The sequence below is a fragment of the Xenopus laevis genome, chromosome 6L (genome assembly GCF_017654675.1).
Source record: "Xenopus laevis strain J_2021 chromosome 6L, Xenopus_laevis_v10.1, whole genome shotgun sequence".
In the NCBI taxonomy this organism is placed as follows: Eukaryota; Metazoa; Chordata; class Amphibia; order Anura; family Pipidae; genus Xenopus; species Xenopus laevis.
Window position 1 is genome coordinate 139428429 of NC_054381.1, and position 72089 is coordinate 139500517.

The following is a 72089-nucleotide window of genomic DNA, read 5'->3' on the forward strand; positions in this document are numbered from 1 at the left end:
TCACTTGTTTGGAACTCAGGAGACCTGTGTTGTTTGCACTGCCGGCTCTCTGTTTGTCTTTTGCTCTGTATGGAAAGCTGAAAGCTTCAATCTTACATCAGTGGATACTGAGCACATCCCACTTCCACTTTTATCAGGATATGTTGCACATTTTCCTTTGCCCACCTTTAAAGCTCTGCCTGGCTCTCTTCATTATTTAGTATCGTACCCTCATGAAGTTAGATATGCAGAAAGAAAAGGTGATTATGCCTATGCAAGGATTATCCTTTCTTTAATTGCAAGTGCCACAGTCACCTTGTGGTAATAGCGTAACAAAAATAAGGAAAACCATATTGCCATGACACACAAGGCATTTTGTCTCCCCAAGGGGCACATTCACTTAGGGTCGAATATCGAGGGATAATTAACCCTCGATATTCGACTGTCGAAGTTAAATCCTTCGACTTCGAATATCAAAGTCGAAGGATTTACCGCAATTCGAACGATTTGAAGGATTTTAATCCATCGATGGAACGATTTTCCTTCGACCAAAAATTTGTTAGAAAGCCTATGGGGACCTTCCCCATAGGCTAACATTGAGGTTCTGTAGGTTTTACTTGGCGAAGTAGGGGGTACAAGTTTTTTTTAAAGAGACAGTACTTTGACTATCGAATGGTCGAATAGTCGAACGATTTTTATTTCGAATCGTTCCATTCGAAGTTGAAGTCGTAGTCGAAGCTCGAAGTTTTTTTTATTCTATTCCTTCACTCGAGCTAAGTAAATGTGCCCCCAAGTGTCATTGCCTTAAAGGTCTATGGTTTTCCTTCATACAGTTCATGCTATAGAGTATAGAGTATACAGTAGCGATAACTTTAAAGCAACTGGGTTTGGAGTTTTCTTGGAAACTTTTCACTACTCATCCGAGCAGCTTCTTCAGTTCCAAAGTGGTGTGGAATTCCCCCGGCATTTGAGAATGGATCAACCTTTCACACCTCAATGAGTTTCAACTCACACCTGCCTGAATAAATTCAATGGAAAGATTGGGATTATGGTGACTGTAGAACCCTTAAGGGAACTCGCTATCACTCCCTGAAGATCCCATAAATCTTAAAAATGACTGTAAACCCAAATATTGTAGAATACAGTAGAATTCACTGCACTGGTGGTGCAGGTTTTCCGAATGGCCGGCCAAGGTCAGGAATTTGTGAAGTGAAGTATTATGACGAAGCTTCACATACACAATATTATGCAGTTGGGGAGTTTACCCTATTTATTGAGTCACCAAGATATCAATGTTTCGGGGGGGTACAACCTTCCCTTCTTGCATAATATTGTGTGTGTGCGGCTCCATCATAGTACTTCACTGCAAATCCAAATATAACATTTTGCACAGTAACAGCAAATTCAGCCCCAATCAGCTTAGTCTTAGTCAGTGTTAGCTTCATCTCTGCACCACTGGTTCTGACTATGTGCCACTAAAACATTGTTGCAGTGGTCAGTTCTTTTAAAGACAAAACTCCAGTTCCCTCAATGAATTACCGGTACCCAATTCTGTGAGTCTCCATTTTTAAAGAACTCTTACATGGAACATGCAAACTGTGCCCAGTTATATTCAGCATTTAAATGTGCTGTAGTGGGTTTGGACCCCTTTGGAAAAGACTTGGGTCAGCCAACTAATTTGTAAGGTTGGCCTGCCCAATGGGATACTGGGAGAAATCCCTGAGCTGAGTTTGGCCAAGTTGTGTGTGATTAGGTTTGAGCAGTGACTGGGGGTATGCAGCAGCAGCAGGAGTGGCAATCTGAAACAGAAAAGTCCTTAGCAAAAGTATTGTTAATATTTTTACAAGCACTACAGATCAGATTACTTATAAAAAAGGATGGTGTCACTTGCAGTACCACTTCTTGCCTCTTATACAGGGAGGCAGTCTTTCCAAAGGCTGCATTAAAACACCACTATTGGTTTTGGGTTTTGCAAATGCAAACAAAAGACTTTAAAGGGGCGGTTCACCTTTAAATTAACTTTTAGTATGTTATAAAATGGCCAATTCTAAGCAACTTCATTATTTATTTTTTAATTATTTGCTTTCTTCTTCCGACTCTTTCCAGCTTTCAAATAGGGGTCACTGACCCCATCGAAAAACAAATGCTCTGTAAAGCTACACATTTCTTGCTATTGCTACTTTTTTTTTTACCCGTCTTTCTATTCTGATCCTCTTCTATTCTTATTCTAGTCTCTTATTTGTATGAATGCATTGTTGCTAGGGGAATTTGGACCCTAGCAACCAGATTGCTGAAACTGCAAACTGGAGAGCTGCAGAATAAAAAGCGAAATAACTAAAAAAAAAACACAAATAATAAAATTACAATTAAAACCAATTGCAAATTGTCTTAGAATATTAATCTCCACATCATACTCAAATGAATTTAAAAGGGCACATATGGGAAATATATGTTTAAATTCAGTTTTATTTTCAACATTCACCTAATAGCGGCAAGACAGTTGCAATTTTGACTGCAATCACATTTTGCCGTCATTGTGATGTACACAGGCTTGGCTGAACGTTTAGTCATTGCTGCGTACATTCCGGTGTATGTATAAAGCTTTCTAAATTTATTCAATAATTTTGTTACATTCTTCTGCAAATATTTGAACTGCCCCCTTTATTATAAGTGCGCCTCAATACAACAGGGCTCCAGCTGTTGTGGATCTACAACTCTCAGAATTGCCTCTGTATAAGTTATGTAAATGTGAAGACTTTTGCAAAGTCTTTATGTTTGTAAATGAATGCCTTTATTTCCATGCATTCTCTTTTCTAATGATAGGAAAACTAAGTTTGCTCCTACTGTTCCTAAGAGCCTGAGCTGCTTGTGAGCATCAGGAGAGGTCAGATGACAATTGTGCAAGTGCCGGGAGGGTGTGTTACACTGAGGATTAAGCATTACACACCCTCATGGAGTAGGAAGTGATTGCACAGTGGGAGTGTTCCGTGTGCCACAGAAGCACTAACAGCTGCTTCTCATCTCTCCCAGCCAAGCTCTGCGCTCAGCCCTATGGAAACTCCTGCCAACTTTTCTATGAGATTTGTTCAAGACCAACCGTCCTCCCCTTGGTGAAGGGGCAAGCCAGGTCCCCCCATGGCTTTTGTGTCTGACAATAGCACATTGGGACAATTTGGTGAAAATGGCAATGGCACAAGCATAGGCAACCTGTGGAATAATGCTCAGCCGGTAAGTGACCAAGCAATTCATGTAAGTGACTAGGGGGAGAGTTTCTTAACTTATAGCAGATCTTCTCCAACATTGTTATTATTATTATTAATAACATATTTATTAATCTCCATGTTTCGCAGCGCTGTCCTGGGAAGAGATGGGGTTTACCCTGTATTATGTCCACTTTGTCATAATATTTAAATCCAATCATTTTGGGGCAATGTGCACTGATCTGGCCAGTCAGCGATGTGAGTGACTTTACCACTTTTATTTATCACTAATATGGAGGTTTCAGGGGTGTTCATTTAGATTTCCCAAATGCCCCTTTTATAAGGAATGGCCCTTCGGAATGATATCATTCTAATGCAACCGCTGCTGCTAAATAGCAACTATGCAACCGGTGCATTTTCCTTCTTTCTATTCATTTTTATTTAAGGCTCATTGGGAATCTTGTAATCAGTAATGTAGTCGCCATTACTTGCCTGAAAAACTGACCTTTTTTTGTTTTATTACCTTCATACATTTGTGCTGGACCTATGTAGAGCCGTCGGATGAGACTGATGCACCTCTCATCCAACGGGATTGTTGAACCTGTTCGATTGATATCTGGCTGATTTCAGGCAGGCCCATCACAGGACGCCGTACATGGACAGATAAGCTGCCAACATAGGGGTATATTTATCAAAGAGTTAATTTAGAGATCACCATAGTGCACTAGTGTGAAATTCCAGTCACTTATATGGGATTTTTAAAGGCATATTTATCAAAGGGTGAACTTTCACTTTCACCCATTGATAAAAATCCCATAGAAATTAAAGGAGAGTGGTGGAATTTCACACTAGTGCACTGTGGTGATCTCTAACTTAATATGACCCCATTGTCCAGGCCAAATTGTTTTCTTAAATCTACCCATGCATGGCCACTTTAAGCCCTCAACACACTGTCCACAAGGGTGCAGAGGAACCAGACTTAGGGGGCACAGTGGGCCACTGATCAATAAATGGTTTCACTATATGTTAATGAAATACATTTTATTCACAAAGTTTTGGGAGCCCTAAAGTTATTTTGATGTGGGGTGCAATTCATTCTTTCTAGCTCACTGCTTGACCACTTTGTGTAGCCCATCATTCTTCTCCCACACCCAGGGGCAGATTAACCTGCCATAGCGCCAGAGATTCCCCAGGTGGGCCTAGGCCTTATAGTGGGACCCACAGTAGGAACATCCCTACCTGTTGTGGGGCCCACTTGGGTTGCCACCTCACCCCTTTAAAACTGAACACATATGGAATTCACAGCCTGCATAGCTAACAGGGCCAGAACTAGGGGTAGGCAGAAGAGGCAAGTGCATAGGGCGCAAAGTTGGAGGGGTGCCAGGCACAGTACCTCTTCTACCTTCTTCCCCTTGTTCGGTCCCTTGATTCTTGCGCCTTCAGCAACATTTCCTGCCTTCTGGGTTCGCACAAGTGTGCGCACGGACGCTTCTTCGGCACATGCTCGCTCGTTTCAGGAGGGGCCTGGCCCTGGGGCACCTTGCCGACTGGGCCTGGCCCTGATAGCCAATTAGCAATTCAATTTGCACATAAATCAGTTCCGTCTGCAGCATGCATCTAAATGAATTGCTTAAATGCTGTGCAACATATGTGTTCGGTTTAAATGGGGTGAGGTGGCAACAATAGTCCCAATAAGGACTAGGGCTCCCTACATTTTCTTGGCATTTTCCAGCACTTTTATATTTCACACTTATTAACATTTTCCTGATAGATTAAATGGGAACTCCACGAAAACATAACTAAAGGTTTTTGAAAAGTAAACATAATTTCAAGCAACTTTGCAATATACAGCAATTGAAAAATATGCAGACTTTTCATGATTTTTAATGGTTTCTGACAGTTCCCTAAGCCTAGCCCCCTGCTCTCCGGCTGACCTTTCTGACTACTTTGCTGAGCCGGCTGACTACTGTTACTTTGTATCGGCAGCCAGCTGTCCTTAGCCTGTATCCTCCAAACCCCACAATTCCCTGCACATGTGATTTCAATAAGAAAGGTAGTTCCTGCATACTGTCTGTAAGCTGTGGAGTAGTTGTTACAATTTGTAACATCTGTGTTTTAGTTCCTCCTACCGGGCAGGTGGCAACCCTAGGTATGGGGCAGCAATATTATTCAGGGGAGGGTTTTGGTCTTCCTGGTGCAATGGGGAGAGAAGTGGGGCCTGTACAGGGGCCCTGTGTAAAGTATGAGTTTCTTTCTCCTTTAAATTTCATGCACATATATGCTTTTGTTTCAGCCACAATGCAGTTGATTATAACCCTAGTTCCTGGGTGTACAAGGCATACCAACCTTTGGCAGTGAATGGGTTAAGACAGCACAAAATGCCTTTTGTCACCCATGACTTGTGCTTATGGCTAAACTAAATTCTGTTATCTCTGGAAGCACAAAGACCTATTGTTGTGAAGACGGGGTCAGGGCTTTGGTTGGATAAGAGAATAAATGAATTCCTAAATATCGCCAGAAGGGAAAAGACTGAAAGAGAAGGTTTGGTTTGTACTTGGAACGGGAATATAAAATTTTATTGGTTTAACAAACACACCTGGCATCTTAGAGTCCTTAAAGCGACACATGCCATGCGGGTGCCAGAGTTGTTTTCCCCTCTAATGCTTTGCTTGGGCTTCTCAGGGTCTTTTAAACTATACAAGAGGAAATATAATAAAAAATGCAAATTTCAATGCCGATATAGTAACACATAGGAACTAATCAGCAGGTAGCATTTATTAGTCAACTCTCAATAACAAAAGCTGTGCCTTTTATTGCTTTACCCCATAATGCTCTGATGTTGGGCATTTCACACCTACAGCTTTTAAACTATACTGCAAATGCCAAAGGGACTGCTGGTAGCTGACTCCCTGCAACTGTTTAGGTGCCCAGTAGCATAGAGGGGCCCAAGGAACCCTAACTGTGTTGCTATGTTTAAACATATTTGAAGGCCTTAACGGGCAAGGTAACCTGAAGCTATGGCAGGTACTGGCAGCTCTAGAGTTCACCTGGAGGCCCACTGTTTGTTTCTCCACCTACCTATTATTGCCAGCAACATATTTTTATGTATATTCGTGCAGTGGGTGTTATGTTGGAGGAATAGGCGGATATACAAGGTTATATCTTCTGCACAAACCATTAGGGAAGAGACACACGCTCAGATTCGGGGAGATTTAATTGCCCGGTGATAAATTGCCTCTTCTTAGGGGCGACTAATCTCCCCAACTGCTTCCCATCGGATAGATTGTAAACCACCAGCAGGATGGCAATCGGTGCGATTCGCCTCACGAGAAAAATTCAGGTGAAAAACGGAGCGCTCCGAGTGCCATCCCAACGGCGTTTTAGATTCAAGCCGGCAGGAGGCAGTTCGGGGAGATTAGTCCTGAAGAAGAGGCGACTAAATCTCCCCGAATCTGAGCATGCGTCTCTGCCCATAGAGATCAGCTCAGTTAATTGACTCCTAAAGCGCCTGTTTTAGCTTTAAACAGTGTTGTGCCTCCATCTGCCTTGGCACAGATTTAATTAGGCTCCTGTATTATGCTAATCTATTTATCTGGTAATTTCATTCCCTGGGGGTGTTTAAAGCATTAGCAAACTGGTTAATATAGCAATATAGAGACACAGGATGTAATCTTAAAGTTTAGAATAGAAAAAAATTTGTAAAGACTGACCAAGGTGATCATTACGTTCTAGGGTCTGGGATAACAGTCCATGCAAATAGAAAGTTCCCTGCATGGCTATTGAGAAGGTGCCTTTAGCAAACAGTGGGGGCTTCATACAAAACAAGGATCTCCTTGTGTGTATTGGTTAATAGTCTTCCAGTTCAGCCCTGAAAGCCAAGCAGGCCTATTGTTTTCAGTCAGGTGTTTGTTTTCTTTTACATGTGTTTATCGGAATCATTAACTTGACAAAAAGTCTGTGTCGGGGGTCAAGCAGTTTTTTGTTTATCTTTTCTCTTTGCAGGAAGCAGCAGCTCAGTATTCATGTGTTTTGTCCTAAAACGGTTTAAAAATTAAGAATACCAAATTGCAACAAATTATTATTTAAGGAAACGTGGTTCCTTGTTACATATATTTTCTCTGTGTATATTATATTCTGTGTTACATTCTACTATATTCCATGGCAAATTAAAGGTTACAAGTTGATATTAATTAAAGGGGTGTTTCACCCTTATGTTAACTTTTAGTATGTTATAGAATGTTCCATTTCTTGCAACTTTGCAATTGGTCTTTTTTTAAGAACAAATATTTGCCTTCCTCTTTTGTTTCTTTCCAGCTTTCAAATGGCACTCACTGACCCTGGCAGCTAAAAAACTATTGTTCTGTGAGGTTACAATTTTATTGTTACTGTTCCCTTATATTTGTTATCTTTTTATCCAGTCCCGCTCATATTCATATTACTGTCTCTTAAGATGGTCATAGCTTATACTAAGATCCATTCTTATAGAGAGGTCGTCTATCTTTTACTAATAGAGCCACCTTGAGGAGGAAAATATTGGGATGATCTGATCATTTGGCCCTGGGGCCAGTGATCAGATCATAATTGCTGTAATGCCAGAAGTTGGATCGAGGACTGCATTAAAGTGCAGATGTGGCCCTTAATCCAATGGGAAAATCAAATATCTTCGACAACTGACTTTTCAGTTCGATATCAGGCACGTGGGCCCGTTGAAGGACTCCACACATGGGAAGATAAGCTGCCAAATCAGTCTGAAGGGCCAGAATCATATGGCCACCTTAATTTAAACCACTATACAGTTGCAAGGGTAAATAAGACCTTATTGTGCCCTTGGCATAAGGGTGACATTCCAGGGTGCCAGTTGAAGAAGCAAGGTGGAGACTCTGAATGATGGATACAAAACAGACATTTATTTTGGATCCATGCTGCCCATCCCATGGCTTTTTCTTGTTGTGGACAGACTACAAGATCCTATAAGTTCTCCCAGTTATTTAAAAACAAAATGTGTTCAGATGTAAGAAGCAAATCAGCAATCTGTTGTTGTTCTACATAAATGCACAGGCATTGTATCTAATACATGTTGTGATGCAGATATGAGCACATCTAAGCACAGGAGCACATCATGATATGCTATTCTACCACGTTGCCTAGAATGCAGTTGTTGGCCTGATTGGTCAGCTCAGAGATGTGTTTGGTATGCAGCAACTACAGACTTTTTCATTGGGTCACATATGCATGATGGTTTCTCTTTAGAAACCAGTCACTAGAGCAGTGGTTCTCAACCAGGGGCTCATAAGCAACATGTTGCTCACCAACCCCTTAGATGTTGCTCTCAGTGGCATCAAAGCATGTGTTTATTTTTGATTTTCATACTTGGAGGCAAGTTTTGGTTGCATAAAAACCAGGTGTACTGCCAAACAGTCTATTGAAGGGTTCCAGTCCATATAGGGCTACCACACAATCAACCCTTACTGAGCATCCTCCAGGAACTTTATTCATGCTTGTGTTGCTCCCCAACTCTTTTTACATTTCAGTGTGGCTCGCGGGTAAAAAAAGGTTGGGGAACCCTGCACTAGAGCTTTAGGGAATCTTCTCTTTACATTAGGGATGTAAGTAAAGTGTGACCCATGACATTGTGTCACCTTTAGCTTGGAAGTTTGAATTTTTCAGGTCTTCTGAGTTTAGAAATTCCGGCAGGTTTGAGAGTTCCTAGACCGTGTATAACACCAAATGACATGGCCACTGAATACACCTGAGCTCATGCACATGGTTTTTGTGAGTTGTTCTCCGATGCCCAGGACCAGGAGGCAAGTGTAAATTAGGTACCATTATTCGCCTGTCCCACAGTAGCTGGAGGAGGTGCATGTAAGTGCAGTTTACAGTGTAAAATATATAAAAATCGGCTTCTGAGTGTTTTTAAGGTTTTTAGGGCAAGGGCCAATGGCAGTGCTTCCAGTTGCTGTCACTGTGAAGTGACCTGTGCCAACTAACATTTTTTGACCAGCACTACTCAGTAGCAGCCATCACACCACCTTGTGTACCATTGCTCTAATCCAAGGGCATGTTAAGGGCCATGGTATTTTAATCACTGAATCGATGACAATCGATTGGTTTCTACTCACCAATTTTCTCTTAAGTTGATTGGGAAGTGTTCAGGGGTGTAACTACAGAGGAAGCAGATCCTGCAGCTGCAGAGAGACCCAGGAGCTATAGGGGCCCCATAAGGACTTGTCATATACAGTTTCAATACATATTGGTAAAACAGGTCAACCTGTAGATAATTTGGGGGGCCTGAAAAATAATTTACAGTGGGGTCCAGTAATATCTAGTTACGCCACTGGAATTGTTGCAGGTCGCTTGGCACCCACTAATAAAGCTCAAAAATGCACAGTTCATAATAGGATATTGCAAATGTACAGGTATTGGCCTGTGCTGGATAAGAAGCCCTCTTATCAAGTTTGCTGTGACGTTATCTTCAATTTTATACACGTGTGTTTGTTAGTAATGTCATTACTAACTCCACCCTATTCTGTTTGACTTTGGCTTTCAGCTGCTGCCTAGCAATAGTTATAGATACAGGACAAGGAGCACCTGGAGCTCTGCCCTGTAGCAATTGAAATCATCTTTGTCTGGGCTCAGGGGTATATTGTGCTAATTACTCCATGAGTCCAAGTGATAAAGTTACTTGTATGTTGTGTTACTAAATACAAGCATGATTCACAACATATCCAGGCACACACATACAAAGGCAAAAAATTTAAAAAGGGCCTTGGTAGTTTGCTAGTTATTAAAGATGAATTGTCTCTATACTGTAGTGCAGTGATCCCCAACCAGTGGCTCGTGAGCAACATGTTTTTCTCCAACCCCTTGGATGTTGCTCCCAGTGGCCTCCAAGCAGGTGCTTATTTTTTAATTCTTGCCTTAAAGGCAAGGTTTTGTTGCATAAAAACCATGTCTACTGCCAAACAGAGCCTCCTTTTGGCTTGGAAGTCTACATAGGAGCTGCCAATACCCAATCACAGCAATTATTTGTCACCCAAGGGACTTTTTGCATGCTTATGTTGCTCTCCAACATTATTTTATACTTAAATGTGGCTCACGGGTAAAAAAGTTTGGGGACCCCTGCTGTAGTGCATATGGGCCCCTCAGGGGAACGGACTGTACCTTTCCAGGTGGAGAGTCTACTGCCCGTCTGCTTCACTTGTCTCGTGAACGGTAACGGATTTCAAAGTGGCAAAATGTTGCATTTCAGCACCGTCAAATCTGTCTGCACCTGAGCGGAGACCATGTATCCGGGTGCAGGCAGAGCAGGAGCGGAGAAATTGTGTGCCAAGATCTGCAGTTGTCTGGCCCTAGCCTTTGTGACAATTTGTGCCACTTCTGACCCTTGATATCTGATATTAAAGACAAAATTGGCCTCAGCATCCAGTTTGAGGAGTCCTGCAATGTACAAAAGAAGATTTCTTCATTAAGGGAGGTTGCCAGACGGATGGATCTTTGCCTGATTTGGCCACCCTAATACAGCACCAAGACTGTGGCTAGCAGTAAAAGTATTCAGACCTGGGATAATGTAGTTGGCCAGCTTGAATATATTTACAGTATGAGGACGTACATATGTGTTAGTAGTGCTAGATACTATTGGCAACCTTGTGAGCGCTTACCACCAACCTTGAGAACAAGGAAGAACTGCTCTGACAAACTGGTGTTTAGATGTCATCAACAGAAAATCACCAGACAAACTACAAAATGATGTCTTGCTATTTACAAAGGCTCCTCAGCAGTAAATAGCCCAAAGCCTCAATAGGTCACTTCCTGTAAGAAAGAAATTAGTCAAAATTAAGAGAAAACTGTTTTTTTTTTTTATCCCATGTAGACTATTATTTCCATTTCGGGTAGAACGCTGATGGAAGCATTTTTCTAAAGCAATTAACAAGAGCATCCAATGTCTCCGGCTGGCAATGATTATTGGCCTTGTCCCTTTTACACCAGCCATAGTGTGAGCCGTAACTGTACAGACAAAGGAGCCGAGTGTTTTAAGATGACAATGAATTCAGCCTGGGACAGCTCATAAGAAAGAGAGTATTAATGCTTCTGGAAGAGAGATGGAATATGCCTTTCAGGCATGGAGAATTATGGACATTGTCTTTCCTTGGGGGAAGCCTTGAAACGTCTGAATGCTCCTTGCCTGCTAAATCCATATATATTTATAAGTTAGAAACTTCTTTACTATAGAAATAGAGCTTCCCTTCAAGCACGTAAGTATCTGGGATTGGATATATTACGATCGTACTGCTACGAATCACATCCTCAAATTATGGTTATATCACAAAGGTCATCTGCAGCAATGACAATATCCAAATCTGTTTGCTTAAAGGAATACTCCCACATAAATCTTTGAGACACATACGGAATTGGGGCCTGTTATCCAGAATGCTCGGGACCTGGGGCTTTCCTTTGGTTTGGATAATGTACAATGTACTGTTAATTATTACAGAGAAAAATTTTATAATTTTTTAACATTTGGATTTTTTGGATAAAATGGAGGGTATGGGAGAGGGCTTTTCCAGATAACGGATCCTGTACCTGTAGTTGTATGTTGTATTTACACAACTATGGGGGTTTCCAGATAAGGGGTCTCCCTGTAATATAGAGAACTACGCCTTATGGCTGCGAAAGTCATTTAAACATTAAAAAAGCTCAATGATGTTGGTTTGCCACAAACTTGTATTTATGCAGCTCCGTCACCATCATGCACAGGGTCCTGTTAATAATCATAGAATAATCAAGTAAATCTGTTAAAGGAAGAGTAACACCAATAAAAAAGAAAGTGTTTCAAAGTAATGTACTGCTGCCCTACACTGGTAAAACTGGTGTGTTTGTAAATAAGCTTCTGTGTATCTATGGGGAGAGCCGTTAAGTCGGAAAAAGGAGAAAAGGCAGCAATAAGCACCGTAGAATACCAAGGATTCAGATTTATGTGTAAGAACTAAGCTCATTGTATTCTAAAGAGTTTATCTGCTGTATGCTGTTTAACGTGTGCCTAGTTCAGCTTGAATGGCTGCCCCCGCGGTTACACAGCAGCATGTTTAAATAAACTATAGTAGTGTTTCTGAAGCAAACAAACCAGTTTTACCAGAGCAGGGAAACCGTGCATTATATTTTCATTACTTAAAAACCCTTTCATTTTTTGATGTTAAATTGTTCCTTTAAAATTGAAGAATAATTTGATTAAATAGGGTTTTCATAAATCATAAATCCCACTTGCTTAGTGGAGTATTATAATGGGACGTCTATTTGTGAATTTAGAACATTGAAAACCATTAACCAACCATTTAAGTCAACAAACCTTCCTTTCCATTCTCTGGCACAGCCATGGTGTTATGGTCTGTAGAAACCTAGGTAGTTGTATCTGCTGAGGAGACTTAACACCCAGTTATCTAGTGATGTGTAGAGACATTACCCTCATCTGTGTTTGTGTCAGGGGGAAATAACACAATGGACAAGACAATGGCAGTTTAGGCAGTATAATCTAAAGTTTACTGTATATATTAATACTTTTAGAGAAACCAAGGGGAAATGCAAAATAAATATCTCATAAAATTATAGATATACAGTGGAACCCCCATTTTATGTTTTGGATCCCTGGTGTTTTGCACAACAAATGGCTGTTTTGGAGTTCAAATCAAGAGTGTAATATATTTGGTCATACATTTTTAAGCATCAGTGTTTCACTTTTTCACATCTGTAGGGACCCGTTTGGTTTTGCTGATCATCTTTCTGTCCAGGAAAATATTTCATAATAAATCACGGGATAGGGTGGAACAGAAGCCAGAGGGAAATCAGAGATGAGAGCAAGGTCACGAGCTGCTTTAAATCAAAACCCAGGCTCTGTCATCTAGAATTTTTTGATTAGATGATGATTTAGTCTTAACCTGGGCTGGTTCCTGAGAATGGTTCTAACCAACCAGAATGTGGCAATACTGGTTAAAGGGGTGGTTCACCTAAAAGCTAACTTTAATTATTTTATAGAATGACCAATTCTCCGCAACTTTTCAATTGGTCTTCATTATTTCTTTTTTTATAGTTTTTTTTAATTATTTGCCTTTTTTTCTGATTCTTTTCAGTTTTCAAAACAGTCACTGATCTAAAAACAAATGCTTTGTAAAGCTGCAAGGTTGTTATTGCTATTTTTTATTACTCCTCTTTCTTTTCAGTCCCTCTCCTGTTCATATTCCAGTCTCTTATTCAAAACCAGTGCATGGTTGCTAGGGTAATTTAGTCCCTAGCAACGTGATTGGTGAAATTGCAAACTGGAGAGCTGCTGAATAAAAAGCTTAATAACTCAAATATGAAAACCTATTGCAAATTGACACAGAATATCATTCCTTACATCATACTTATAGTTAACTCAAAGGTGAACTTTAAGGGATTGCAAAATAGATGAGTTATAAGAAATATTTACAATGTATATATTGTACTGGGGCTTTAATCAGTTAAACTATTTCTTATGTAGAACGAATTTGGTGTACGATTGTGGTCATTGCGTGATTGCCAACTCTTGAATATTTGCTTGTGGACCATAGGAGCTGAATTCAGATCAGCTTAAAATATGACTTTGATAGTGATCAAATATAAAGTAAAACATAATCAGAAACAAAGGTTTAACAAAAAAATAGGTATTTTCATTTTGTAGGGTTTCAACCGTTGGTCTATAGACCTCTGCTGGTCTTCTGGTCGATTGCAAAAATGTGTGTAAAAGCCCCCAAACCTTGTGTACCATTCTTTATTGACACAACATGGCCTTGATGAAAGATTTCGCATTATTCAGGGCCAGAATTCCCTTAATGCACTTCTAGTCCTTGGCCTACCCAAGCTTGCCACATTCCAGCATCTGGTTTAGGCCAACCCCTTTGTATTTGGTCAAACCCTTAATTTGATACGGTTCTGTTTGAGAGTGAAGGTGACAAAAGTTGTTTTTGCAGATGAATAAAATATCTATGCTCAGAGTTGAACATTGAAATTATGGTTCAGATTCAGTTCACCATTTTCCCCTACTTCTGTGGCCAATTAAAAATGATGGATTTGGAGAATGCCTGATATATGCTTATATTTTACATGAAATGCATGTAGTCCTGTTTCTCTGGATATATAAAATGCAAACCTGAGGACAGTGATATAACTTTCTCCCAGATGTTGCAAATGATGATGAGAGAACATTATTATGACTTCCTCTGGTGTAAACTATGTTTTTTAATTGGCTATAAAGTAACTCATTTACAGTGGTATATATGTCTCTGTTTCAGTTTGCTACCTCTCTTCATCCAAAGAGGGACTTGGCCCCAAATATTTTGCATTGCCTTTAGTAACATTTTATTCCTTTCCTTGGTAGTTTTGTAATTTTCTTCTCATTGTGTAGATTCAGTAAACCTAGACACTGTGGGAACTTGGTGCACCATCACAAAAGGTGTTGTCCTGCATAAGCTTCTATATGTAGATCAGGGGTTCCCTACTTTTTTTTACCCATGAGCAACATTCGGATGTAAAAAGAGTTGGGGAGCAACACAACCATGAAAAAAGTCCCTGCTATTTGGTAGCCCCTATGTGGACTGACAGTCTAAGGGAGGCTCTATTTGGCAGTACACCTGCTTTTTATGTAACCAAAACTTGCCTCCAAACCTGGAATTCAAAAATAAGCCCCTGCTTTAAGACCACTGAGAGCAACATCCAAGGAGTTGGTGAGCAACATGTTTCTTACGAGCCACTGGTTGGGGATCACTTAGGTAGAGAGACTTAAGGTGGCCATAGACGCAAAGAGTGGAGAGTACCGACATTTTTCGTCCGGCGGAGTTTGGTCGGTCAGACAGGTTTGATTTTGTCCCGACCCTCCCGTCCGAGCCCATTGCGCTCTCATTGTAATCCGATTGTTCAGCCATAGGGCCGAATGTTCAGATTACCCCCGATATATAGCCATGCCCGTCAGTGGCATATCGGGAAAAGATCGTCTTGTTTGGCGATGTCGCCAAACGAGCGGATCTTTGCATCTATGGCCACCTTTAGAACAATGATGTAATATTAATTATTAATGAGCATCTTAATAATGGACATAATTTGAATTACAACCCTGCAGAGATCTAGTCACTTGGCTACAGGACCACCCAAAGATGCCAATTTGATGGTGAAACCCTAGAAATGATAAAGAGGATCATTGTAATAACTGAGGTCCATTTGGCAAAACACAATGGTAATTTGTGCCTGGGCACAACATCGGTAGGTTGAACATACTGTCACTATCATTTGCCATAATGATTCTACAGCAAATGCAACATTGTTTTGTCTTATTTCTAATCTAGACAGACTGCACTGACAACACAACAGGATAACCGATTTTGCATACAGGGATATGCTCTAATTGTGATTGCTGTAATTGCTTGCTAACCATGAAAGCTCCTTCACGAGGAACCATTCTGTGATATATAAAGCAGCTTCATACAGCAGCGCATGAATTTATCTTGTTTAATGCCTCCTTTCAGATGCAATATCCTGGGACCTGCATATGCCTAGTGATTTATGTTGGTCTGCCTTGTAAAACACGAATATTAAAATTTGTTTAGTTCAAGCATTAGTTGCCTGCACCATGAAGTTTTAATAATTCATAGTTAAAAGCATTTTTCAAACATGGCATTCTTTATATATCATTTGCTCTAGACTCCTGGTAGGCCTTGCCTGTATGAATATCAAGAGCATTTAGGTTGTTTATCTAGGGGATGGCATAGCTTCTATACTTCATATAGTATTTAGTAATGGGCGAATAGACACAAATTCGCTGCAAATTTCCGCTTTTTGCCACAAGCGAATTATTTCGTGATACTGCAGTGAAAAATCTGCCGCATAAAAAAACATTGGCACGCGTCAAAATTATTCGGACGCCCATTGACTTTAATGCATTTGGACCAAATAGTCGCACTTATAAAAATTTTCGCTCACATCAAATTTTTTTTTTTTTTTCGCCATTTCACAGCACAGATTTGCCTAAAGCTAGTAGTATTTCATGTAATACTATTGTGTATTCATTTTTGCCATTTGTATGTGTAAAGAATAGGGAATTCTCCTCAAATGTCTTCAGGTATAGGAAGCAGGTTATTGTCTGCCCCCATAGATACACATCCCTAAATGTGCTCACACTTTTTTAGCAGCTGTCATGACATTTTTCTTTGATCACTGCATATAATTTAATAACAGGGGGGTTATTAAATATGTGCCACTCCATTCATTAGAGATTTACTCAAAGCCTACAGTAAAACTGGTTCAGCTGCAATCCTAAGGGTAGCTCACATGGCAGGAAGGAGATAGGAGTTTATGTCTTATGATTAACGTAAACGCACAAGCGAACGCAGAAGCGACACATGTGGATTGAAGTTTTAAGAAAATTCATTATATCCCCTTCTGCATTAGATCAATGAATGGTACATGTGCTAAAAATACTTTTTTTTTTTTTTTTTTATAAGGAATGCTTTATGTATTTTCTTATTTCTCTGCACTAAACAAAAACCAGAAAGTTAAAGGGTTTGTTCACCTTGCAACACTTTTTTCAGTTTAGTTGTTTTCAGATTGTTCACCAGAAATAGACTTTTTCCAATTACTTTTAATTTTTTTTTATTTTTTAACGTTTTTCCAAAATCTAAGTTTGAAGTTGAATGTACCTGTCTGGCAGCTCAGTAATTCAGGTGCAGACTCTGAACCTGAATTGATAAATTGAGTTCATACATTTCTCAGCAGTATCTCTGGAGTATTAGCAGTAGCGTAACTAGGGGGGGCGGGCCCTGGTGCGTGACGCGCAGCCGGGCCCCGCCCCCCGCCGTACGTACTGGCCCGCTCACACCCCCTGCTCCCCCGATAGTTCTGGCACTGAGTATTAGCAACTATTGTATCAATTCTAACAGCTGCCTTTAACGAAACTCAGGAATTCTGCTCAGCAGAGACACAGATAAGAAAAGTATCAACTAAATGTATCAATTTAGAACAGTTTACAGGGTCGGCGACCCCCCCCTCTAAGAGCTGCTTTAGAAGGTAAGAAATGACACTTTACACTTCAATATTAGAAAAACTGTCACACATAGAAAATAGAAAGTCATTGGAAAAAGTCTTTAATTCTGTTGATCTATCTGAAACCATCTGAACTGAAAAAAGTGTTGGAAGGTGAACAACCGCTTCAAAGTAGAGTCACGTTCTGATTCTGGTTCTTGGAAGCATTGTGCTGTCCATTGAAGAGCTGTATAAACAAACTCCTCCCTTCGCCAGATGCTGCGTTTGGCAGGAAGTGAGATAAGGAGCAGATCAGTGGACGGATGATTTGTTTTAATTGTGCGCATACGCTCCAGCAAGGAAATTGAGAGGTGTCTAATTGTGTTTAAAATAGTATAGCTGTGTCTGTGTTTTCATAGGAAAGTGCATTGAAAAGCTTGTCACAGGCAGCACTTATTTCACACTTTATGGTTGAGAATTTCTTTATCTTTATAATATTCAGACTATCGCTGGGGGAAGCCTGACACACATTGTTTAGAGGGCTTAAAGTCAATTTAGTCAGAGAATTCTTTTTCAGAGCAGGCCAGATGGACTTATCACTCTTGCTTTCCTGCTCCCCCCGACTCCCAATTCGTGCATGCACAGGTTTCCTCATTGCACAAGTTGGTATAATTCTTCCCTATATATAACCTGCACAGGTTTGCAGTCATTGGGTCTTGACCAATGAGGTTTTGACAGAGGGGAGTTTTAAAGGAGAAGGAAAGGCTAAAATTAAGTAAGCTTTATCAGAAAGGTCTATATAAATACACCAGTAAACCCTCAAAGTAATGCTGCTCTGAGTCCTCTGTCAAAAGAAACACCACATTTCTTTGCTTTTATTGTGTACACATGGGCTTCTGTATCAGACTTCCTGTTTTCAGCTTAAACCTCCAGGGCACGGCCTTGAGCATGCTCAGTTTGCTCCTCTCCCCCTCCCTCCTCCCATCCCTGCTGTAATCTGAGCTCAGAGCTGTTAGTGAGCAGGGAGAGACTCAGGTAGGAAGTGATGTCACACCAAGCTTATATGGCAGCTTGTATCCTAAACAAACAAAGACAGTGTCTAGAGCTGTTTACTCAGGTATGGTAAAGCATTCTGCAGAATAAATATAGCGTTCTAGCTTGCACTATTGTGGCTATTCTATTGGCAATAAACTGTCTTGGAGCTTTCCTTCTCCTTTAAATGTCAAATCTCCTGTGCCTCCCAGTGCTTTGGAATTAAAAGGGTTGTTCACCTTTGAGTTAACTTTTAGTATAATGTAAAGAGTGATATTCTGAGACAATTTGCAATTGGTTTTCATTTTTTATTATTTGTGGTATATGAGTTATTTAGCCTTTTATTGAGCAGCTCTCAGATTTGCAATTTCAGCAATCTGGTAGCTAAGGTCCAAATTACCCTAGCAACCATGCATAGCTTTGAATGAGAGACTGGAATATGAATAGGAAACACCCTGAATAGAATAATGAGCAATAGAAAGTAGCACTAACAATACTTTTTTAGCCTTACAAAACATTTGTTTTTTTAGATGGGGTCAGTGACCCCCCCAGGGTCGGACTGGGGGGCCTGGGCCCACCGGGGCTTCTGCCTCAGGGCCCCCCTCCGGACCCTAGGGGCTACTCAGGGGCGTAACTACAGAGGAAGCAGACCCTGCATCTGCAGGGGGGCCCAGGAGGTATAGGGGCCCCATGAGGCACTAATTCATATAAAACCAATATAAATATTGGTAAAAAAGGTTAATCTCTATATTTTTTTGGGCCTCAAAGTTAATTTGCTGTGGGGCCCAGTAATATCTCGTTACGCCACTGGGGCTGCTGCCTCAGGGCCTTCTGTCCGGCAACAACCGCAGCTGTGTGTACACAGGCGCGCGCGCACATTAGCGTCAGCATGCACCTACTGCTTATTGCCGTAACCGGGAAAGGAAGAAAACCAGGGTGCAGATTTGGGTCGGCGGGCCTAGTAGAGCTTGGGGCCCACCGGGTTTTTTCCCGGTATCCCGTCTGCCCAGTCCAACCCTGGACCTTCCTTTGAAAGTAGGAAAGAGTCAGAAGAAGCCAAATAATTTTTCTTAAAAATGATTAAAAAATGAAGACCAATTGAAAAGTTGCTAAGAATTGGACATTCTAGAACATACTAAAAATTACCCACAAAATACTTTCACGATGGTATATCACTCCAAAACGTAAGAAGGCTATACATCCCGACTCTTCCCCAAGTGCTTCCGAGGTTGTAAGGAAGTAGGTGATTATAAGCATTCTTGGTGGTCCTGTCCCATAGTAGAACATTTTTGGAATTATATAGTCCAGATAGCCTCACTAATACTAAAGGTTCCCCTAACATGATTCCCAAAACATTTTTTGCTGAATTACCCCTTCCCAGATATAACCAAATTTGCCAAATACTTACTACTACAATTATGGGCTGCTGCTCGATGGGTTATAGCATTGAACTGGATCTCTCCCACGCTATCATTAGCACAATACATTTCCAGACTCAATTATAACCAGGAAATGCATTACCTAACCGCAATAATTGAGAACAAAAGAGACTCGCATCATTATATGGCAACCTTGGGAAGAATTTAAAAATAATAATATAAAAAAGATATCCAGATATCATAAAGATATCACTGATTTCCCACAGATCTAAACTAACCTGTACAAAACAGGTACCGTATGTATAGAATACAGGCTATTTCTACTGTTGTAAGCAATATAATGACAAATATCAGATGTGTATCATAGAAACCAGTCAATGTCAGATACGCTGATTACTGGAGGTAATTTTTTAGGTTCACTTGTTCAGAATTTTTTTTTTATGGCTTTTTATTTTTTTCCTTATTCATTGCTTTATTCTTATTGTTTATCGTTATATTTTTAACTTTGTTACCGATGATACAACTTATGTACCAAAAAACAAAACAGAAAATTAAATAACACAGCCAACCACCATGTTTTGAAGAACATGTGATTTATTGTAAAATAACAAGTAAACAGAGATTAAAAAAAAAAATTAACTTAAAGGGATACTGTAATGGGAATTTTTATTTTCCCAAACGCATCAGTTAATAATGCTGCTCCAGCAGAATTATGCACTGTAATCCGTTTCTCTAAAGAGCAAACAGATTTTTTTTTATATTTCATTTTGAATTCTGACATGGGGTTAGACATATTGTCAGTTTCCCAGCTGCCCCCAGTCATGTGACTTGTGCGCTAACTCTTTACTGCTGTACTACAGGTTGGAGTGATATCTCCCCTCCCCCTCCCAGCAGCCTAACAACAGAACAATGGGAAGGTAACCAGAAAGCAGCTCCCTAACACAAAATAACAGCTGCTTGGTAGATCTAAGAACAACACTCAATGGTAAAATCCAGGTCCCACTGCGACACATTCAGTTACATTGAGTAAGAGAAACAACAGCCTGTCAGAAAGCAGTTCCATCCTAAAGTGCTGGCTCTTTCTGAAAGCACATGACCAGGTAAAATGACCTAAGATGGAGCCTACACACCAATATTATAACTAAAAAAATACACTTGCTGGTTCAGGAATTTAATTTTATATTTTTGAGTGAATTGTTTGCAATGTAAACAGTGTAATTTACAAATAAAAACTACCGGTACATCATAAAAATCATGACCAAATCCCTTTAAAGGTGAACCACCCCTTTAATTAGGTGGCATGCCACCCAGCAGTCCTGCCACCCTAGGCCCAGGCCTTTGTAGCCTTCCAATAAACCCAGTCCTCTTTCAGACCAATATGTTTTTATTGTTTTTAATATTGTTCTTAACCAAACGTCTTCCTTTTTTTTTCAGACTGAAATCCTCGGCATTGTTTTGTCAATCTTCGGAAGTTTCTTAATAAGCATCTCACTTAATATCCAGGTAACTCATTTCTATATCCAGTGCATAAGCTCCCTGCAACCAGCCAGCTTACTACAGTGTGCAGAACACTAGCAATATACTGCATGGACCAATAAAAGTAAATGTGTAAATAAATGTAACAATGCTATGGAAATATGTACAATTCAACTGAAAAAAACAAGATTTTTTTACTTTTGTACAATACCAAAGTGCTTAGAGCAGTGTTCTTCGTAATTTTACAGTGTCATTAACAATTTACGTTTACATTCATTTGTTTTCATGGTTTATATTTCCTTGGAGGTGATCAATCCTAGTACAGTTAGCTGCACCTGCAGAACATGCAGCCATGCATTTGATTATAAAAGGAAAAGCGGACACTTTCATTTGGCTCAGGGGAAGAGGGTTTCTTGCACATTTTTAAACTGAATTGAACCATTGAAGCTTGATCATCTCCCCTTGGTTCCCGAGGCACCCTCTATTCGGTAGTAGGCACTGCGGGGAATAGTTCCAGTTGCCAATTATAGAATGAATTATGGGCTAACAATAACGAGAAGAGGGAAAGATCTTGAAGAGGGTTTTAATCTCCAGTTTAGTTGGAATCAAGTAGTATTAGCATAGTGAGCAAACCAGACAGGATGAAATTGACCTAGCTGATAGCAAAGACTTTTTGATACACAAACACTGAGATAAATTAAATCTCCCAGGTAGTATGTGTTGAGATCAATAGTTTTTCATAATTAAATTTAGAAATACTCGGTAAACCTAATTTAGCCCCATGTGGTTGCTTCGGTACTTGGCATTTGTTAGTAGACACCATGGGGAACAGATCACAGTGCCCTCACCCTTCACTCTAGATTGTAGCTAATAGAATTACTTGAGCAATTAATGGAGCGGGGAGAATTGGAAGTATTTGTGTGTGCCAGTAACCAGATAGCCTAGAAATAAATAAACAGGAATACCATTAAGTACAGCAGAGAAAGCTAAAACAAAAGTAATCTGTACTACGTACTTAATACTCAAACGCTAAGACATTTGAAACTTTTCTAGTAGCAACCAATACTAGACAGTGTTGTAAATTTGGTGCAATTAAGAAACGGTACACACTGAAAGTGAAACGTTTTGAAAACAAATCTAGGTATCTTGGGTCCTAGAATGCTACATGAGGCTTCTGATCAGGCACTTGCATTAAGAAAGTATTGTAGCAAAAGTAAGAATCGATACTAAAGAACAAAAAGTCATAGAGTTGGCTAATAACTGTTTTACCTTAAAGTGGTTGAATAAAGCATTTTTATAATAATAATTGACAATAAACGTTCCATTTTAAGTTGTGACTGTTCATTCTCTGCTGTGCCAATTAAAAGTATACCCTTTTCCCCTACAGAGTGTGTGTGTGTAACTCGGGCTGTGCCCTTCTCTGCTCACACACAGCCATGCCCTGCATTTTTGCATTTACTAATTGTTGTTAACATTAATGGTTCCAAACATTCTGTTTCAGAAATACACACATATACGGCTCGCATGTCGACAAGACCCCTTACCCTATTACAAAAGCAAGTTATGGTGGTTGGGAATGTTGCTTATGGGCGTCGGAGAGCTTGGAAACTTCACAGCCTATGGCTTTGCTCCAGCGACACTCATTGCACCTTTAGGATGTGTGGCTGTAATAGGTGAGTTGCTTCTATTTGAGTAGGAATAATGACACCCAAGTGCATCAAACACACAATAACTGGATTTGTTTTCAATAATATTCCTCTTACTGGACTGTATATTGCAAACACACAGCTTATTGCATGGGCCCGCAAAATCTGGCAGCCTTGGAGTTTTATTTATTCTTCGAGGGAACCTTACTATTAGCTAAACGAAACACAGATAAATAGGAGTACACATACACCCTACGCGTGCTGCATACAGTATTCCATTGCCACGTCAGAGCTCATAGCATATCAGGAGATTTGTCTGCATCTATTCTTCACCTCAACTTTTTCCTAGGCACGTAGCAGTGCCAAAAGAAAACATATGCATTTATATTGTAAATACCACAGGTGTCAGATGGCATAAGGGTTGATTTATAGTTGCTTTGCCTCTGAGCTGTTCTCTTAACATAGCCCCTCTGCTCTGCCCAGGTGCCACTACATGGCCTACTTAGTCCCATAGTCTTTATTATCCAATTAATCCAATTAGTCCAATTAGACTAATTGGATAATGAGGGACTATGGGTAAGGGATGTGTGGTTTGTGGCTAAAGGGCAGAGACATGCGGTCAGATTCCGGGAGATTAGTCGCCCGGCGACAAATCTCCTCTTTTTTGGAGAAGCTAATCTCTCAAACTGCCTTCCCACCGGCTAGAATGAAAATTGCCGGCAGGATGGCACTTGGAGCGCTTCGTTTTCCAAAGTTGCCTCGTTGCCTTTGGCTAGAATGAAAATCGCCGGCAGGAAGGCAGTTCGGGGAGATTAGTCGCTCCGAAGAAGAGAAGATTTGTCAATGGGCGACTAATATCCCCGAATCTGACTTGTGTCTCTGCCCTTATAAGGTATACACTGTAATTTGTATCCTGACGAAGGAAAGGTATGCCCCCCCTCAAACGTTGATATTTGTGGCGAAGCAATAAATGGGGTAAGCTCCCCAACTGCATAATTTGAGTGAGTGAGACCCTGTGTATTCTCAGACCATCTGTTGTTGCCCATATAGTTGCTATAACAAATGTTGCAGTGTTGTACCATAGAAGGGTGTACACATAAATTATACAGATTATATACAAATACTAACTGGTAAGGAAGATAAAGTGTGCCCTTCTTATTAGATCTTACAAGGAGAAAGGGGTATGAGACAAAAGGTGTGGGGATTGTTTCAATGTAAGATTTTGGTTGAGAAAAGGTGCAGTTGGAAGCTAATGGCAGGCTCCTTGGCATTGCCAAGTGAGTTGCAGAATACAAAATAGGAAAATACATGTTCTTTTAAGTTAAAACAACTGCCCCTTTCCCATTTGAGTCTCATGCTGCGGCTGGCAAGTCATTGCTGTTAGAAAGTCACGCTTTGTGTTTCTGTTAAACCACATAAAAAAAAAAGATGAGTATCAGCAAAAGGCCTTAATATGCAGCGAGCTTCATGAAGGGTTCTGTGTTGTTTCATTACTATGGCAGCCAATCTTTTAACCAGAATAAATGTGATAGAGGTGCGATTGTGCAGATAAGAGGCACTTATTTATCTGTTCTGTTTCTCCTTATCTTTCAGTGCATATTCTGTCTTTTCTCCTCACTGCCAGGCCCTTTAGCCATGATGAGCCGTTGCTTGGTTACTAGTTTGCTCTAAAAACATTTGTACATACATAAACTGTGGGAAATCATTAATTTCAAGTTAGCCTATATAGTCCACTAACAGAGTGTAAGCAATTTGACAGATATATGTAAACTCGTTCAAATTCACAAAGCAGAGCCAGTGATTGGGAACTCTAGGGATGTTCTACTACATGCACATGGGTATGAAGGGGGGAAAGTCCTGTGGGAAATGATGATTATATTTGATTTGATGTGTTTTCCTTTTCCTTATATGTGTTTATATATTCTATTCATTTTGCTTGCTCAGTTATGTTATTGGTATGTTGGGTTCAGTGGCAGGTGGTTCCTGGGATGTTAGGGAATAGAAGGAGCGGACACCAGTCATGGCTAGAGAAAGAGACAACTGTCTACTGAGGGCAAGTTCGACTCCAGGCTCTGTGGATCTGAAGAGAAGAGCAACAGTGACCTCCTTGGCATTCTTCAGTTTAGCTAGGAAAATAAAGTGGTCCTTCCTTCTGAATGTGATGTTAAGCAAACACAAGTCTAAATCTGGCCGTTCACAAATAGATCTGCTCATGTGGTGAGGTCACCAGACATGCAGATCTTTGCCTGATTTACCTACCTGTGTACTGGACCTAATCAGACTTATCTGATTGTCAGAAGACACACTGGTAGAGGACCACATCAACTTGCCAGTGCAGTACTTGCCTGATGGAATTTTCTATACTGCCATACATTAACTGGGTGGGAGGTCACCCATTAAATGAACCTTCCCCTTGGAAGGAAAGTGTGTGAGGAGTGTGTTGGTGCTAAACTATAAGGGCAGAGACACACAGTCAGATTTGGGGAGATTAGTCGCCCGGCAACAAATCTCCTCTTCTTCAGACGACTAACCTCCCCGAACTGCCTCCCCGGCTAGAATGAAAATCGCCAGCGGGATGGCACTCATTTTCCGAAGTTGCCTCACGAGAAAACTTCAGGTGACTTCGGAAAACAAAGAGCCCCAAGTGCCATCCCGCCTGTGATTTACATTATAACTGTCGGGAAGGCAGGGGTAGGCAGTTCGGGGACATTAGTCACCCCGAATCTGACCGTGTGTCTCAGCCCTAAGAGAGATTTTGGCCACTGGAGTTCCATAATAGTAATAAATCAAGCCTATAGTTATTTGGAGCTTTACTTTAAGACATATTCTTAACTTGATTCCTCTTGGGTGCCGCAAGACCTGGGGCAAAAATATTCAACAAAATTCATGTTACCAAAGCTATTGAACCTGGTACACACTCATGAGTCAATAAACAGCTTAGGGAGATAGTAGTGGTTAATTTATAAAAACTTGGCAAATTTACACATGGTCAATAACCCATGGCAACCAGTTGGATATACCCTTTTATTGTTCTACCTGCAGCATGCATGTAGTACATAATGATCTGGTTGCTTTGTTTGAGTCAGATAGGAATGTTTCCCTCTTTTCTTGAACTTGAATGTGTCTTGGTGTCAACCCAATGTACTACAGGAGTCACAATTGCTACCCCAGTATCATATATTCCTTACAAAGAAAATGATTAATGCAGTGATCCCCAACCAGTGGCTTGTGAGCAACATGTTGCTCACTTATCCCTTGGATGTTGCTCCCAGTGGCCTCAAAGCTGGCTTGGAAGCAAGTTTTGGTTCCATAAAAACCAGGAGTACTGCCAAACAGAGCCTCCAGTAGGCAGTCCACATAGAGGCTACAAAATAGCCAATCACAGGACTTATTCTGCACCACCCAGGAACATTATTTGTGCTTGTTTTGCTCCCCAACTCTTTTACATCTGAATGTGGCTTATGGGTAGTGATGGGCGAATTTATTCGCCAGGCGCGAATTCGCGGGGAATTTGTTTTTTTCGAAAAACGGACGCCGGCGTCAAAAACGGGCGCCGGCCGTTTTGCAAATTTCGCACGAAATTTGCAAATTTTTCAGCGAAACGGCGCAAATTCGCCCATCACTACTTATGGGTAAAAAAGGTTGGGGACCCCAGATTAATGCAATGTCATAATTAACCTTTTTATATTACATACATATTTTCTTCACTAAAGGTTGGGGACCCCAGGTTAATGCAATGTCATAATTAGCATTTGTATATTACATACATATTTTGTTCCCTTATTTTCATAGGAAGTGCTGCCATATCTGTGGTGTTCCTGAAAGAAACCCTGAGGCCATCCGATATAGTAGGTAAGCAAAGAGCATTTTCTGAAATTGTTTTAAATATGCCTTTTACTACTATAAATAATTTTTATAGGGGCAAAAAGTGACATCTTTATTTGTCACTTTGCAGGGCTCTTGGGCTCCAGTCATTAATATTATATACAGTTCAACTGATAGCAATGGCTTACAACTTGTCTTGGGAAAAGCAATGATTAATGTTATATAGTGTTTGTGAATTGCCCCTCCATTGGCTTTAATGAATAGCTGCAGGACTTGTGCTGGCGGGGGAATTATACCAAGAATAAATGTTTCTAGAGCAGGGCAAGATATGTCCAACCTGTATCCATATACCTGAGCAAATATTCCTGCATTGCCACATCTCTCCCCTATTCTGGCTCTGGATCTGATCCAAATTTTCTCCCCACAGCACCAAGGTAGTACCCCAGGTTTAATAGGGAACCAAGGGAATACCCCAACAATAAGCGTCACTGCAAGGTAAATCCATTGCTGGCAGCAGTCAGGTTTTATAGCAGCAAGAATTAGCAAAAATGTGGTGAAATATAAATTTAGGTTTGAACCTAAAAGAACCCCTGTGTTTCCGCCAGGCTCTTGGTTTCTGATTATTTATTTACCGTGTTCCCACGCTGATGTAGATTAGTAGAGTCATCCTTAAGCAGAATTCAGATGGCATACACATGTTCAGAGGAATGCAAACCCCCCACTTTTGCTCTATTTTCCATTACTTAGTCCAGAAATGACTTAGCATTTACTTGGAAGCAAAGCAACTTCTTTATTCCTTTCAAACCAAATGGAGCACAATGAATGAGATGCTTGCCATATGTGTGTCTGTATACATATGGGTTTTAATTGGACTGTGTACATTGTGTATACTTATTGACAGCTCTGTCTGTAATGTTGATATGGCATTGCTTGCAGTACTGGAATACGATGAGAAATACCATTATGATTTAAAAAGCTTTCAAACATACATCTAGTTCTCACCCGGGGCAATGGGATCATTCACACGACTGCCTACTGTATTTCATTCACAGTTGACATTAAAGGGACATTAGCACTTGGTTTTATAGAAGTACATTATGAAGCATAAAGTAGTATATTTTTTTGTTACAAAGCTGTATTCTTATTGCTTGCTACGGTATAGATTTTCCTAGGCAGTAGTCTGTCTGTCCAGCTGCTCGCAATGTCCCTCTGCTTCTTCTGATACCTCTCACGCATGTTCCTTTACCGAGTCTTAGACTGAAAGCTCATGGGTTTTTATTAGCTGGTGGTGCAATCAAGAGAATTCCTCCTCCAACTCAGCTTTGGGGACCTCTGCTGGGCAGGCAGTTTCCCATTTGAGGTTTATCCTCCTCTTTTCTGGGTTTGTGGGCCAATGGTATGGGAAGACTTTCTTTTTCAAGGTGGCTTTTCCTGAAGTCCATTTTACAATTTATTCATGATGTAAAATGTCCATCCATTTAAATCATCTGCTCTCTGGAGGAAGAATTCTTACTCTTTTGCCAGTTATAATGATGACCCATAGCTTTGAGCCCAAAAGTATGAGAATGCAATGTGTCAGATGTTGGCAGGTAGATACAGGGACTTGGAATCATTCTTTAGAAGGCTATACATGGGCAGATCAGCTAGTTTAGAGAGGTTGCCAAACAAGCCGACCTTGCCCCGATATGCCCACCTTGAGGGGGCTATATGGGCTGATACGATCGTTGGCCCTAGAACCCCATGATTGGATCACAACACCAGGACTGTAGGTGGTTGGTGCGAGGAACATATCAACGAACCAATGCTGTCCTTGATCTAATGGGATTTATAAACATGCCTGACCGACATCTGCCTAATTTTTGGCCAGATATCGGTAGGGGAAGCCCGTCAGAGGGCCCCATACACTGGCCAATAAGCTGCTGACTTGGTCTATTTGCAGCTTTTATCGACCCATGTATGGCCACCTTTAGAGGTAGTTTCAAATGTAAAACAGGTATGCTATTGTTATCCAGAATGCTTGGGACCTGCGGTTTTCTGATAAGAGTCTTTCCATAATTTGAATCTCCACACCTTAAATCTACTAGAATATCATTTAAACTTAAATAACTTTATATAAACTTAAATAAACCCAGTAGGCGGATTTTGCTTCCAATAAGGATTAAATAGTTGGGTTCAAGTACAAGGTACTGTTTTATTATAGAGAAAAGGGAAATCATTTTAAAAAATTTGAGCTAATTGATTAAAATGGAGTCCATGGGAGATGGCCTTCCCGTAATTCTGAGCATTTTGGATAATGGGTTTCCGGATACTGGATCCCAAACCTGTAATGTTTTTAACCACATGTTATTTAAATGACTGTATGTAGGCACTTCATGTGATTTTGGATATAGGGATCTTATGCATAATTATACAGTCATGCCCCTGTTGCAGGGATTTCCTTTGTTTTCTTACAGATACCACTAACTTTGTGTATGGATATCACCTTGCCTTGCAAGTCTCCTCTGAAAAGCCTGCTGTCATTCCTAGTGATTTCTCCACATAAGAAACTAGTTTGTGAGGATGCCCTAGATACCTAGAGCAGGGACTAATATTTGGGGTGTGATCTGAAAACATATGAAATTGGTAGAAAGGATGGCTGAAACGTTTCTGAGCAACAATCATGTGCTGAGCACTTTAAGTGACCAAAAACACAGCATTAAAGTGTCCAAGATAATCCCATGTGCCATTAGCTATAAGGTGGAAATTGTCTCTAACCTGTGAATCAGATCTGCCCCAGGTTTTTCCCATTACATAGATCTCCCGTCATTTCAGGCTCCAACAGAAGTAGAAGCCAAATAATTTAGCAGAACAGTTTATTTACACGTCCTTATAATTTTCTATGTGAATGATGCAGCTTCTAAGGAAACATCTGTTTTGCTGGATTCCAGCTTATGTTATCATTATTAATTTGTTTCTGTTGTGCACAGTGCATACATGATCATAAGCCGTGCTTGGGTGGGAGATACCCGGGGTTGTGACTGCTGCTTTCTACATGATACAGGTTCCAGACGCCAGCTTCTAAAATGATGAACTATATGATGGTTCTGTTTTGACTCATTTGAACATAGAAACACAACCATATCAACTCACATGAGTTTTAAAGGAGTCACTTTATTTTTGCTTCTCTCATCTGGTCACCTGTGGCAATAGCTCAGTATCCCACTTCCTATTATTTGTAACTGAAGTACTTTTAACCACCTGGTTCAGAGGTTTGAAAACCCAAACTCTGGTAAAGGCAGCTTTGAGTAGACCTCCGAACAAGATGGGGGAAAAGTGACCAGGGTAGCGTCTGGCACGGAACCAATTTCTAAGACCCGGATCCGACCTGAACCCGCAGCCTGCGACCCAAAACACAACCAGCGTAGTTACCGACCTTTGATCCGCTACCTGACCCGCAACTGCCTTATCCACAACCCAACCCGCAACCCGCCAACCACCAACAGGAAGTGATGGTCCTGCAAACAGGAAGTGATGCCATCAAACGTAGGCAGCAGGGGCGTAACTATAGAGGAAGCAGACCCTGCGGCTGCAGGGGGGCCCAGGAGGTATAGGGGCCCCACGAGGCCCTAATTCATTTACAATTTCAATAAATATTGGAGAAACAAGTCAACCTCTAAACATTTTGGGGGCCTGAAAAATAATTTGCTGTGGGGCCCAGTAATATCTAGTTACGCCACTGGTAGGCAGGGACAGAAATACGTTTTGTAAAACTTTAAAAGTAAAATATAGACAATATTACATAAGATAAGACATTTAGATGAGACCTGCAACCCGACCCGCAGACCCGCGGCTATACCTGCCCCTGAAAATCCTTCCCCTCATTCCGCAGGGTGCCCAATTTTTTTGTGGGTAACCGACCCACTGCAGGACCAGCGCATATAGGAGCATGGACTAAAACACAATCTATAAAAGGCCCACCAGCTTGACATCTTTAAAGGAACAGTAACACCAAAAAATTAGTGTATTAAAGTAATGAAAATATCATATAGTGTTGCTCTGCACTGGTAAAATTGATCTGTTTGCTTCAGGAACACTACTATAGTTCATATAAACAAGCTGCTGTGTAGCAATGGCGGAAATTTAAAAAAAGCTATGTGGTACAGGTTAAATAGTAGATAACAGATAACACCATTATGTTCTACAGAGTTTATCTGCTATGTGACCTGAGCCTTTTCTCCTTTGAACTGCTGCCCCCATTGCTACACAGCAGCTTATTTATATAAACTATAGTAGTGTTTCTGAAGCAAACACATCAGTTTTACCAGTGCAGGGCATTATATTTTTATTACTTTAGAACACTTTTATATTTTGATGTTACTGTTCCTTTAAAAACATTGTAAGGAAATTCTATCACTATCTCCTTAACATATACAAGACTAAATGGTAGTTAATGACTACTGTTCTACCCTACTGAAGGGGGCTCTGTCCTATAAATTTAAGGCAGTCGGCAGCTTATTGGCTGTGTATGGGGCCCCCCAACGGGCTTCCCCGATCGAGATCTGGCCAAAAGTCGGCCAGATCTCGATCGGATGGGACTAAAAATCCCGTTGAATCGCGGCCACATCTGTTCGTTGATGCGGTCCTGCGATCCGACCTCCCGTTACCATTCATTAGGATGCAATCGTTGGGCCCTAGGGCCTATGATCGGATCACCTATGGGTGGGCATATCAGGGAGAGATCTGCTCGTTTGGCGACATCACCAAACGAGCGGGTCGCCAAACGAGCGGATCTCTCTGTGTATGGCCACCTTTAGTGCTGCAGTTTGGTCTGTTGCAATTGTAGGCACCGGACCTGGATGTACCGCCCTTCTTTTGGGTTGGTGCGCTGCATCTCTGCCATGCACAAAACGAAAGGGTACTCGTCTCCTCCTAAACCTGCCACAGGTGTCTGTATATTAATGCGGCCCTGTATATACTATACAGTAAGTTTGTATTTTCATGTTGACATGCCCAATGGACATTAAGACCTGAAGGTATATTTGTTTTATTTCCCATACATTGGTGAAGGTATCACTGGTTCAACCTTCAATTTTAACTTCATTGCCCTTGGGACTGACCTTGCCGATAATGCGAATCTGTCCGCATGGAGCCGCATTTAGGGCAGGTGTGTAAAGGTCCCAGGAGGTATAGGGGCCCCCATGAGGCCCTAATTAATGTGCTATTTCAACATATTTTGGTAAAAAAGGATAACCTCTGGGGGCCCTAAAATCAATTTGCTGTGGGGCCCAGTAGCATCTATTTACACCACTGATTTAGGGGGCTATGTAATAAGATACTAAGTTTGCCCAGGAGTAGTAACCCATAGCAACCAATCAGCAGCAAGAATTTACTAGTAACCTGGATAAAAGCAAACATGTTATTGGTTGTTATTGGTTATTGTTACTGGGCAATCATAGTGCCTTTTATTTTATTTTGAGATCCAACATAAATAGTACTTTTGTTTTGTAATTATAAGGATACATATTTTATTGCAAATTCTTCCAGTCATAGGATTCTAGATTTCCGTACAGGCATGATCCGTTACTCTTCTGTCCATAACCATTGAATGTAATGGAATATGCATTAATGTGAATGTACGAATGGATTTTTGGGGTGAAAAACACTTACTTTGAGCATCGAAAGGGGCAAAAACGACATACATTTTTTTCCAGGCAAAACAAACACTTTATTATATGATTATCGTGTAGCTTTAAATCTACGCATCTAAGCATCCCTCATACGTACTGTGTATTGAAAAGAAAATAATGTCAGCATACTTGCTGATGGAACCATTTCAGTGGCACTGATAGAGTATGTAAAAGGCACTTATCAGACAGATAATGCCATGTATGGAAGTAATTAGCTCATGTTAAAAGGAAAAAAATATGATATAATCTTGTCAATTCTTATAAGTCTTGTTTCTCCTTTGGGATGGGTGTTAACAGAGACAGAGCGAATTCCAGATGAGTTTTCTCATAGAATATTGCTTGGCTGCGCATGAGTTAGTGTATCATGCTGTTTCTGCAATTAAATCTTAATCTCACACTGGGCTCTTAGAAATACTATAAATACTGATCTTGCCAATGTTTTCTATGCTCAAATAACAAAGTACTTTTTTTTTTACTTTGCATAGAAATGTCCTTATTTTGGGGAGAAATCTCGATTCCTTGAGTGAACAATTGTCTGAATATTTTTTTTTTTTTTTTTAAATAATGAATGTTCAAAATGTGATGGGCAATATTAATAATTACAGTTGTCACATAAGATTTTCTCACAGGACTGGAACAAAGGGTCAGTTATTTAGCGACAATCCCATAACCCATGGCAACCTGTCATCAGTTCGTTTTGTCTGATCTCGTATAAAAACAAGATTGAGCCAATTCATTATACTCTTTTAAATACAGAAGAATATGCTTAAGAAAAATAAGTGGTTCAGGCTGATTTATTGAAAATTCCCCAAAAAACTCAGTAGCTTTGCCCATCTTTTCCACTTACTGCCCAATTAATTGTCTGTGTAATGTAAGGCACCCCAAACTCACAGCTAACCCCAAGGACCCGGTCACGGCTCTCTCTTCTGCCTATAGCAGCTGCCTCTGCGGTGAAACTCAGAGAAAAAATTCACTCATCCCTACTTCACTACTAAGAAGCCGATAGGACTTAATGTGAGATGAGAGAGTTCTGAGCAGGCTAGGGAATCGAACGCATGTGGAAAGGATGGGGAAGCAGTCAGCGAGACGTGAATAGGCAGGGCCAAAACAAGAAGGGCAATGCAGGACCAAAACAGATAACAGAAGAGTAGTCAAGGTCATAGGATGAGGTCAAACCTAACAGTAGCCTGGTACAAAAGCAGGATCCAGAGAGTAGTCAATATACAGGCAGAGGTCGGTGCTATAGGCAGAATGGCAGAGTCAGGAACAGGCAAGTGTCAGGAACAGGAAAAGACTAGAGAAGCGGACCAAGGAACTATAGGAATAGACCTTTACATTTGGCAATGGGAATAGGACATTTGCGTTTTTAAATATTTAAATTTTGCTACAAACCGCGATGATGTCATGCTGCGCGCCAAATAAGGGGCAAAGACACAGAGCACCGTGCAAACCCAGAAGCGACGAATATTTGGAGGGCCGCACAGAAGAAGCAGGTGGTGGGTGTCCCCACAGCCCCAGTAGACCTACAGGTACTCTTACACTCTGGTTGTGCAGAGGAGCTGATGGCACTCGGCACACTGCTCTGTACTAATCCACAGCTAGGTGAACCTGATATGGACCTTTAGCCTGTTTTTGTCTGTGTGACTTCAGGGCTGTGATTGGCTGTCTCCCTCCTACTGTGCTTCTAGCAGGGACCATTAGGACACTCCCACCCTCATTTGAAACAGGGACTATAGGATATCTATAGGTAGCTCCAATAAAGGGGCCATTTTTAAAGATATTTATATTTAGCCCAAAAGTAAAATCAGCACCAGCATCAGTTTTCCTTGACCCACACCCACCCCCCTCCCCTCCCAACCCAAATCTGCTCTGCTCCGTCCCCTCTAATTAAAGACCCATGCCTGCATGTCATGAAAGGGGCAGGACAGGAGCGAGTCTATAAATTGATGGGCCGGAAGCCGGCAAAGCGAAGTCGCAGACGGGGAAATCGGAAGGAAGCGCTAAACCTGAACCCGCCCATGACCCCAAGATTTTTTGAGGTAGCCAGCCGGACTCCCGGATAAAACCCACGGGACCACATCACTACTGCTCAGCATGCCCAAAGATAAGAAATTGATCAACTATTGTATCAATTTAGAACAGTTTACAGAGTCGGTGACCCCCCCCTCCCCCACCTTCCAGAGCTGCTTTAGAAAGACATAAGAAGGTGAAAAATGAAACTTTAAACTTCAATATAAGAAAAAAGGTCACAAATAGAAAATAGAAGGCAATTGAAAAAGTCATGATTTCTGGTGAACTATCTGTAACCAACTAAACTGAACAAAGTGTTGGTATTGAACAACCCCTTGGTTGAATACATATTAGTCATCTCACTGCCAAAAGGTCATAATGCTATTTTCACATGCGTTTCAGCTGACCGTGTTTCTAAGAACCAGTTATGAAAACTTTCTTTAGCCAGTGGATTTAAATGGATAGCCATAATGTACCACCAAACCTGTTGCAGGATGGCTGGTGATTTGTGCAGGGCGAGGTTCTTCCTCTGTCATAAAATGATGTACGGTAGGCTTCGGTCTGCAGGCTATTGCACTGTGTTGTGCGAGATAATTTAATATTGGGAAAACTTGCTGAGATTTATGGGCTGGCAGAGCTAAGGCTTGCTCTTTTATTGCATCTAATATAGTGTCTCTGGGCTGTAATAGATAATGCTTATCAATTTCACAGCAGCCTCGCACAAGCCTGGGATCTCTGGACCTTTATACGTTATATTAAATTAAAAAAAGAGAGAAAGCACAACCCTCGGTGTTATCCGTTTTTAATGTAGTGTGGTTTTTCTTATTAACAGGCGGAACTCTGGCAATTGCAGGGACCTACCTCTTAGTCACTTTTTCTCCCAATGTATCTGAAGAAATAACCGCCTTGAAAGTGCAGAGATATGCTGTGAGCTGGCCCTTTCTACTTTATTTGGTAAGTGATTTATATACTGAAATCAATATTGATAGTTAAATACATACATACTAAACATTTCAAATGCCTCTGGATACAGTGATAATTTGTCATTTAAAACTAACCGACCATTAAAACCTCTTTGCATTTATGTTTGCCTGAAGGCTCATAAAGTTGAGAGGTCCGTTGTTAAAATATAATTTAATTAAAGGCTGGGGTCATAAAATGACAAGACCCTCTCTGGCGTAGCAAGGTTCTGTGGCAACTACGGTACTAGGGACTGCCATGGGAGGGAGCCCCTGCAATATTTCAAGAAGATGGCAAGTGGTATGATCCATACTCAGAACTGACAATGGGGACTTTGTGTTTCCAGTGAGTGTGTGTAGGCACCTGTGCACTGAGGGTCATTTTAAGACCCCCTGTGGTGAGTATAAGAAAGAATTGGTGCAAAATATTGGAGCAATGAATAGGGCATCTGCTCAAAATTTTTTGCATATTATTTTAATTATGAAATCTATAGTTTTTGTTATTTCAGCTCTAAACACTGCTAACTTGAAATTGAGAGTAATGCCACATTCTTCTTCCTGATCAGGGCTAGAACTAGGGGTAGGTAAATGCCTAGATGCACTATTTGGGTGTGGAAAAAGGCAAAGAGCACCCTCTTGGGATGGGGGGACTGATGGGAACTATTGCTGCGGCAAACACTGGACGTGGGAATGTAGGATTGGTCTAGCGTGATTTGGCAGTGGTTGACTCTGAACAGGTGGATGGAGGTGAAGAGGGCCGGAGCTGGCCTTGAGTGCTTGTAACTGTCAGCCTAGCTCTGTTCCTGATTCCAAAAAACAAAGTCAAGCAAGCCAGCAGTCTACTGAGAAGACCTCTGTATAATGAGCTGATCCTTATCTAAAAAGATAAGGCTTTGGACACACAAACGCTTTTCCACAGTGGTCTGCGGCACAGATTTTAAAAAGCCCACGGATGCAGAAATACGCTAGCATAAGTGCCATTGCCTAAACTTGAAACCACTAAGCATGTTTACACAGCAGTCGGCTTTTTTAAAAACCACAGTGCGGTCCAACGCCAAAAACGTTGAGGAAAAAAGTATTTGTGTCCATACCCTAAGCTGTAGCTGGGGGAAGGGAGGTGTTTATTTATACAGGGGGCTTCTCAGTGGACTGTAAATTTGTTTGACTTTGCTCTTTGCGATCAGGAATTACAATGCAGCTTTTGTTTCATTTCAAATTTTACCCTGTTTAAAGACCATAGATATTTCCTAATTAAAATATTAGGCAAAAAGTTTGTTCAGCACAAGCCCTTTTCACTACCCCAATGTTAAAAAGGGCAGTATACTATCCCTTTAAGGGCATATTTTTCCCCATTTTTTTCCTTGTACTTATAGTACAATAGTAGATCTGTTCACTGTACCAACATTGAAATAGGCAATATGCACTGCCCCTCTTAGGCTTATGCAACGTCAAACACAGTAGAAGGGGTGGAGATTTTTTATTTTTTTTTAGACAATGGATAAATGGTGTCTGAACACAGCCAAGCTGATAGGAACCAATAGTTGTTGTGGCTCAACCAAAACATTTTTACAGGTATGGGATTCGTTATCCAGAAACCCACTATCCAGAAAGCTCAACATTTTGAAAAATGATTTCCCTTTTCTCTGTAATAATAAAACAGTTCCTTGTACTTGATCCAAACTAAGATATAATAAATCCTTGTTGGAGGCAAAACCAGCCTATTGGGTTTACTATATGTTTACATGATTTTCAAGTAGATTTAAAGTATTGTGATCAAAATTACAGAAAGATCCGTTATCCGGAAGACCCCAGGTCTCGAGCATTCTGGATAACATTTTCCATATCTGTATAGGATAACAATAATAAGGAAATTAAAATAAATCTACATTTTTCATTCTTGGTATTAGTGGCCCTTTAAAGGAACAGTAACACCAAAAAATGTAAGTAACAGAGATAAGTTTTGTAAAACTTTAAAAGTAAAATATAGACAATATTACATGAGATAAGAAATTTAGATGAGACCTACAACCCGACCCGCAGACCCGCGGCTATACCTGCCCCTGAAAATCCTTCCCCTCATTCCGCAGCGTGCCCACTTTTTTTTTGCGGGTAACCGACCCGTTGCAGGACCAGGGCATAGGAGCATGGACTAAAACACAACCTATAAAAGGCCCACCAGCTTGACATCTTTAAAGGAACAGTAACACCAAAAAATTTGTGTATTAAAGTAATGAAAATATCATGTACTGTTGCCCTGCACTGGTAAAACTGATCTGTTTGCGTCAGAAACACTACTATAGTTCATATAAACAAGCTGCTGTGGAGCAATGGCGGAAATTGAAAAACGGCTATATGGCACAGGTTAACAAATGGATAACAGATAACACCATTAGACACACAAAGCTTATTTGCTATCTGCTGTGTAACCTGAGCCTTTTCTCCTTTGAATGGCTGCCCCATTGCTACACAGCAGCTTATTTATATAAACAATAGTAGTGTTTCTTAAGCAAACACAGCAGTTTTAACAGTGCAGGGCAACACTGCATTATATTTTCATTTCTTTAAAACATTTTTATTTTTTGACATTACTGTTCCTTTAAGAGACTGTTGTTTTAGTTCTACTGAAGCCTCTTCCTTACGTATACCCAAAATGCAGCTCATTAGTATGACAGCTGACTGGCATCAATTAGTTCCTTTGCTATCCTTCTCAATTTCCTCCTAGCATTCTCTTCTGATTCTGTGGCTGTCATAGACCTTATTGATTCACCTTAGATGAACACAGCAAGGAGCTTATTGCCCTCCTATTCAAATGTCATTGTACAAATGAAGGACTTGCACATACACACACGCACGTGCATACACAAACACTTGCAGGACCAAAATGGCATCAGAAGTGTCAGAATCGGCCAATTAATGATGTAAATAGGGATTACAGGAGATGAATCTGCCTTGCTGGGTTTATAAATATCCTTTCTTTATTGCTGCAGTCTGTCATTTTTAATATAATGATGTATAATGAATTCCAGGAGCATTGGCTCAAATGTCTTTCCATTTCCAGTGCTATGAAATGCTAGTGAAAAACAGTTTAAACATACAGATTTTTGTAATTGAAAAATCGCATTGGAAAGGAACATTTCACATTTACTACTCATGCCCAAATACTAGATGCCCAAATAGACATGGTCAATACAGGATACAGGTATGGGACCTGTTATCCAGATTGATCGGGACCTGGGCTTCTCCAGATAAGTGGTCTTTCTGTAATTTGGATCTTTGTAACTTACGCTGGCCATAGATGCAAAGATCCGATTGTATGAATTCTCGATTCATATGATTTTCTGACCATGTGTGGAGAGTCCCGACATTTTTCATCCCATGGAGATCAGTCGTTCAGTCGATTGACCAGGTTAAAAGATTTCTGTCGGCTGCTGATAATATCTCTGCATGTATTGCTGATCAACTGATAGCTTTGGTCGGACATAACTTTCGTACGATTGCTGTCAGGGGCAGAACATCGGCTGATCTGTTCTTTTACTACTTTATTTAAACTGAAAATTAGTGGGAGGTCGGGAGTTGGGGAAGTCTGATCGTTCGAGGATTCGAACGATCGGATCTTTGCGTCTATGGCCAGCTTAAGTCTACTAAAAAATCTATTAAACAATAAATAAACCCAATAGGATGGTTTTCCAATAAGGATTAATTATCTTTTAGCTGGGCTCAAGTACAAGCTTACTGTTTTATTATTACAGAGAAAAAGAAAATCATTTTTAGCCAGCACACAAGTAGTTTCATGTGATGTTTTAATTCTAAATTTACATGCTAAACAAACAAGATAAGGAATGGCTTCAATGTCTAAAATTTGTACTGATCATCATAGTTACATAGTTACATTAAATTGGGTTGAAATTAGACAAAGTCCATCAAGTTCAACCCCTCCAAATGAAAACCCAGCATCCATACATACACCCCTCCCTACTTTTAATTAAATTCTATATACCCATATCTATACTAACTATAGAGCTTAGTATCACAATAGCCTTTGATATTCTGTCTGTCCAAAAATAATCCAAGCCATTCTTATAGTCATTAACTGAATCAGCCATCACAACATCACCCGGCAGTGCATTCCACAACCTCACTGTCCTGACTATGAAGAACCCCCTACGTTGCTTCAAATGAAAGTTCTTTTCTTCTAGTCTAAAGGGGTGGCCTCTGGTACGGTGATCCTCTTTATGGGTAAAAAGGTCCCCTGCTATTTGTCTATAATGTCCTCTAATGTACTTGTAAAGTGTAATCATGTCCCCTCGCAAGCGCGTTTTTTCCAGAGAAAACAACCCCAACCTTGACAGTCTACCCTCATAATTTAAGTCTTCCGTCCCTCTAACCAGTTTAGTTGCACTTAGTCTCTGCACTCTCTCCAGCTCATTTATATCCCTCTTAAGGACTGGAGTCCAAAACTGAACTGCATACTCCAGATGAGGAGTTACCAGGGACCTATAAAGAGGCATAATTATGTTTTCATCCCATGACTTAATGCCCTTTTTTTTATGCAGAACTTTATTTGCTTTAGTAGCCACAGAATGACACTGCCCAGAATTAGACATTGTGTTATCTACAAAGACCCCTAGATCCTTCTCATTTAAGGAAACTCCCAACACACTGCCATTTAGTGTATAACTTGCATTTATATTATTTTTGCCAAAGTGCATAACCTGCATTTATCAACATTGAACCTCATTTTCCAGTTTGCTGCCCAGTTTTCCAGTTTAGACAAATCACTGTGCAAAGTGGCAGCATCCTGCATGTAACCTATAGTTCTGCACAATTTAGTATCATCTGCAAAAATAGAAACAGTACTTTCAATGCCCACCTCCAGGTCATTAATAAACACGTTGAAAAGCAAGGGACCTAGTACAGAGCCCTGCGGTACTCCACTAACAACACTGGTCCAATTAGAAAATGTTCCATTTACCTTTTAGCCAGTTCTCTATCCAGGTACAAATACTATGTTCCAGGCCAACATTCCTTAATTTAACCAGTAACCTTTTGTGTGGCACTGTATCAAATGCTTTAGCAAAGTCTAAGTAAATCACATCCACTGCCATCCCAGAATCGAGGTCTCTACTTACATTCTCATAAAAAGAAATTAAGTTAGTCTGGCAAGAGCTATTATGCATAAAACCATGCTGGCACAAACTCATAGTATTATGATTTGCTATGAAGTCCAGTATCTTATCCTTTATTAACCCTTCGAAAAGCTTTCCTACCACTGACGTCAGACTAACTGGCCTATAGTTTAGAGGCTGAGAACGGGATCCTTTTTTGAATAGAGGCACCACATTAGCAATTCGCCAGTCTCTCGGCACTATGCCAGATCTCAATGAATCCTGAAAAATTAAGTAAAGATGTTTGGCAATCACAGAGCTAAGCTTGCTAATTACCCTGGGATGAATACCATCTGGCCCTGGACCTTTGTTAATCTTAACATGTTCTAGTCTCTTTTGAATTTCATCATGTGTGAACCATGTATCATTAGTTGTATTACTAGAATTGGGACTGTTAAGAAGGAAACCTTCACTTACTGGTTCCTCATTTGTGTAGACAGATGAAAAATATGAGTTCAGAATCTGCGCTTTTATTTTGTTTTCATCAACCAGCTGACCCCCCTCTGATAGTAAGGGTCCTACCTTCCTGCTTAATTTTTTTACTATTAACATATTTAAAAAATAATTTTGGATTTTTTTTACTGCTTGCTGCAATATCCTTTTCTATAGCAATTTTAGCTTGCCTTATAGCTTATTTGCATGATTTATTGGCCTCCTTGTACCTTATAAATGTTTCGGCTGTACCAGCTAACTTGAAAGCCTTAAAAGCACGTCTTTTCTTACCCACCTCAACACCAACGCTTCTATTGAACCAAAAAGGTTTTGCTTTGCAACGACGTTCCTTGCTTACAAGTGGAATATACTGACAAGTATATTTATTAAGTAGCATTTTAAAGACTTCCCATTTTTTAAAGACTTCCCATCATGATCTGTGGGTATTTATAACCACCAAAAATGGAAATGTATACATTAGATCAGGAGTGCCCATACTTTACTAATGCGAAGTCTACTTTAAGTGATGTTGTGCCAATATGATCTACATCCATAAAAGTTAGCATTCTGTTCCATGGATAATATTACTTAAATATTGATATAAGAGAAAATGTAAATTGCTATATTTAACAAATAACTATTTCTTATGTAACCTTAATGTAATAAATATCTGAATGAAAAGCATGAGACAGGAGGGAGATTTAGACAAGCTGTTTGTTGGCAGTGTCTTGAGATCTACTGATCACCAGCTAAAGGACTACTGGTAGATCCCGATCTACCTTTTGGGCACCCCTGCATTAGATCATGCAAGTACATTAACCTGAAATGGAATTGATATATAAAATCATGTAATTATCTCAAGCTTGATGGTTTTGCAGCTGATGTCAAAACATTCTCTAACTGCCGGAGGAATGTGCTTCTCAGAAATATAGAAGTTACTGCTATCAATAGTAGTTGAAAATAAACACTTTCCATAACGTAAATAGTGTTACTTTTTTTTAACCTTCAACACCCTCGACATTCAAACTTATTCTTATACAGTGGTGTAAATATTTCGGCTGCGACTATTCTCAGGCCCACCAGAGCCTAAAAAAACTGTTTTTCAGGATGAAGGGGCAGGGATTTTTTTTGTGAGAAAGTGCAGGGTGTGAAGGGCTCAAATCCAGGGGTTGGGGCCTCAGTGGAGGGCCCAAGCACGCATATTCTGCACTCATGCCCGGCCAACAGTAGTTATGCCACTGTTTTTATATCTTGGCCCTGATCCCAAAATACAACTTCTCACTCCCTATGCTTTGCCTCTGACCTTCAACACTCTTCTCCTCTCATCACTTCATACCACTGCCAACAGCAAGATTTCTCTTGAGTTTCTGCCTGTCTCTGAAATTCCCTACCATGACCAATTAAACTCTCCCCTTCCCTGCAAACATCAGGAAATTTAAGTATCATCAGTCAGGACCCTCATCTGGCCTTCTATGGACCCAGAAACGTAACTAGAGGGGGGCGGGCCCTGGCGCAGGATGTGCAGCTGGGCCCCCCTCCGTACGCCCAGAACTGGCCAGGAAGAAGCGGCGTGCAAACTGCCGGGTGGCCCTGAGGGGGTGCGGGCCCTGCTCCCCCGGTAGTTCCGCCACTGTATGGACCCACACCCTCACAGTAGACGCAGGGTCTGCTCTTCTTTATCTAATGCCACTGTCTTACCAACTTTGGGGCAGAACGGATATACAAGTAGACAAGTCTTCAGAATGACATTGCTGTTTGGTTTGCTCAGGCAGGGCTATATGAGACTGTTTTGCTTACAGACCCTTAGTCTCTTAGGCAGTTACAGTTGTTTGTATCTTGCCAGCAAGGGAGAATCTCATTGGAAAGTTAAAGCCACCTTGGTTTGTATGCATTGCTTCTTCTCATTGTTCCACCATAATGGACGCAAACCCTGTGGCTACTCGGGGGTCTAGGAAGAACAGGGCACCCAGTGGGCTACAGACTAAATATAAAGAAGGCCCCATCAAAAAAATATATTCTTTCCAAAGGTTAGGGGGGCACTAAAATGATGACGCTTGTGGAGCCAAGCAACTTCTACTCATACCACTGACTGACATGGAACATTGGCTGACATCTGAAAAAAAACAAACAAGTGAGTGGGTTTCTGAAGATGAATTGCACATTTTTAAAAACCAACAAGAAGCTTTGCTTTGCAGGCTGCATAGGTGTAGTCCAGCTATTTTGTACTAATTATGCCTAATGTATTATTGGCAATGCCTTCCCTTTCAGCACTTTTCAAGACCAGCCTTTCTAAGTTATCTGAAGGCTAATGTGCATTTTGAGTTGAGGCAACAATCCAAAGTTCTGTCTGTTCTAAATCATTATCAATGCGACCAGCAGATCCAGAAGTTTCTCATCATCCTTAACTTAAACAGATGTTTTAATTTTCTGAAAGAATCCATGCCATCCAAAATCCTATTTGGATACCACCCCACCATTAGAAGTTCATTAGATTATGCTTCTTACTGCAGATTTATAAAATAAGACCATTCTAACCTTCTCAGTATGGTAATTTCATGTAATGAATCATTGCCCCTCTGTTCTACATCTGGTTCTCTAAGAACCCTTTTGTTTTTGTCTGAAAATAATAAAAAAAATAGAATCATATTGCAAAGTAGATACAATTATTGTATTGGCAGTCGTTTGCCTTGTTCTTGCGTGGATCCTTTCTTGAACGTAAACTGTAAATCTGCTAATAATTCTGCATGTTTTGGGGAAAATAAGTGGTAAATCAGAGAAGAATGTACCTCTATGCCTACAGTTCATCAATCTCTGCCAACATTGGGATTAATGGGAGGGTCCGCGGAAGAAGAGCGCCGATCCCTTTCACGCAATGTCCTACGCACAACTGTACCTATTTAGGCACTGTGACTATTCTTTTCAAATTAAATTACATTTTGAGAAATCATTGAAACCAGAAAAAGGAGGAATTAGCAAGGAAAAGCACAAGAATTACCAGAAAATTAAAAGAGAAAACAAAACACATAATCATTGCATCTTTTTGTAATATTGTGTTGCACCACATAGAAGGATTGTTTTGCTCATATTGCATCTTATTTGTAATATTATGTTACACCACAGGAGTTTTTTATGTCAACATTTTCAAGCTGTAAAGGTGAAGCTTTCAGAAGAATTGGAAAAATTGCTGGACGCTTTGGGGTACAAGTGACTGTAAATGTCATTTCCAGACTGCTCTGCGGGGCCCAAACTCACTGCTATCTTTCAGGCTGTTGCAACCAGAAGAGTAGTCACCCAAGTAGTATTGTCCTTAGAGAAATGTTATTAAGGCACTAATTTATAAAGGTATGGGGTGAAACTTTTAATGATACTGATCTGATATAAAGGAACCTGCAAATTGCAGCAGGTTTTTTATCGTCTTGGGATGTTGCTCTTACTCAACAATAATACCATGAGTCAAGCGTGACTAGGTTTGCTAATGGCCAGGTCTAGACCTTTCCTTAAAATAACGCTAGTGCTAGTAAGTTTGGGGTTTCGCCATTACACCCAACTACTGTATGTCATTAAATAATGCAATTTTTCTAGACTTATTTAAAGACCTAGTTGGGTGTAATGGGGAAAACCCAAACCTAGTGGCTTATTGTTACATATGGAGGATTGATTGGTTAAGACAGCAAAGGTCTTCATGGTTCTGCTGCTGGATTGGCTGGTATAAAACTCGGTCTGTGCCTTTATAGGCCATTTTTTGCTTTACTACCATATTAAGTATATAAAGGTTCTTATTCAAAGGACCAGTAACCTAGCTGGAATGTGACATTTTTTTTCAGTGAAGGTTAATATTGCTCTTTTGGTGTCATAATGGTTTTGCTCATATTCCATATCACTATCCAAAAAAAAAATTCAGTTCTTTCCATGGATTTACACTTTTCAACAAAGCCCAGGTCAATGGCAAAGCTTCACTGGCTGCATTTATCAATGCTAGTCTAGTGATAGACTTGGGTCCTGGTTTTCTGCTTAGTCCCAATTATGTAGGGGAGAGAGGAAGATGATGCAAGTGTTAGGTGTAGATGTTGGACCTTTGACCCTTGTGCTCACCTGTTTGTGGTTTGCAGCAGGTATCTCAGTGGCTGTTACCATAAGATAAAAGTCTGTTTGTATTTAGCAGAAACGGTCTTCCACCTGCTGAGAAAAATAAGCAAATGCAATTTCATGTACCCAAAACTCGTCTGAAATCGTTTGTGTCCATATTGGAATAATTATCTGTGGAATGAAAAAAAAAATATTTTTATCATTAGTATTCAGTGATGTGTAAAATAATTCGGTTTCTTTTTCATTTTGCAGATCATAGAAATAATAACCTTCTGTGTCTTGCTGTACTTCCTTAAAAGAAAGGGACTGAACCATATTGTGGTTTTGCTGCTGCTGGTTTCACTGCTGGGTAAGTGCATTGGCTGTGTGATACAGTGTAGGGCTTTGGGGTCATTTTTTAACTAGATTTCTTTCATTGTTTTTCAAGTTAGTGAGTAGAGAAGAGTCGGGGAGTTTTATCTGATCAGTTCTATGTAGAGCAACATCACTAGACTTTCCTCCGCTCACTAACTTCATATTCTCCTGACTTTAGATGATCAGGTGAACACCCGGTGCTGCTGTTGTTTTAAATTCTTAACTAGAAGTTTAAAGGGGATTGTTCACCTTCCGAACACTTGTTTTAGTTGACTGTTGTCCAGAAATAAAGACTTATTTCTATTGATTTCCTTTTTTTTATTTTTTACCATTTTTCCCAAAATTTAAGTCGAATGTTCCTATCTCTTTTGCTTCAGTCTGGCAACTCCAGGTGCAAATTCTGAACTGTTGCAACTTGCTCCATTAATTGATACATTTTCCAGCAGCATCTGCGTATTATAAGCAACTATTATATTAATTGTAACAGCTGCTTTTAATGAAACTCAGGGATTCTGGTCAGCAAAGACAAAGATAAGAAATTAATCAACTAAATGTATCCATTTAGAACCAATGTATCATAAAAATGTGAAAAATTAAGGTTTAAACTTTAATATTGGAAAAAAGTAACTAATGAATAATTGAAAGTTATTGAAAAAAGTGAATCTGGTGAATTATCTGCAAACAACTAAACTGAAAAAAGTATTGGAATGCGAACAACTGCTTTAAAAAAGTAAGAGCCATGAGCAATTTTACTTACATTTGTTTCAGGGGCTTACAAGTTATAATTGAGACACAATCAGATTTTATAAATCACCAAATGTTTCAAAGATTATTTTTTTCTGTACAAATAATAATTTTAAACCATCTTCTGCAGCATTTAGGAAATAGAGGTTTGCCAATTAAATGTTCTGCTTTAAAGGGCCGTGTCACTAAATCCCTTATTTTAAAGACAATATAAAAAAAATAACGTAATCACTTTACTATTTTAGCTTCAATGGCAGTGATTTCTGTTAAAGCTGTGTCGGGCATGCTGGTGCTAACCTTCAAGGGGTCAATGCAGCTGACTTATCCTATATTCTACGTCATGTTTGTGGTAATGGTGGCGTCCTGTATCTTTCAGGTCAAGTAAGTAGTACAGTCTTTTTTATAACTATTAAATGTGATGTTTTTTCTTGAAAGTTCTGCATGCGGAGTTCAATGTGGTTGCCTTTAGTTGTTACTGATTATATTGTATCATCTGTACTTCATTCTTTATACACTTAATCCTTTGTCAAGACCTGTAACGCAAAACCTGTAGGGGATTGTAAAATGATTTCTGTAAGACACCATTTGTCACTCATAACTCTACCTGTTCTCAAACACAAAGTGATAGCTAGATGCATTGACTGATGGATAACGATGGATGGTGAACCATGCCCTACTTGCTTTTATTTTGTTACAGCATACTACACAAACAGCAATAATTTGTATGTAGCGATGTCATGTTCAGAACCTTCATTTAAATTTGTATTGAAAGGGGGTGGTTCACATTTAAACCACAACAAAAAATATGGTGCATTCAATCAATATGGGCACTATTGGAATCAATACAGTTTCAAAAATAAAATATGAGTTAGGAGGGCAGACTTACAGTTCACCCCAGTCCAAGGGTGCATGTACATAGAGACCAGATTCAAGAGTGTGAGCTCCTCCAAAAAAGTTTTAGGCAAAAAGTAACATACAAACGTTTATAAGGACCTATTAGAAGATAGCCTGACGCATTTCGTGCCTGTTGGGGCACTGACTCATAGGCTGGAAAGGGTGGTTTACATTTAAGTAAACTTTAAGTATAGAACGACTATTCCTAAGCAACTTTTCATTTGGTCTATATTTTTTTTTATATAATAGTTTTTTAAATTATTTCCCGCCTTCTGACTGCTCTCGATGGGAGATAGCCAGAGCTTTCTGGGTAATGGGTTTCCAGATAACAGATTGTATATATGTATATCATTCATTATATTTAGACCTATAAAGTAATAGTTAAAGTGACAAAAATAGTTTACCCAACCAAAGGTGTGGGCTAATAGCGTCGGCACTCCGGTTGGGGGTAACAGTAGTATTTTTTAAAAAATTGTTCCCTGTCAGTGTTAGGATACTTGCCTCGAGAGGGAGCTCCCAGTTTGAGTGGAAATGTTGGCGCACACGCATGCTCTCAATGATCGAATGCTGCGACTTGCTCATTATGCGCATGCGCTTGATGTCAGAAGCTCATCACTTTGCATGACATGGCCTCTCGCACAGGGGTGCTAGTGTCCTAGCGCTGGTGGGGACAGTTTAAAAACAACTACTGTGACCCCAGAACTGTGCTGGTTCTATTAGCCTGCACCTTTGCTTGGGGAAAATATTTCGGCTAACAGGTGCCCTTTAATAACATGTCCCATTTGAGAGATACATATTTCTGGGGTATGTTACAGCCTGCTCTCATTAATGTAATTGTATAGTTACCATTTTGTTTTTTATCTCCTTAGGTTCCTGAATCAAGCCATGCAGCTATATAATGCAACTGAAGTGGTGCCAATTAACTTTGTATTTTTCACAACAAGTGCCATACTGGCAGGTATGGATCAATTTGCTTTGCCTTTATAAATGCATTCATTATGTTGTTGATTTCTGAAGCTACCTTTATTGATGTGGGATAGTTTTGCAAAAAAAGGAGAAGCTTGGGTTGGAATTGGTATCAATATTGTTGAGTTGCAGACAGAAACACTCAGAGCATTTAGGTGGCAGATGACAGGGCCGGGATATGTTCTGGTGGTAAAGGGCATTGTATCTGGCCTTACTGGTACAGGTATGGGACCCATTATCCAGAATGCTTGGGACCTGGGGTAAGAGTCCTGCGGGGGTCCATTTTTTGGAACCCGTACCCGACCCATACCCGCAACCCAGACCCACAACCCGAATTCTTACCCGCTTGGACCCGCTACCTGACCAGACCCGCAAGTACCTTATCTGCAACCCAGACCCATGTCCCGCTGACCATCAAGAATCAGGAAGTGCTGTCATTGTAATCCCGGATGTGACATCATCAGAAGTAGGCGTGATCAGAAAAAGGAGTAAAACAGGAAGTGCTGTCATTGTAAACCGGATGTGACATCATTGGAAGTAGACTTGATCAGAAAAAAGGAGTAAAAACCGCTATTGAGAAAACCCGCAGAACTGCTGAACCGCGTCTATACCCGCACCCGGAGCTTCTACCTGCAACCCGAAGGGTACCGCAGGTTTTTGCGGGTACCCGACCCACTGCCGGACTCTACCTGGGGTTTTCCGGATAAGGGATCTTTCCGTTATTTAGATCTCTGTGCCTAATATCTACCAAAAATCATTTAAACATTAAATATTCCCAATAGGCTTGTTTTGCCTTCAATAAGGATTAATAATATCTTAGTTGGGATCAAGTACAAGGTACTGTTTTATTATTACAGAGAAAAAGGGAATCACTTTTAAAAATATTAATTATTAGATTATAATGGAGTTTATGGGATATATTTATCAAAAAGTTAAGTTAGAGATCACCACAGTCCTCTAGAGTGAAATGCCGCCACTCTCCATTCATTTCTAACGGATTTTTAAAGGCGTATGTTTTAAAGGGTGACAGTTCCCCGTTTGATAAAATACACCTTTAAAAATCCTATAAAAATGAATGGAGAGAGGCGGTATTTCACACTAGCAGACTGTGGCGATCTCTAATTTCACTCTTTGATAAATATATAGGTTTCCGGGTAACGGATCCCATACCTGTACTACCCAAAATTTTGGTTTATAGAGAATTGGTTTAGTCTTATGCAGGCCGTTTGAGATACTGCTATATATTGACACAATACAATAGGACTTCAGATGGATGCTACTAAAAGGGTAATTGGGGTACGCTTCCTTGGATCTATTCCAGGAAAGGAAGACTCTGTCTCTGCTTCCAACATGAAGACCAGAGATATTGCACAGCAGGGGTTGGAGTTTCAAGTCATTGTCATTGCCCTTCAGGTTGGAACTTTATTAATATAAACTTTGACCTTAATTGTCCTTTTATGTCCTGAGACCCCCTTCCATTGTTCCCACCCACCCTACTACACTATGGGGAATCTTTGGTGTACATAGACATTGAGTTTATATTGACTGGACAGAAAGTAAGCATGGCATGGTGAATATAAGCTTGACCAAGTACTTACTCAGGATTGCTTCAGGGATGTGTAGGGTATCTCACGCTAGCAGCCCCTGGTTAGGGTGACCATTGTTGATAATATTGCTTGCAGAGAGATCCAAATAAGCTTTTTCCTGGAGGGAAAAGCAAATAAAGTCCGTCATGTCTGTGTCATCTCACATGTAGCATCCTTCTTTACATATGCATTCGCAGTCATGTCTCCTGCCATGTACAAACAAAACGTTAGGGTGCAATATTCCTATTGTATTAGTTAAATAAAAACAAAATGCATCGCCTACTGTTACTTAGAATTTTACAGTCTAGAAAAAGCTAAAGTTGAACATTAATTTTGAGTAAACTTTGGCTTCGGTTAAAGGACCTTCCTGCCGAGTATTTTCCATGCTATAGTCTTCAGTTTAGATTGTGTTACAATTGTTTGCAACCAAACTCGTTTTAGTTCATTTCTACCTGTAACAGCTAGAGTTCCATCACAACAGTTGAGGCCACCTGTGTTTAAAAACGTAACACATAAGGAAAAAACATGGTCATTATTCCAATGCTTTTTTTCATTTGTTCCAGGAGTAATATTTTACCAGGAATTTTATGGTGCTTCCGTGTTCAATATTTTGATGTTTATCTTTGGGTGAGTCTAATTATCTAGTCTATCTTACGATAAAATGTTCTTGCAGCCCCATCCCCCCTGTTCCCTCATTTGACCACATGTTCTCTACAATATCTCTTACCAAATATCACATGACCACACACTTTCAGTAGAAATGGCAACATCAATTAGCTGATTGGTTATCCATTACCCTAGTTGCTGAGACTGAGCGTAGAAATATATTTTATAACCTGTGAGCTCTGTACATGAAACGTATGCGTTGGAATCTGTGATGTGTGGATGTGCCTAACATTTCTAAATTAAAAAATCAAAGATTATAAAAACATATTTTTAGTGAGCCTGGTGGATATCCGTATTTTTCACTTGAGAAATAGATAGTTGTGCAATGAATATGAAGCTGAAAGATACACCTACAATAAAAGAAAATAAAAAACATGACAAATTGTTTTCAGGTGTAAATAAAACCTGTTTTGTCTCAAACCACTACAAAGTGAAAGCAATAATAAATAACAATAAACATATTGTGATTTCTACAGGTTCTGCAGACTGAATATATATATTTTTACTCGCATACCCATAACTGAGGCCTCTGGCAAGTTGTCTGTAATATAAGCATAAATCTGAAATCCTTTCTTTGCCTTATGTATTTAGAGATGGACAATGTGCTGCCATTTATCAGCTTCATCATCTTCAAACAGTCACCTTTATTTTTGCAGGTGTTTTTTGTCCTTCTTCGGGGTGGTCCTGATATCCAAAAACCAAGAAAAGCGTGAACCCCCAGAGCCCTTCATTAACATTGGTGAAATCCCTGGTAGGTATCACACCGAGGGTAGTCACTTGGGGTCATTCGGCTGCATTTTTCTGGAAAGCCTATCTGTGGCCAAATCTGGAAAATGAATGCAAAGTATGAAAGAATGCCCCTAGCCATGGTTATCAGCTGGTAGAACTCCAGCCAGTCAGTAGTCCTGCTCATGTTCCATACTCACCATTGACGCTCATTCAAATAAAATTGAGGGCAATCTTGGACAACTCTTATAGATAATTCCATGTGTGGTGGTACCCCAACTGTACAGTTAGACCTCAGATATAAGAGCAGCAACGATCATTTCAACTAGGGATCTGCAATAAATATTTATAAATTACATTATAATATATTACGACATGGTAAATGGCACATCACTTGGTATATTAAGTGTCCCAAGCAGTGCTGGATTTATATATATAGGGTGCCACTAGACTGGAACCACTCATCGACCCTCTTCCCACCTGCCCCCTTCATGTGCACACACCTATGCCAAAGTCTCATCTCGTGGGGTCCGGAACATGGTGATTAGTGCATGGGAGATTTAAGGAGTTAGCAAATCTCCTACATGTCCCCAGTGCTTCCAAACCCATTGGGATACAACTGGATGGCAAACCACCCCTAAAATTCTGCCACCCAAGGGCCGGGACTTTGTGACCTGGTCCCAGGTACTTTATTTCTCTTATCTCTTTCGTTTTTCTGTTCTCCTCACTTACATTTCTATTCTTCATTTCCATAAAAATCTCTTTTTCTCTGTTCTCTTGTGTTTGACCCATGTCCTTGCCCAGGTGCTATAATACACCTCTCTCTTTAGGAGACATTAGTAAGCTAGCTTGTTATATATAAGTGCATATAATCTAGGGCAGTGCATCTGAACTGTCAGTGTTACTATCTTATTGTTCATAAGACCACATTATAACTACTAAATGATGATGTGTTGTAGAGAAATACTTTGGAGGCTATTAAATCAATTGGAGGCCTGAATGCAATGTTCCCTGTAAGTTTTGAACTTGGGCAACAGCTGCTAAAGTCATGGCTACCCTAGAATGGCAAATCTGTATATGCTCAAGAAAAGTTGCACTCACTGGGGAATACCACTGGTACATCCAGTAATATTTAGTGAAGGACTGTATGGTCCTTTGGCAATGTATAAAGGTGTCTAGGGATTAAAGAAAATGGTAATTTGGTATTGGTAAGTAGAATGAAGTTAAATAATATTTTCTCTTTCTCTCTCTGCAGGGAAGGAAACGGTCAATGCGATCCAGCCAGAATTAAGCTGCATGTCATATGGGACCATGTCGAATTAGTTACTCATCAGCAGCCAAAGCCAAGATGAAAGAAAATGAAATTGGGTCATGGAGGGGATAGAATTTATTTATCGCCTCTGATTTTTCAGCTCTGTTTCGTGCCTGCATTCAAACACTTTATGTTCCGTTCTTTTTTTCATGTGTGAGACCGAAAAAATAATGTTATGTTTTCCTAAGGGCCTTTGTTGTCATTCTGGCTTGATCTATGAATGTAGTCATCCTATGTGGCTGAACTGCCCCTTTGATCAATGACAAATCCTAAGCCGTTCCAACTGGCTATTTATATTAATGTATATTTATTTTTGGTAAAATGTTTTTTAATGAAGAAATATTGTATGCATCTAGTCCTAAAAGGAATCCTTTTTGGAGTTGCATTCTATGTTCTTGCCCTGGAAACTGTAATACTGGGTAGCAAATGGCCCTTAATGGTGAGGCATTATTTTCAGGATTTACAGTTATAGTTCCACAAACAGCTTTGGTGCAGGAACTGGATAGTCACTCACTATTAGGAATTTGTGAGGCCCAGCAGGTAGACCGTGTTGAATTGGATTCTTTCAGGCCACATATAGATAATTCACCAGTGTTCTTCCAAAAGAATATGCATACATGTGTTCAGTAGCTGATAAAAGCCACTTATATATAAATACACATTAGCTAAAGATTTTGGAACCTTCACTGATTCCGCGACCCAGTGCTCTAATTAATTAATATATTATAGGGTCTTATTCAGATATTAGTTGGGTGAACCAGAAAAATTTCTTGGTGATGGATGCAGGCTACAGCCAACAGGTCTGTATCAAAACACGAGAGCAGATAGCTGGCCCAAGGGCTAAATGATTGGATGAGCCTGATTTGGCCAGTTCAGTTTATTTCTATTGGTCGATAGTGGGGTTTTTATTGGAAAAACAGAGATAAATGGGAGGAAAGTTCATCCTCGACTATGCTACTTTAAAAACAACCCCCAAAGCAAATATGTAGACAGGTTGTTATAATTTTGACCTGTCTCCCCTATAATTAATTTTCTAATTTCATTATTGGTTTTGTGCTCCAAAGTTAACTTTTGTGCGCACTTTTTAAAATTTAGTGGTTAGGACAAAAAAAGTACGAAACTATTTGTTTTCACGCACAAATTCTTTGTCCACACCACAATTTGTTGTGTGCACTGTCCTCAAAATCTGTGTGTATGCGCAGAGCTTAGAGAGAACATTGGTTTTGACCTCTGGGCATTAAAGGGACAATAAAAAGTGTATATTGTAACATTTCCTAGGAAGATAATGTCATAACCCAATACAACTAACAGGTATATCAGATAACAAAATACCCAGTATAATCCCTTGTTCAATTTGAGTATAAGGGGGAGATTAGTCGCCCAACGCTTCATTTTCTGAAGTTGCCTTGTCAGGCCGAGTGCCATCCTGCCGGAGATTTACATTGTAGCTGGTGGGAAGGCATTTAGGGGAGATTAGTCGCCCGAAGAAGAGGGGATTTGTCGCTGGGTGACTAATCTACCCCTGTAGCCTCATCTGCCACCACCCTGATGAATAAGGCTTGTGCTGAACATACATTTTGCCTACTGTTTTCTATAAACAGGGAAACTGAAGCTACTCCATGTTGCTAGGTAGATACTTAAAGAGCATGTAAAGTCTAAAATAGAATAAGGCTAGAAATTCTGTATTTTGTATACTAAATATAAACATGAACTTACTGCACCACAAACCTAATCAAACAAATATTTTTTGCTTTCAAAGTTGGCTACAGGGGGTCACCATCTTGTAACTTTGTTAAACATCTTTGCAAGACTAAGACTGTGCACATGCTCAGTGTGGTCTGGGCTGCTTAGGGATCGTCATAAACAAAGCTGCTTGAGTTCTGCATGGATGGGAAGTAAGGCGGGGGCTCCCCCTGCTGTTCATAATTTTTATTGTTTCCCTGCAGAGCAGTTAGGGAACATCTGACAATTCCTATCCACAGCAGTAAATGAAGGGAGAATTTCACTGCATACAGTCAGGTTTCTTATAAAAAACGGTACACATTTTTTAATTAAAGTATATTGGAGATAGGTTTATTTTTCATTCAAGAAAGTAAAAATGGAATTTTATTTTTTTGCCTTTACATGCCCTTTAAATTAGCAGTGCATGGAAAATCCTCTGCACAATGGAATCTTGCTAACAAAACTGACAACAAAGGGAGAAGGGTGAGGTTTGTATACTGGTAATCTCATTATCTACCTCACAGGGACCAAACATGGAGTAGCTTGTATTTCCTTGTTTAGCTAAAATTATATAAAAAAATAGATTATTCATGATTAAAACACAAGCCATGTTTTGGCAAATCATAAATACTTCTGTCGGCACCAGTTTTTCTGTTCTGGCACGTGGGGGGGTTAATTTAGGGAAATATGTCAGCTGCTGGCAGAGCAGGAGGGAAGAAAATGTTAAACACTTTGCTCACAACTCATCTGCATTGAGTAACGTGCAAGATCTTGGAGAGGTTTTTTTTTTTTTTTTTTTACATTTTCGAAGATTGTGCTAATTTTTACAGAAAAGGAAAAAAAATGTTGTTTAAAATATTTTTTAAACAGTCAACTGTAATATAGAGCCAGGAACCAGTGTACCTGCTGTGCTGTGATCTGTTTACATTTGTTGTTTATGCCTGAACATTAAAATAATGCAGTTATGCAGAGAATGTGGTATATAAAATATTTAGCCATTTTGGGCTCTACAGAGAACATATAGGAGGTCAGAAAGTTATTTGGACATAGTCTTCCTCACGTTTGCACTCCTCGCTGTATAATAATGAGCTTTATGCAGTTGGACTGGATACCGGGTTTAAACCCGATGGGCCCCTTCCAGTCAAGTCCCCCTCACTGTGGATGCTACCGACGCTCCCCCGCCCATTTAGAGCCACCCATCCACAGCAGTACAAAGGAGCACAAAGGAGGCATTAGACGTGTGTCACTGCGGGGGAGATGAACACCAGAGATGGGGCCCCGATATCACGAGGTGGGCCCAGAAGACTCCAGTCTGGCACTGCCCGAGGCAGTTAGTCTCTTAGCCCAGGAAGGAAGAAAAGTAAAAATAATTTCTTCTCCTCCCATACTGATTCGAGTTTGAGGAAGAAAATGTAAAAATAAGTCATGCTTTGTTTGCACTGTTAAATAAAAACACCAAAAATGTACTTTATTTATTTAGTAATTTCTGCACTTCAAAATAACACATTCAGTATGAAGATGGTTTTATTTGCAGGCTGGAATATGGTAGAATTGATAAGTCCCTTCGAATAGGTCCTTATACCACACTGATAATATAAAGCATTTAAACACTGAATGGCACAGGGGAAGCAATGGGTTAAATGGCACAGGGGAAGCAATGGGTTATGGAGAATAAAATTGCATATTGTGGGATAGGAGATTTAAGACATATAACAAACTAGTAAATTGCCACCCCAGTATAGAGGAAATCCAATAATAATGAGCATGGTACAGGCAATTGTGGAAGACGATTAATGTGGGATTAATTACATAGGGTTAAAATATTTTCACTCTTTTGGTTTCGGGGTCCCCTATAGACAAGGTTTTGTTTAATTAACCTTCTAAGCCTAATTTCCAGAGCTCAGCTTTTGACTGTGGGTGTTAAACAATTGTATGAAATATACCAAGTATTTGTGGAGTACTGAATCACACATTGGCTAAAAAGGCAAATACATTGGGTATTAAGCATATAGTTTAAGGTCTTTTCACTCTTTGCTTTTTGGTTTGGGTCCCCTTTAGGTAAAGCTTGGCTCATGGCTGCCATCAGAAATCATAGGGTACCATATTTCCTAGTTTACAGGACCCTCCTCCTAAAAGGGCCCCATTTAATAGTCCACCGCCCAATTGGGCCCCCTGCCACTGACCACTAAATGGAATAAACCTTAGTTGGGTGAATTCACCAAAATGCATGGGGGTCCGGATGCACATGCCCCTGACCTTCATCTTAAAGGAGAAGGAAAGGCTAAAATGAAGTAAGATTTATCAGAAAGGTCTATATAAATACAACAGTAAACCCTCATGCTGATGTGAGTTCTCTGTCAAAAGAAACACCACATTTATTTCCTTCTATTGTGTACTCATGGGCTTCTGTATCAGACTTCCTGTTTTCAGTTTAAACCTCCAGGGCTAGGGCTTGAGCATGCTCAGTTTGCTCCTCTATCCCTCCCTTTCCCCCCCCCATCCTCCCCTCCCTGCTGTAATCTGAGCCCAGAGCTATAAGTGAGCAGGGAGAGACTCAAGCAGGAAGTGATGTCACACCAAGCTGATATGGCAGTTGCTATCCTAAACAAACAGAAGAGCTTCTAGAGCTGTTTACTCGGGTATAGTAAAGCATTCTGCAGAATAAATATTATCTTATAGCTTGCACTATTGTGGCTACTCTATTGGCAATAAACTGCTTTGGTAGCTTTCCTTCTCCTTTAAGGGAGGTTTCCAGGAGATTCTTACTTCATAGTTACCAGGCTGGCAAAGAGCTGGACCATCAAAGTGAAGTGGTGCTGGGAAAAATACATTTATTTTAGTGAAAAAGCATTACAACAAGAAAAAAAACCCAATAGGCTGGTTTTGCTTCCAATAAGGATTAATTATATCTTAGTTGGGATCAAGTACAAGGTCCTGTTTTATTGTCACAGAGAAAAAGGAAATAATTTTTTTTTTTAAATTTAGATTATTTGGATAAAAATGGAGTCTATGGGAGACGGCCTTTCTGTAATTTAGAGCTTTTTTTTATGGGATAACCCATACCGTATTAAGATGTCGTTTGAAACAGTAAATGGGGAAGAAAATATAAGAAAGGTTAGATCGAGAGAGAGTGTACATCAGTCAAAGTGGGGAAAGTTGCTCATTTTGAAAGGTGGCTACAGAAATGAGGTTATTTGTGAAAAGTAAAAGATTGCAACAATAGGTACAGAAGTTGGTAAAGGACTGCATTCAAACCTAGTGGTATTGGGCACTAAACCTCCATAGTCAAGGCCTACAAGGGAAGAAGTGTTTTTGAATGGAAGCTAGAAATTTACAGACTGTTAAGATAACATTTATTTTACATGTGCACAATTTTTTACAAGTCCAACAAGTACAAGTCGCCACAAGAGAAAACGCCCGTTGACTTTAATGCATTTGGAGCGAGAAAATATATTGCACTTGTAAAAAACTGTTGTGCGTAAAAGAAATGTGATGCCTGTTGACTTCAATTCATTTTTTTGTTTGCAGATTTGCAGAAACAAATGCAGATGAAATGCATTTGCGAATTTTTCACTGTTTTCAGTTTTTTTTCGGCGTTTTGTGAATTTTTCTGTGAAACAGGACAGATTCGCTCTTCACTAAACTAATAAGCTTGGACCTTTGTGAGTCACTGTCCCACTGCACTAGGGTCATTCACATGCATTGCTCTTTAAGCCAAACCCAAGATGCTGGCACGGGGAGTACAACTGGGGTAAAAGTGTTGTTTCCAGAAACAGATTTCTACTGTCTCCATTTACAAAATCCTTCTATAAATACTGATATAAATCACAGCCTTTTTATAAAAGCAAATAAGGTATGAATGTATTACTATTACACGCATTAACAAATTACATGTTTACATAAAGATTGCCCCAATTACAATGTGCAAAACAGAATCCAATGACGTATGAGTATAATCACAGCTCTTGATAAAAAAACACCATCTGTTTCTTGTTTATGGTCTTATTGTACCCCCAGACATTGCCCATTTAACAGAGCTTTCCATTGTATTGTATCCTGTACCAAGGAATTCTGTGCAAATGGTTTATTGCCTTGGTACAGTTCTTTAGAGAAAGCCTATACCAATCCACTAATATGACCCAAGAGCTGTTAGTTTTCAGTTGCAAAGAAGTTTTAGTCTCCACTGGGACATTAGAGAAATGAGAACGTGTGGGCTTTATAGGAATTAATGATTGAGGATGATTTGTTAGGTTCACTGGATGATAGATCAAATATTCATGAGATGTCTAATACCATCCTGCTGCTGGAATCTGTGCCATATCAGTATGCACATACTAATGGGGATACTACGTTTATTTTTTCCTCAATCAGGTCCATTCTGAAAAAGGTTCAGTAGAAATAGAAGAGCCTGAGCAAGACAGACTTTTCTGGAACCATTATTTATACGTCCAGCCTATGCCCCTTGTTATGCTACAGTTCCGGGTATCCCTGCTAGTGTTGACTACTTGGAAAGTTGTTTAATTTATATTTTAATATTTATGGCAGCAGATTGTCTCTTGGTCAAAAGAAGTCCATGGGGCAGATTTACTAAAGGGGAATTTTCTCCTCGGAAGGCCTACTTTATCAGATGTTACTTTGCAGTGATTACGCATGTTCATAAAAATGTGAATTTCCACGAGAGCTGATTATATCTACAAGGCAAGAGAGCATAGAAACCACCACTAGTCTTCATGGCATCAGAAATGCAACATGTATCTATTTCCGCAGTGATAGGAATCCTTTCTTTCCAGTTCTCTGTCTCTGAAGACGAGTAGAAGTCCAGTTTATTTCTTTAAATTTTTGCATTCTGGCACTAAAAACGAAACTGGTATTTAAGGTGAGGTCTACCCACTGGTTTATTAAGGGGCAAAACTATCTTGGTTTCTTGCATGTCTACCTCTAGTTACAAATGACAAGATTTCAGTAGCTTTTGTAACTGCTACCTGACACTGAACTGAGTTGTTTAGTCTCTTGTCGCCTAATATTCCAAGGTTCTTTTACAAAGTTGGCTTAGGAGACAATTATGTAACTGATTTGGATTAAAATTGATTTTGATTGGATTTGAACCTACACGTTAGATAATAACAGCAAAGATCTGTTTGGTCCCTATGGGCAACATCGCACATTTATATCAATGATAACTGATAAACGGGCCCCTATATTTCTAAATTGCTTTTCTTAATTCATAATGTTTAACCTTACATGTAACTTTATAGCATGGAATATGATATTTACATGCACATATTTTCGCTGGAAGTTCGCAAATTTTTCAGCGAAGCGAAACGCCATAAATTCGCCCATCACTACTAGCGTTACCTCTTAGCCCTTTAGTGAATTTACCTCTATAAGAGGAACAAGCAAATCCAAGGAAACAGTAGCACACTGATCCAAAGGTGATTTATTGGCTCTTAGTAGACAAAGTAAGGCAACATTTTGGATCACACTGGGCCCTTTATCAAGCCTAAAATTTCACACTGTGTGGGGTGGAGTAATGACAGGAAGTGAAAAAATGGTGAGAGATGTAAAGGGAAGTTATAACACACCTTTGATATATACATTAGAGAAAACAAAATAGCAAGTATAAAAATAAGTGATTCTTATATAGGAGTCCTTGTATGTCATCCATAATATGATCAAAATCCATAAGTGTGCACAAAGTCCAAAAAATGTGCATGTGCATGAAAATTCTGTGAATTTTTGGTAGTGCCATTATGTCATTTGTGACAATTCAAGTGACCTCAGAGTACATCCTACGGGATTAAAATTATTATTAAACATAGATTATTCTGAGACGCATAAACCGTACCTGTACTGCATACTATTCTCATTTTCTCATTGCTTATTCAGTAACCTTAAAAAAGGAAGGAGGAAGGAAAAATGATTAAAGGGATACTGTCATGGGGAAAAAACATTTTTTCAAAATGAATCAGTTAATAGAGCTGCTCCAGCAGAATTCTGCACTGAAATCCATTTCTCAAAAGAGCAAACAGATTTTTTTTATATTCAATTTTGAAATCTGACATGGGGCTAGACATATTGTCAATTTCCCAGCTGCCCCAAGTCATGTGACTTGTGCTCTGATAAACTTCAATCACTCTTTACTGCTGTACTGCAAGTTGGAGTGATATCACCCTCCTCCCTTTTCCCCCCCTTTTCCCCCCCAGCAGCCAAACAAAAGAACAATGGGAAGGTAACCAGATAGCAGCTCCCTAACACAAGATAACAGCTGCCTGGTAGATCTAAGAACAACACTCAATAGTAAAAACCCATGTCTCACTGAGACACATTCAGTTACATTGAGAAGGAAAAACAGCAGCCTGCCAGAAAGCATTTCTCTCCTAAAGTGCAGGCACAAGTCACATGACCAGGGGCAGCTGGGAAATTGACAAAATGTCTAGCCCCATGTCAGATTTCAAAATTGAATATAAAAAAATCTGTTTGCTCTTTTGAGAAATGGATTTCAGTGCAGACGTCTGCTGGAGTAGCACTATTAACTGGTGCATTTTGAAAAAAACATGTTTTCCGATGACAGGATCCCTTTAAGTAAACATATATGGATATCAATCTTACCCCCAAAACATATCAGTGTAGGTAATTAGTCTACATTAGTCTATAAGAGGAACACAAATGCCAATATTACTACTTAAAAATCTGATTTATCTTTAAAGATGAATGCTTTGCTTTCCAGATCAGATTGAAAATATGATGACCTATTCTTAAAGAGGTAATTCACCTTTAAAGGAGAACTAAGCCTCCTAAATAAAAAGCCCTATCCACTACCTTCCATTGTCCCACCTCCCTGCTTCCTGCCCACATAATGTATTCCTTGAAAAAAAGCATGCCTGACACTGATCTATCCATATAGAGTGCCGCAGCGGAGCTCATGGGCACCATCTTCTTTATCTTTGGTACCCTTGGATCCTCTTCTTTCCCTTCAGCAATTTATTGACGCACATCAAAATTATTTTGATGCCCATTGACTTCAATGCACTTCGCAACTTTTTTGCAAATTTTGCTGTAAATGCGCAACTTTTTCGGTGATGCGAAACTGACAAATTCGCCAATCACTATAATTGATAAATTGATTGAATACTGGTTGGTTACAGCTGAATTGTTATATAGCTGTATAACAGAGCATGTTAGCCACAGTAGGGCAAGATCCTAATTGAATCCCATTATTAGTCCATGGACTTTCCATCTAAAGACCGTGGCCTGGAAACTCAAACCAACTCACTAATGACATATGACGTAATGCTGGCAGGCTTTAATTTATCCAGAACAGTGACTGCCCAGTCTTGGATATGCTCCAGACAATACTGTTACCTGACGCATTTCATGTCTAGTGTTGGCACTTCTTCAACGATTTAATAATATCAATACCATCAAACATTTCAATAACACATTAATTACCCAAAACCCTATGTAACACAAATTAACTAATATTAACAACTGCTCTCTAATTAATGAATGCACGTTACATACTGTAATATAAAGGTCCCTGGAAGGCGAAACCGACCCCCAGAAATTTTATAAAAAATACAGTGTATAATTAATTTAAACTTGCAAAATGTATATTACACATTTAAGAAAAAGAATAAATTGATTACTTCGTTGAGTTGTTGTACCATGATGCCATGACATTTTAATACAGGTATGGGATCTGTAATCCAGAATGCTTGGCACCTGGGCTTTTGCAGATAAGGGTCTTTTGGATCTTCATCCTTTGTCTACTAAAAAATAATTTAAACATTAATTAAACCCAGTAGGCTTTTTTTTTTTGGATTCAGATTCTGTTCGGTCAGACACTTGGATTTGGGCATCAAAATAATTTTGATGTGTGTCAATTTTGACGCCCACGACAATTTTTATACGCGCGAATATTTTGTCCTAATGCATTAAAGGGCATGTAAAGTCTAAAATAGAATATGGCTAGAAATGCTGTATTTTGTATACTAAATATAAACATGAACTTACTGCACCACAAGCCTAATCAAACAAATAATTTATGCTTTCAAAGTTGGCTACAGGGGGTCAAAATCTTGTAACTTTGTTTAACATCTTTGCAAGACCAAGACTGTGCACATGCTCAGTGTGGTCTGAGCTGCTTGAGACGGGGGCTCCCCCTGCTGTTCATAAGTATGATTGTTTCCCTGCTCAGCAGTTAGGGACTATCTGACAATTCCTATCCACTGCAGTAAATGAAGGGAGAATTTCACTGCATACAGTCAGGTTTCTTATAAAAACTGTACACATTTTTTAATTAAAGTATATTGGAGATAGGTTTCTTTTTCATTAAAGAAAGTAAAAATGGGATTTTATTTGCCTTTACATGTCCTTTAAAGTCAATGGGCATCCGAATAATTTTGACACGTGACAATTTTTATGTGCGTGTCATTTTTTGAAGCGGCAGATTTTTTGATGCGCCTGCCGAATTTATTCATCAGCAATCAAGTATAGTCTCAGCAAGAACCCTCTTGGCACAATGGTTTCCATTACTGTGTTGCAGCCCAGGGGTTGATTCCATATAAAATAAAGTTTGTCCTTTGCGCCTGTGTAGGATTTTAGCAGGTAGGTACTACTGTTTCCTCCCACAGTCCAAAAACATCCATACAGGTTAACTCGCTCCTTGTTTCTTCAGATTCATTCAGTCCCAAATATAAAGTTCCCCTTTAAGGAGTGAAACAAAACTCCAGATGATAATTTTGTACCCGAACGCCCCCTACAAACATGAGTTCTGAGGGTCCACAAAACAACGTTCTGTAATTAGATTAAACTGAAATGGATTAGAGTTATTTTCTGCTAAAATAGTTCGAGTTCACTATGTCCCTATGGTGAATAGTTTCAGTGCCAGTCAGTTCTTAGAATGATTTGCTCGGTGGAACATTTTCTTATAATTAGCACATTCTCTGCCTTTTCCCTTTTCAGAAGCCTTTCTTGTGAATACTGTGAAATTCTTAGCTGACAACTGGAAAAGTTCAAAACCTTTCCCAACGCCCTTTAACTGCCAGATAATATCTCTCCGTGTCACTCTTCCTACTTTTCATTTTGCATACTTGTCCAAACTTTGCTCATTATAACTCTTATTAATGTTGGTGATATGCCTCCTGCTTTAAGTGTGTGTAAAATAAAAAACATTGCTTTAGGAATCAGGAGAAATCTTGGGCAATCTCACCGTTAATTGTAAAATAGCTTGTAAGCTCTTCAGAACAGGAGCCTCATACCTCTTGATTAACTCCTATATTATTTATCCTCACCCCTGTTTGTGTTTATGAACACAGTGTGCAAAGTGCAATGAAAATGGTCGAAAATGTAAAAAAAAAAACCATTGATGGCCAACCCCACCAAGTTAAAAAAACATTGGTGGCCAGGCCCCCCCACAAGTAAAAAAAAGCCCATTGGTAAACAGGGTAGAAATGCACCGAATCCACTATTTTGGATTCGGCCGAACCCCCGAAACCTTCGTGAAAGATTCACCCAAATACCGAACCATAATTTGCTTATGCAAATTAGGGGTGGGAAGGGGAAAAATGTTTTACTTCCTTGTTTTCTGACAAAAAGTCACGTGATTTCCCTCCCCGCCCCTAATTTGCATATGCAAATTAGGGTTCCGATTCGGTTCGGCCTGGCAGAAGAATTCGGCCGAATCCTGCTGAAAAAGGCCGAACCCCGAACCGAATCCTGGATTCAGTGCATCCCTAAAACAGGGAACCCTCTCAGAAGCTAAAAAAACCCATCAGTGGCCAGCCCTCCCCAAAAAAGTTTTTTTTCTTTTTTCAACAGGATTCGGCCAAATCCAAGTGTCTGGCCGAACAAAATCTGAAGCAATTCCAGTTAGAACCGCACTTACTTCATTTATCCCCTTCACTTTAAGTGCACGTCTTGGAGCCTGTTCACAGCAGCTTGCCCATGATAAACAAATAAATATCCATCAACAGCACTTCGAAATTCTTTAAAACCGCCTTTAATAGTTTGCAGTTATTTGCACAGCAACACGATGCAACGTTTTGAACAAAATCTGAATCCAAAAAAATCACGTGACTGTTCCGTCATACAAACAAGGAATTCAAAATTTTGTAACTGGGCAGTTCTCTTTCTTCCTTCCGAAATTAGGGCTCTGATTCGGTTCAGTGTTCGCCCGAATCTTTCACAAAGGATTCAGATGCAGAATCTGTTATTATCTATTAATCTATTAATATGTATATGTTATGGCTTGAATTAAAAAACATTTTAAAGGGAGTGATTTAACCCTTCTCCCTTATCCCCACAGCAGCCTATCATCAGAACAATGGGAAGATAACCAGATTACATTGGGATTTCATTGGGAAGTGCACAGGATCAGGTACAATGGCCAATATTACAACTAAAATGACTCCAAATAGGTTCTAGGAGGTTACCTTATAGGCTGAAACAGCAATTCGGCAGTTTTAGATGGCGAATGGTCGAATTCTTAAAGAGACAGTACATGATACATTTCGATATTTGAAAAGCCAAAATTTTTTCAAATTTGAATCGAATTTTGGCCTAGTCGAAGTACACAAAATTAGCTCAAAATTCGATTTTTTTTACTTCGACATTTCACTTTGACCCTTGATTAATCTGCCCCTTAGTGCATTTATAGCAAAGTCTTTGGTTTGATATGGTCTGTGGTATGATTACTATATTTAAATATAAAGGCAAAAGCAATATTTCCTGGAAGCACAGTGCTTTTTCTTCACTTCTCCTTGCAACAACAACAAAATGTATTTTTTTAAAAATTATTATTACTTTTAATTTTCTCTTCTAAAAAGTCAATCAGTTATATTAAATGTTGTCCCCCTGGATATGCAGTTGCTTGCTTGACATGCTTGGATGGTCAGAGAAGAGCATCATTAGACAGCAGAGCTCTCAATGCCTCCAGCTTTCCAACTGCACTAGATTCACTGGAATAAAAATAAGCGATGAATGATGAGAGCGGTGCTTAGTGCCATTAGTCTGCTTCATGACATCTCACAAGATTCTGTGCTGGGGTGGGAAAGACTAAACCACTAGTGCAGCCCTGGGACAAAGAAATCATTATTTACATTTTATTTTAATGAATTTCTGATGGAACAAGTGATCCCTTGTCTTGGGCCCATTTTCATGCCTAACAAGTTGTAGGTAAGCAATCACTGCAATCAAAATATTATTATGAGAAGCAGAGTTAGCTACTTATAACTGTACTAACATTCTCCAATGTCATCAACCCCAAAGCTTGAATTTCCAGACAGAATTCACTCCATGATGACAGCTGCCACTGCGAGGAATATGCAGGGCATGATTCAGTTGAGACTAACGAGGGGGTATCTCAGCAAATCTTGTTTTCATTAAGGCCCAACTTTTACAAATAGAATATAGAATTGGACAAGAATTGTCAGGTTTTACCTGTATCATGCTATCTGGTATGAGGATGGAGTAAAATGCTTGGTACTACTCAGTCTAGGGTTGTCTGGGCCACTCAGCCTAGTGAGTAAAAGTAATGACCAAGGAGGAAGTTTGTCACAGGAGAACAGGCCAAAATAATAACCAGGTATCCAGAGGGGTTCCCAATTCATCATCAAGAAAAAGGGCAATTGGTAGAAGCAGGGAAGTTAGGAACAGGATAGGAGTCAAAAACTGATGAAATCAGCAACAGCAATGAATTGAGAGGCCAGGAACAGACCAATCATAAGGCATTGAAGCCAGGTCTTCTGTGTCTTTTATTATAAATTTAGTGTTAATCACAGCACGATGATGTCACATAGTGGCATCCCACCACATAAACACTGACATTTCACCCAGCAAATCCAGCATTATAGAGATGGTGGTTGGATCTTGGATTCACCGGCAGAGAGGTAAGGACCGCCACAGTACTCTTGTGACAAACGTATGGTGATTATACACTGATTTGGTCCACCTGGGAAATAAACTACAATACACATGGATGGAAAACCAACAGAGACCCCTTCATGTCAGGACAGTGGGTAGTTGGCAGTCTGGTCTTTATTTCTTTAGCATTTTGTATAATCCTGAACCTAAAAGTGCACTATGGTCTCCAAGAGAAGCTCCACACAATATGCTCTCAATCTCGGTGGTCTTACATATACAGGTGTTCAGTTGGGCTCTTGGTCTTTAACTAGGCACCACTCCTGAGATGTGTTCCATCTGGCCTCTTGTGTCACTTTCTTCCCTTAATTACATCTCAACAGCTGTTGAGGCCTTTTTTTTGTCTCCTTCACTGCTTTTATCTACACATGCCAAGCCCCTCCCCCTGGCTTGAACTGTGGGACTTGCCTTTTTGTGTAACCTTTCTCGCTGTAACAGATACCCCATACTAGATTAGCCTCTAGTTACCAGGGGCTGCCTTCAGAAATCATGATGCTCCAAATGCCACCATGTCCACTCAAAGCCCATTTATTTCTCAGCTTTTAGCAGCATTTCTCAGCAAGCTCTTTCATTGCAATTTGGTTTCCTAGCCTCTGTCCCCCCAATGTTGACCCTGCTAGTTGCTAAACTGAATTTTACCTTTAAGAAAAATATATCACTGACCCTTCTTACACCTCATTCCAGCAGCAGATTCAATACTATATATATTGCATGGCTGGAGAGAGATCAAATGTGGTGGTCATTGTAATGCCATTTACTTCATGAAAGGCCAATGAGAATTCTTAAACCCTGGAGGCAAGCCAATAGGGTTCTGCAAATTCTCTGAGCTAAAGTTCAGGCTGTATTTTTGCCACCTCGGGCCTAAGTGTTCTCAAGAGTATTTTGGAACAAGACGAGACAATTCTGCTGTGATTTGCTCCACAACACGTGCAGATTTTTGGACATGGTCTTCTGTCACTTGACATTATGCACATGACTTGTGTAAGAAAACCTCATGTTTTCCATCCATATCGAGCTCAAAGATGTTTTTATTCAGCAAAGCACCACATCCAAACCGCTAAGAGGGGGGAAAATAAACTTTGCATTCTTTTCAGATATGTTTACTGGGCCCTAATGAGTTTACCATATGCACTTGGTTGGTGATCTTAGACAAATGCTAATTAGTGCTACAAAGTCATTTTACTTTTTTGCATACTAACAGAACTTGCAAGTTGTAGGACAATGGAGGATCTGTTCACAGAGCTGGTCATAAACTATAACAGGGATCCCCAACTCTTTTCACTTGTGAGTCACATTCAAATGTAAAAAGAGTTGGGGAGCAACACAGGCATCAGAAAGTCCCTGGGGTGCCAAATAAGGGCTGTGATCTGGTAGCCCATTTGGGAGCTGACAGCCTATAGGAGGCTATACTTGTCAGTACACCTGGTTCTAATTCAACCAAAACTTGCCTCCAAGCCAAGAATTAAAAAATAAACAACTGCTTTGAGGCCAATGAGAGCAACATTAAAGGGGTTGGTGAGCAACATGTTTCTTATGAGCCACAGGTTGGGGATCCCTGCTCTATAATATTCTTGATGGTGAAGTCACCAAACAAGCAGACCTTTCCCTGATATGTCAATCTAAGGTGAGCAATATTGAGCTTAGCTCGAGCGTTGGCCCTATGGCCAGAGCCCTAGGAACTATGTGGTCCTCAATCCAATGGGAAGATCAAACCTGCCTGGTCAACAACTGGCAAATGTTTGCCCAGATATTGGTCAGGTGGGCCTTTTACATGGATAAGCTGCTGAATCGGCCTAATGGACCCCAGTCAGCAGCTTTAATCTGCTTGTGTGTGGTCACTTTAAGGCTTATGTCAAGGGGGTATTTGTCTGCTACTTCCATTAGGTGGAAAACAGCTGCTATCTCCACCTGTTATTGCTCCTCATAGGTTATAGGATATATGGTACATACTCCTTTACGTTTTTGCACCAGGTCTAATAACCTATAGCAACCACAGATTTTCTGTGTAACAGGTGATTAGAAAATACTTCCTGTTGATTGGCTTCTATTACTAGACCTGGTGCAAGACTTACTTGTGATGTTACTCCTTTATGTCCGGGTCAAACCTTGGTAATTCCTAGGTATGCAGATACCGCATCACAAAGAATAACAAGTTCTTCCTACGTGATGAAAAGAACAAGATGTGATGGAAATTTGTAACTATTGCTAATCCGCACCGGGAGGCAGGGTTTCAGTAATCGAACCCAGGAGTTCTCGAAAAAGCACAAAAGAAAGGCAAAGTCGGCAGCTTAACATTCATAATTGAAAACAACATTTCTCGATGAGAGCACTTTCAAACACTAGGCTGTATTTGTAATCCGAGTCTCCCATTCTGTGAGTCTGATAATGATCTATAAGAGACACGGCATGACTGAGTTTATTGACCCAAATCTATTGCGAAAAGCTATCAGAATCGGGAGAAACAAATGACAAAAAAATTCATAGAGAGAAGAAATGACAGGAGAGAGATAGGCTGCAGCGTTTCCAGTAGCAGAAGAGAACTTTCATGTGTACATTCAGCTTGGTCTAATAGTCTGTGTCGCTCCTGGACTCCAAATCACGGCTCCTTGATATCAGCAGAAACTGCCTGATTTGTCATAGAACATAGAACACAGAGAGACATAGAGACAGTCCACAGTCCTGCCAGGAATATTAACCTAAATGCCAAGACATGGCTCAATTAAGGGGGCTGTGGATGGAGAAGCAACTGACTCTGGCCTTGTTTGCTTTATAGGGGTAACTCAGTCCAATCTGTGAATTAGTGTGTTTTAAACTTCAGTTTTACTTGAACAGTGAGAAATTTCCAAATGTGTGTGTGTTGTAATGAAGACTTCTTATACCTAGAAGTCTTAAAGGGTGGTTCACCTTTATGTTAACCTTTAGTATTTTATCGAATGGCCAATTCTAAGCAACTGATCTTCATTTATGTTTTATTATAGTTTTTTTTTAATTATTTGCCTTCTTCTTCTGACTCTTTCCAGCTTTCACATAGGGGGTCACTGACTCTATCTAAAAATCAAATGCTCTGTAAGGCTACAAATGTATTGTTATTGCTACTTTCTATTCAGGCCTCTCCTATTCATATTTCAGTCTCTTATTCAAATCAGTGCATGGTTGCTAGGGGAATTTGGACCCTAGCAATCAGATTACTGAAATTGCAAACTGGAGAGCTGCAGAATAAAAAGCTAAATAACTTAAATCCCTCCCCGCTACCCTGGGTAGACCCCCCCCGGGCAAATGCCCCTAATTTTTTACTCACCCCTCCGTGCAGATTCTGGCCTCGGAGTTCACGGCAGCCATCTTCTTTCTTGGGTCTTTTTCGGAAGCGCAGTTGCAGTACATTTTCCTGTCCCGAACCACTGCGCATGCACCGAAACTCCCGAAAAAGACCCAAGAAAGAAGATGGCTGCTGTGAACTCCGAGGCCAGAATCTGCAGGGAGGGGTGAGTAAATTTCCGGACACGAACAACTGTGCATGCGACAAAAAATCACGAAAATTTCTCGCAAATTTTGTCGCATGCACAGTTGTTCGGGTCCGGAAATTTACTCCAAATGCGCATGCACTGAAAATGCCGTCAAGACACAAAGATTACTGGAGAAGAAGAAGATGGCTGCCACGAAATCCGAGGCCAGAATCTGCACGGAGGGGTGAGTAAATAATTTGGTGTTTTTTGCCTAAAATAAATACTTTTTAACTGCATATATCAATGGAGTGTGGTCCGGTTTGTGCCAGCCTATTCTTAATATTTGCATACCTCCCAACTGTCCCATTTTCATGGGACAGTCCCGATTTTGACAGCTCAGCTTGGTTTTGTTACTGAAATTTGTTCAAACTTTCATAACCTGCCAAATTTTGTAAAATGGAGATGGTAATTAGGGGGTGTGGCTGCAAAATGGGTGTGGTAAAAAATGTCGCTGCACTCTTTCTGCTTCCAAAATGTTGGGAGGTATGAAAACCAATTGCCAATTGTCTCAGAATATCTTCGTCATACTTATAGTTAACTCAAAAGGTGAACAATCCCTTAAACCAGTGCTCACTAGTATAGTATCTTACTAAAAGGTAATTTTAAGGTGAACTAACCCTTTAAGACAGAAGTTGTCAAACCTTTTTAGTTCAAGAAGACCCAATTGAAGGTCCCACCATAAGTCGGGCCTCCCCGCAGCTCATGAAAAGGGTTACACATAAAGGAAAATGTTGGTGTGAGTCATTCAGGCATAGTTTCAAGAATCTACGGCACCAAATACATATTCACCTTAAACCTCAACCTAACAATCTCAAATTGAGTCATTCTCACCCCAACTGGGCTTCAGACCACTGCTATTGTCTCATTGTAGGGTACAATTCTGAGCACATTATAAATCTGAATGATGTGCCCCAGACAGCTCATTGATCCCTCCTATCTGAATATTCCCTTTACATATGGAAATAAAAGCTATTTGGAGGGGTATGTGTTGTCATGAGCATGTTATTCCTTAATTATTGCAAACATTTGGGCAAATGACATTCACATTTGTGCTAGACCTTACATTATGCAAACACTGATCTTTGTTTCATTTTGGTTTTTGACTTATACGGACTTCAAAGGCTTCTCTCCCCACTGAAATACACTTAATTAATAAATTATGAAAGCCCTCGCCTTGACACTTGCTGAACATACTTTAGCAATTACTTTGCGTACTGGAGGTATGACTTCATGGTCATGTACAAAGTCCCAAGTGTGGTGCTCATTAGAAAAGGTTGAAGTTCAGCCAGTTAATGTGCTGTGATGGATTCTTCTCGGCAATGCGTGGCAAACCATTTGAAATGAACCCCATCGCCTGCCCATATGGATTTAGTGCGAGAGCAAATAATACCGATGTTAATTTCAATTTTGTGTCAAAAAAGGTTTGTGTAATTATTGTTAATAAAAGAACTTATCAGGCAAAGGACAGCACGATGGGTGATGCCACCCACCAATCCCACTTTAATGGAAGGGACACAGGCTACACATAGAATATATGATGGTAGACAAGTATAGCTTGATGGTGTCTATAGTAGTAGTGGGATAATAGTCTCTGGGAAGGGAGTGTGACTGTGGGATATCAGGTATAGTAGGGAGAGATGGTGCCTATAGTAACAGTGGGATAATAGTCTCTGGGAAGGGAGTAGGACTGTGGGATAGCAGGTATAGTAGGGAGAGATGGTGCCTATAGTAACAGTGGGATAATAGTCTCTGGGAAGGGAGTGTGACTGTGGGATAGCAGGTATAGTAGGGAGAGATGGTGTCTATAGTAAAAGTGGATAATAGTTTCTGGTAAGGGAGTGTGACTGTGGGATAGCAGGTATAGTAGGGAGAGAGATGGTGCCTATAGTAGCAGTGGGATAATAGTCTCTGGGAAGGGAGTGTGACTGTGGGATAGCAGGTATAGTAGGGAGAAATGGTGCCTATAGTAACAGTGGATAATAGTCTCTGGGAAGGGAGTGTGACTGTGGGATAGCAGGTATAGTAGGGAGAGATGGTGCCTATAGTAACAGTGGGATAATAGTCTCTGGGAAGGGACTGTGACTGTGGGATAGCAGCTATAATAGGGAGAGATGGTGTCTATAGTAACAGTGGATAATAGTCTCTGGGAAGGGAGTGTGGCTGTGGGATAGCAGGTATAGTAGGGAGAGATGGTGTCTATAGTAACAGTGGGATAATAGTCTCTGGGAAGGGAGTGTGACTGTGGGATAGCAGGTATAGTAGGGAGAGATGGTGCCTATAGTAACAGTGGATAATAGTCTCTGGGAAGGGACTGTGGAATAGTAGGAATAGTAAGGAGAGGTGGTGCCTATAGTAGCCTCGAAAACGATTTTTTTTTTTTTTACAGATTATAACTAGCATAATCCATATTATGGCAAACGCAGGACAAATGCTTTGTGTTGCTAAGCAACTCAACAGTTCAACTCCCTTTCAGTGACTGTACAGACTTTACTCTAGACTGGATACATTAGCGCTTCTCTTGCCCTGTCAATCATATAGAGGGGGATATCAAAGTGGTATCTCCCAAGTGGAAAGAAAGTGGTGAGTTTGTATCACAGGCTCCCCAACTCTATCCCTGCAGATGTTGCTGAACTAAAACTGAGAGTGGTCTTTAGGATTCCCAGTCTAACAAGAGCTCCTGTGCTAGAGATTTTCCTACCCCCAGGCTGTAGTTGCTCATTTTCTCTCCCCGCTGGGGAAGCTCGGGGGCTCAGTTCATGGCTAGACCAATCCCTCCCATGTTATAATATCATTGCCAGGGCCTTGATGTACCCGCCAGCTAAT

The 72089-nt window shown here is 40.1% G+C and overlaps 1 protein-coding gene across 1 annotated transcript; it reads left to right on the plus strand.

The window, feature by feature from the left end:
• The first annotated feature begins 2979 nt into the window (after positions 1-2979).
• nipal2.L (NIPA-like domain containing 2 L homeolog) lies at positions 2980-52462 on the plus strand. The gene is given in 11 exon segments (NM_001096248.1): positions 2980-3207; positions 21044-21112; positions 22587-22758; positions 26524-26583; positions 35065-35186; positions 45127-45223; positions 46218-46353; positions 47736-47824; positions 49982-50045; positions 50741-50835; positions 52066-52462. Coding segments are annotated over 11 exon segments (1065 nt in total). The 5' UTR covers positions 2980-3114; the 3' UTR covers positions 52134-52462.
• Positions 52463-72089: the final 19627 nt, after the last annotated feature.